General features: G+C 45.4%; 2 protein-coding genes and 1 non-coding gene across 4 annotated transcripts; all 3 read left to right on the top strand.

Moving 5' to 3' along the window:
* The first annotated feature begins 27,216 nt into the window (after positions 1 to 27,216).
* LOC127001054 (uncharacterized) lies at positions 27,217 to 45,432 on the top strand. Its single transcript, XM_050865224.1, has 6 exons — positions 27,217 to 27,487; positions 31,103 to 31,165; positions 32,693 to 33,115; positions 36,732 to 36,813; positions 38,578 to 38,761; positions 42,658 to 45,432. Exons 2-6 carry the CDS (start codon positions 31,108 to 31,110, stop codon positions 45,430 to 45,432), a joined length of 3,522 nt encoding a protein of 1,173 aa, XP_050721181.1. The 5' UTR covers positions 27,217 to 27,487; positions 31,103 to 31,107.
* On the top strand, positions 28,761 to 28,835 carry Trnaa-ggc (transfer RNA alanine (anticodon GGC)). The gene has a single exon. It is a non-coding gene; the product is annotated as a tRNA-Ala (tRNA).
* LOC127001153 (breast cancer type 2 susceptibility protein homolog) lies at positions 45,382 to 71,402 on the top strand (the record flags this gene model as incomplete). Of its 2 annotated transcripts, none has more annotated exon segments than XM_050865361.1 (11): positions 45,382 to 47,499; positions 50,069 to 50,235; positions 52,508 to 52,590; positions 53,512 to 53,709; positions 54,256 to 54,409; positions 60,133 to 60,232; positions 61,181 to 61,302; positions 62,570 to 62,842; positions 63,931 to 64,089; positions 64,321 to 64,464; positions 71,275 to 71,402. In XM_050865361.1, coding segments are annotated over 11 exon segments (3,563 nt in total), but the record flags the coding sequence as incomplete, so codon positions are not given.
* Positions 71,403 to 72,089: the final 687 nt, after the last annotated feature.

Raw genomic sequence — 72,089 nt, 5'->3', positions numbered from 1 at the left:
AGGTGCGCTGTAGGGTGACGCACTAGGGCGTATAATACCCTGGGCCTCAAGGTCCTTGAGCTGAATCTCTATTTCTTTATGATATTTTACTGGTATTGGGTATGGCTTTTTATATATAGGCTTGTCATTTTTAGCCTTAAAGTGTGAACATAATAGGGGTAATAGTGAGTGGCTCGTTTTTAGAGCAAACACATCAGGATACTTGCAGGTTAAGCCCTTCAGACAGCAATTTTCCCGTTGTGAGGGTAAAAATAGCTCGTCTATCAGCTTATCGAGTACCATCTGCTTACTTGACTGGGTGACAGGCGGCTTTGTAGCTGTTTTGTGACAGCCGCTACACATTCATTAGTCGATGATTGATAGTATTCTGGTGACAAGAATAAATGTGTCCCATCACTTCACCTGTTGGCATCTCAATAGTTTCTTCAGTTGGGTTAGCATAGGGAATGATGAATTTGCCTTTGGTTTGTTTGACGTTAGGAGTTAAGGTTACTAACCCGGGAAATAAAAATGAAGAAGGGATATCATTGGACCTTGGGAGAAATAAGGCTTGCTGGGCTCTGCCAATCTCTGCCTCCAGAGTGACATACCCTGCCGTGCCTGGGAGCAAGGACGCCACGTTAATAGCGTATGCTTTCACTGGTACTTCCTCCATCTCGTCTAAAGTAGGTTTATGATCTTCTGGGTACGGGCTCATATCGTCCGCAGCCAGGAATGTACTTCCACTGGGTAGGCCCACCATTACACTAAACTGCCCAGGTGTGTCCAGCGGTGCAGCTACCACATTTTGTCTCCACATAAATTCTAGGCCCAACAAAACTGCTGTTGGTAACACTATACCTTGTGATATTACTACAAATTTTTCTATAATTTCTCCGTGCCCAAAGTCTACTACTACTTCGGCTAGTCCTTTATTAGCGAGTTGAGTACGATCTACCCCTTGTATGGAGAGAGGTTCTGTAACTATCATCTTCCGCCTACCTTCCTAAATAAATCTTCTTCTATTAGGGACGCTCCTGCTCCTGTGTCTAGCATTGCGTAAACCATCTCCTTTGGTGCATTAGCGCCTACGCACAATCTCAACGTGAGGGCGTTGGTAGGGCCGTGGACTGCCGCAGCTACTCTGGGGTCGTGTTTTTATTCTTCTCGTGGTCAGGGTTGACCCAGGAGCTACAGGGTGAGGGACCGGCCGTGTACTCCGGGCGCCAGGCAGCGCAAGGCGAGACAGGCTGACGCCTGTTTCGAGTGGGCTGGTACTGAGGGTACCGAGAGCCCGTTGGTGGGTGGTAGGCACCCCTATACTGCCTTCCATATGTGCAATCGCGAGCCATGTGTCCTACATACCCACAAGCATAACATGTAGGTGGCGTGGGCGCGTTCCCATATGGGCGTGTAGGTGGCGCGGCGTGCCGTCCTCCCCTTTGGGGTATCGGGTAACGTGACTGGCCTGGAGGGCGTGGAGGACGGCTTGTGAGACATGTTTGGGTCCGGATGCCTGGGTGGAACAGACGTTCAGCACTTTTATTTCTTTGGCGATATCGGCATCGGATAGCTTCGACTCTGGATAAGCTTTAATATACTCATACCCTTTCTTTAATACCTTCTGTGGGTCCCCCTTTTCTTCCTCCGTTAAGATGAGTAAGAGGGCCGGAGGGAAAGCCTCTCTGAGCCGTAAAGCGGTTATCTCAGTTAGGAAACTGGCATTGTCAGGCTTGAGAGCGATCAACTCGTCTCTCAATGTCTCCAGGCGGATGAGGAAGGTGCGGATGTTTTCTCCTGTCCGCCGTTTTGCCTCTCCCAATTCTTTCTGGAGGACCGAAAAGGTCCTTACTGTGGGAAACACACGTAGGAAGTCTTCCTTTACTTTTCCCAATCCTGTCCACATCTAGTGATACAACCGAGGAGATGATCGCGCGCTGCTCCCAGGGCATATTGTTTGGCTAACTCAATCTTTCCGGTAGTGTCCCAATTTGCCTGTGTCCGGCTTTCAATATCCTCTATCCATTTCTTTGCTAGCTTATGGCATGGGAGGTTTGGTGCTTTGCTACTTTTTTCTTCTCCACCACAAAAATATAAGAGTCCCTGCACTCTACTAAAATCATTCAAGGTATGACGGCTAAGTAGCGTGACAAGATCATCATGGGCAAGGGTGATCGATTTTCCATCTCCTTTTTTGGGGGGAGGGTTCTTGCCTTCGTCTGGCATTTTAACTCTAAAGTCTTATTCCGTAATTCCAAGAATAACTGTCTTCTCCCTCGCTTTCGGATGTGGACATACACCAGTACAATACCAATATAAACCAATATAAATCGCAAGTTTCACCACAAGTTTCACCACCCCACACCTGACACCAATGTTGTAACCCGTAATCCGGGTCACACAGGGGAGACGACACACTGTTTGTACTAGTGACACTTGACTTAAAATTCTGGTACTTTAGGAGTATTTAAAGGAGTTCGTAAATGGGGTGATGAAACGGTGTCGCCTTTCTTATATGTATTTTATTCTACCTTAATACTACTTAATATTACAGAGGGTAAAAATATTGTTTAAACCAGCGACTGGCTTACTAGACTCAATGAGTCTTCAGGTTTTCTTTCACTATTGGTTACTGACGTTAACACTGGTATAATATTGAGTAAAAACTCACACAATAAAGTATCATAGAAATATAATCCTAAGTAAAACTAAGATAATAGAACACAATAGATATATTAGATACGCTTTCCTCTATGGTAGTTCTTCACTCCATACTCACAGTAGCAACGATGAATGTTCTACCCATGTTGTCTAGGGAAGGACAACTGAGTGTCCAGCCACGAACAGAGTGCTGGTTAATCTGAGGTCAAGCCTGGAGAAAATGCTTCTTATATAGGCAGATATCGTGAGGGTAATACGTCAGGCGTGTGAGTCATACATCAAACTCACACCGAGCTCATACAATAATCTACCTAACCGACATGCTTAATTCACGCGGTGACGCAGCTTTGTTTTCATAACATTTTGTTCCGCGGCTGATCGTGTTTTTAGGCCGCGGTGATTGTGTTTTGGCTTAGAGAGATAAGCGGGTGCGTTAATGGGCAATTACAATTGTGTATAGGTTGGTAAATGAACAGTGGGGACAATCATGTGTTGGAGTCCGTGTTGTGTTTTAGCGGTCGATACCGCTGTTGTCATCGGAAAATATTGCCGGTGAAGATGATGATGACACGAGTGGTGTCGCAGCCCTCGGGGCACCACACGTTGGACTGTGGGTGGTAGGCAGTGGTGCGCTGACGTGTCGTTCCGAGGAAGGCCAATAGCTCACGCCAGGCGTGGGATTCGAATTGCGCGCCCTGGTCGGAAATGACGGTGACTGGAGCCCCAAACTGCGCAACCCAGCCCGAGAGGAAGTGGGCGGCCGTACACTCCGCCGTGCTGTCCGGCATGGGGATGGCGGTCCCCCAGCGTGTGGTTCTATCCACGCAGGTGAGGAGATACCTGTGGCCCCGGGAAGGTGGCAGTGGGCCGACCAGGTCGACGTGGATGATGTGGAAGCGATCTGTGGGCGTAGGTATAGGCTGAAGCGGGGTGCGGGTGTGGCGGTGGACTTTGGCAGCCTGACAGGAGAGGCAGGTGCGCGTCCACTCCCCTATGTCCTTCCTCATTCCTGGCCACACCGCCCGTCTGCTGATGATGCGATGGGTACCCAGGATCCCGGGGTGGTTGAGGGAGTGGTAATGTGTAAAGATGTGCCGGCGGTACTGGCGAGGGATATATGGGCGCGCCGGGCCACAGGACACATCACACCATAGCTGCGAGGGAGATTCAGGGATGTGACGCCGGACAAGCTGAAGCGCCGTGGACCCCTCTCGCAGCCCCTGTAGCTCCTGGTCGTTCTCCTGCGCCGCTGCTATCGCTGCGTAGTCTTATGGTGGTGGGCGAGCAACTGTGGGCACGCTCCGGGGGGGGGGGGTGTTGCCGCGGGAAAGGGCGTCCGCGACGGGGTTCTCCACCCCCCGGATGTGCCTGATATCGGTGGTGAACTCCGATACGAATGTGAGCTGTCGACACACACGGGGAGTGAAGTTGTCCCCCGATTGCGTCATGGCGTCCGTCAGCGGCTTGTGGTCGGTGAGGACGTGGAACTCACGGCCCTCCAGGAAGTGGCGAAAGTGGCGCACAGCCTCGTACACTGCCAAGAGCTCCCTGTCGAAGGCACTGTACGAGCGTTGGGCGGGCTCCAGCCTCTTACTGAAGAAAGCGACGGGGTGGAGCTCACCGTCGACTTCCTGTTGAAGCACCGCGCCCACTGCTTCCGCTGGCGCTGAGGCATCAGTGTAGAGGACCGTCGGCGCGTGGGGCACTGGGTACGCGAGGCGGGTGAGAGAGATGAGCCGTCGCTTGATGGCGCCGAATGCGTTCTCCGCGCCTTGTCCCCACTCTAGGGGCTTGGGTGAGGTCTTTTTGGCCCCCTTGAGGAGATCGTTGAGGGGCGCGAGGAGCTCTGCGGCCTGGGGGATGAAGCGGTGGTAGTAATTAACCAGGCCCAGGAATTCTCTCAGCTTCCTGACGGTTGTGGGGCGCGGGAAGTCCTCAATGGCCGCCACCTTCTGAGGAAGGGGCTCCAAGCCATCTGCACTTACTCTGTGGCCCAGGAAATCCACGGAAGAGGCGCCGAATAGACATTTGTTACGGTGGATTTTGAGGCCGTGGTCCTGGAGGCGGGAGAGCAGTAGTCGGAGGTGTCCCATGTGCTGTTGGTGAGAGGGGGAGGCGACGAGGATGTCGTCAATGTACACCACGACGAAGTCCAACCCCCTGACGACCTTGTCCATAAAACGCTGGAAGGATTGAGCAGCGTTGCGAAGCCCAAAGTTCATGAAGGGGTATTTAAACAGCCCGAAGGGCGTCGTCACCGAGGTCTTGGGTATGTCCTCCTCAGCCTCAGGGATCTGATGGAATGCCCGCAGGAGGTCGATCTTAGAGAAGACCGAGGTGCCGTGGAGCTTGGCGTGGAAATCCAACACATGGGGTATTGGGTACCTGTCGGGACGGGTCATGGCGTTGAGAGCCCTGTAATCCCCGCAAGCACGCCATTCCCCGTCTTGAGCCTTGGGCACCATATGGAGTGGGGACGCCCAGTTGCTGTCGGAGGGGCGCACGATTCCTTCTGCCAGCATGTTTTCAAACTCCTTCCGCGCCGCCTGCAGGCGCTCAGGGGGCAAGCGCCGGGGGCGTGCGAAGCAGGGCGGCCCCGTCGTAACGATGGAGTGTTGTACCCCGTGGCGTACCTGGGATGGTGCAGACCGCTGTGAGGTGAGGTGCGGGAACTCCTGTAGCAGCGTTTCGCACTGCGTCGACTGGCGGAGGGTCGTGATGAGCGGCGTTGGCTGGGTGCAGGGCTCGGCATGGAGAATGGTGTTAGAGGGCTGGTGAAGGAGGCGCCTGCGACGCGGGTCCACTAGGAAGTCGTGGGCCGCGAGAAAGTCCATACCGAGGATTGCCTTGTTGACGTCCGCCACCACGAAGGCCCAAGTTAGGTTGCCGGCAGGCGCGAGGTCGAGGCGGAGGGTCCGGCTACCGTAGGTGGCGATGGGGGTGTGGTTAGCGGCCAGGAGGTCGTAAGCCGTGCGAGGCTGAGAACGGCGCTGTGTCTCCGTGGCCGGCACAACACTCACCTCAGCCCCTGAATCCACCAAGAAACGATCCCCAGAGCTGGCGTCTCTTACCCAGAAGAGCGCGCGCAGGCAGGGTGAGGCTTGTGCAGGAACTTGGGGCGGCGTGGAGGCTGGAGCAGGGTGGGAAGCGCTGGGCGTCTGAACCTCGTGGCGAGGGCGGGTCGGGGAAGGCTCTGAGGGCGGGACACCGCTGAAGGGAGGCTGGTGGTGTATACTGTCCCGAGGAGGCGGGATGGGATCCGTCGGCTGAGGGGTAGAGGCGGCGGCGGGCACACGCGCGGAAGGGCGTCTCTCCGGGACAGGGCGGCTGATGGGGGTGGAATGAGGGTTGGCGGGGGCGGGCTGGACCGTCAGCAGCCCCCGCGCCACCCGTTTCCCTGGCGGGGCCAAGCACAAGGAGGCTGACAATTCCGCGCCTCCGCCCCGGAACGCGTGTGGTAGAAGCAGTACCCAGGGCGTGGGGTAGCGGAGGAGCCTGTGAGGGCGGCTTCGAGGCGCTGGAGGGAGGCTTCCACCGAGGCCAGACGGGCTTCCGTGGAGGTGACGTCGCGAGGTGGAGGGGCCGCCTGGCGTGTATCACGTCCTGTCGGCGCACGGCCTTGGATACTGTGAAAGGCGACCGGGTCAACACCTGCGTCTCCAGACCGAGGCACGGGAACCAACTGACCTGGCCTACCGTCGCCACAGGTGCAGGAGGGATGGCCAGGGGGCGGCGGGAACGGGGCCATGTGTGCGTCGTACACGTTGTCGACCAACCTCGAGTATTCGGGCGTGGACAGGGTGTGGCGCACCGCCGCCAGCTGAAGGCGGACGGGATGTGGCATGAGGTTGGCGTGGTGTTGTAACCCGTAATCCGGGCACACAAGGTAGACGACACACTGTTTGCATTAGTGACACTTGACTTAAAATTCTGGTACTTTAGGAGTATTTAAAGGAGTTCGTAAATGGGGTGATGAAACGGTGTCGCCTTTCTTATATGTATTTTATTCTACCTTAATACTACTTAATATTACAAAGGGTAAAAATATTGTTTAAACCAGCGACTGGCTTACGAGACTCAATGAGTCTTCAGGTTTTCTTTCACCATTGGTTACTGACGTTAGCACTGGTATAATATTGAGTAAAAACTCGCACAATAAAGTATCATAGAAATATAATCCTAAGTAAAACTAAGATAATAGAACACAATAGATATGTTAGATACGCTTTCCTCTATGGTACCACTTTACTCCATACTCACAGTAGCAAAGATGAATGTTCTACCCATGTTGTCTAGGGAAGGACAACTGGGTGTACACCAACGAACAGAGTGCTGGTTGATCTGATCTCTTGGCTGCATAAATGCTTCTTATATAGGCATGACATACATACAGACATCACGAGGGTAATACGTCAGGCGTGTGAGTCATACATCAAACTCACACCGAGCTCATACAATAATCTACCTAACCGACATGCTTAATTCACGCGGTGACGCAGCTTTGTTTTCATAACATTTTGTTCCGTGGTTGATCGTGTTTTGGCCGCGGTTGATTGTGTTTTGGCCGCGGTTGATTGTGTTTTGGCTTAGAGAGATAAGCGGGTGCGTTAATGGGCAATTGCAATTGTGTATAGGTTGGTAAATGAACAGTGTGTGTGGGGACAATCATGTCTTGGAGTCCGTGTTGTGTTTTAGCGGTCGATACCGCTGTTGTCATCGGAAAATATTGCCGGTGAAGATGATGACACTGGAGCGAGTGGTGTCGCAGCCCTCGGGGCACCACATACCCCCCCCGTTAAAATCACGCCACGTCCTCGTGGCACGAAGCGTTCCGCCCGGCGGACGACCATGGAGGGCCAAGACGGGGATGGCGGGATCGTGGGGGAGGAGGCCTGCGAGAGACGGGACCTGAAGAGACAGAAGAAGGCCACCCCACCGGCGACGAAGACGACGCCGAGGAGGAGCAGCCACCCCCACCAAGGGAGGAAGGGGTCGAAGGCGGGGACCGGAGAGACGGATTCCTGGAGCGCGTGAAGTGCTGGAGGGAGGTCCAGCGGGGGGGCCAGAGACGACCCGGGCGACGGCGGCGGGGAGGGGAAGGGGCCAAGGGGAGTCTTGGCCAGGAGCGATGAGACTACGTCACGTCCGATGTGGAAGGGGGCGCGATGGACCGTCAGCGGGGCGTCACCGTCCATAGTAGCAGAGGCAGGGAGGCTGAAGGCGTCGGAGTGGGCACTACAGCCCATACCGAGGCTGAGGAGACCCGTCCCGTTGATGGTCTGCTTGTATTTGGAGACCGGGCTGTCCGGGCAGACCATGGTGACCACCTGGGGAGTATCGGTAGCGAAGACCCAGCCCGCAGGAGACGGGATGAAGACCGGGGGGAAGACTCTGAGGAGAGACTTAGAACACAGCGAGAGGGCGTCTGGGCGATCGAGAAAGAGAGCGATCTCGCAGCGCCGGACAGAAGTCGAGTAGACAGGGGCGACAGGGGGACATACATAGAGCAGGTGGTGTTTAGTACAGCGGTCCAAGGAGTCTAAGAGCATATAGTGAGTGCGGTCTTCAGAAACCGCAAGGTAAGTGGAAAGCGTGTCGGTGTGCAGAAAATATGGCGTGCCATCAAGATGAAAAGGCAACGCGTCCATTTTAAACACATCGAACACGTCAGAGGGATACCCTTTCATGGGGATTTGTAGAAGTGAAGGGTTCCTGAGGAAAGCGTACCTTTAGAAATAACCCTAGAGACATCTCTATACAATGCTAAATATTCATGTGCTGCAGGGAAAAGTAAGCCTGGGTAATGGAGTGACGCATTGCTGAGCACACGAAATAGTACATCATTTGGAAGGAGGAGAGGGGAAACCTGCGTTTGGGACAGCTGCTGAAGGCCAAGCTTGAGATTCAGAGTATCATGATTTAGGTCACTAAGTGCCAACCGAATGAGAAGGATAGTCTCCAAAATACGCATTTCCCCTTCAATTTGCAAGGTTTTTAGTGAGAACTGACGGATAATAGCTGAGGCCAAAGCCGAGGCGGACTCTAGACGGGAGATGGCAGAATGAACATGACGGAGGTCCCGAACTGTGGCGTTGAGGACTTCCTGATGGAGGTTAAGTTGACGTCTCTCTTTACATAGATTTTACATAGAAAATCAGACCACACAGACCCCATGGTCCAGACTTGGTGGTCTGTCCTTAAACCTAAGTGATTTTACATTAATCAGAAGACTCCAAAACGTTGCATTTCTACTCTAGTTGATATTAAGTTGAAGGAAGTGACGGTCGAGCTTATTTTTGAAGGAGTCAATCGTGTTACACTGGACCACTGACGGTGGAAGCTTATTCCATTCTCGCACTACAACGTTGGTGAAGAAAAATTTGGTGCAGTCTGAATTTACTTGTCTACATCTGAGTTTTACGCCATTGTTCCTCGTGCGCAAAGTGTCATCGATCATAAACAATGTTGATCTGTCTACATTCGTGAAACCATTAAGTATTTTAAAACATTCGATCAGTTTTCCTCGGAGGCGACGTTTCTCAAGAGAGAACATGTTAAGGGTAGAAAGCCTTTCTTCGTAGGATTTGTTGCGCAAGGAAGGATCATTTTCGTTGCCCGACGCTGAACATCTTCTAATTTAGCAATATCCTTTGCATGGTGGGGAGACCAAACTGTACCGCATATTCCAAGTGGGGTCTGACTAAACTGTTGTAGAGCAGGAGTATTACATCTTTATTCTTGAATACAAAGTTTCTTTTAATGAAGCCCAACATTCTGTTCGCTTTATTTGCTGCATCGATGCATTGCTGTGAGAATTTGAGGTTTGACGCGATTTTGACCCCCAAGTCTTTGACGCATTGAACGCTTTTGAGTTTAACGCCGCGCATTTCGTATTCGAACTTCTTATTCCTCGTTCCAACTTGAAGGACCTGGCACTTGTCTACGTTAAAGGGCATCTCCCATCTATCCGACCAAGCTGAAATTTTGTGCAAATCCTCTTGGAGGCTTTGCCTGTCTTCGTCAGTGAGAACCGAGTTGCCAATCTTTGTGTCGTCTGCAAATTTACTAATGCGGTTATTGAGTCCAACATCCACGTCGTTGATGTAAATAATGAAGAGCACTGGGCCAAGGACCGAGCCCTGAGGGACGCCACTAGTGACAGGCGCCCACTCTGAGTTAAATCCGTCGATCACTACTCTTTGTTGTCTGTTGCTCAACCAATTCGCGATCCATTGGTTTACTTGACCGTCAATACCTATTTGCTTTAATTTGTAAAGTAATTTATGATGCGGGACTTTATCAAACGCTTTCTGGAAATCAAGATAGACTACGTCCAGTGATTTGGTTACTTCATAAACAGTGAAGAGGTCGTTATAAAAGGTTAATAGGTTTGATAGGCAGGATCTTTTGTTTCGGAAGCCATGTTGTGAGTCCCCAATCAATGAGTGGCTTTCAAGGTAATTCACAATTTTGTCTCTAATTATGCCCTCAAGTAGCTTACCGACAACCGAAGTTAGACTAATGGGTCTGTAATTACCTGGTACTTTTTTGTCTCCTTTCTTGAAAATCGGTGTCACGTTAGCCTTTTTCCAATCTGAAGGGACGATGCCTTGTCGCAAGGACATATTGAATACGGTTGTGAGGGAGGAGAGTATTTCGCTCTTTGTTTCTTTCAGCAGAGTTGGATATACTTTGTCAGGTCCAGGACTTTTATTTGTTTTAAGTGAATGGAGAGCTTTAAGGACTTCATCGGTTGTTATTTCAAAATTAGGCAATGCATGCTCGAGATTTACAATAGTACTGGTGTTGGTGGTAGCGAGAGGAAGACTGTTAGTATTAAACACCGAGGAAAAGTAATTGTTTAAGAGGTTTGCAATGTGTTGGCTGTCAGTCACTAGTGCACCGTCGCTGTTTGTTAAAGGTCCAATACCACTTTTGATCGCCTTTCTGTTGTTTATGTAACTGAAGAAAGATTTCGGATTATTTTTACTGTTGGCTGCAATATTTTCTTCGTATCTACGCTTTGCCTGACCTACTAGTCTTTTTACTCGTCGCCTGGCATCATTATAAAGTCTAATGTTTTCGGGCGTGCTTTGTTCTTTCTTTAACCTGTAAAACAATTTTCTCACATTGACTGATTGTTTAATTTCGCTATTAAACCACGGTGGGCTTTTATTAGTGTTAATTCGCTTCTCGCACAAGGGGACGAATGTGTTCTGCTGAGTGAGTAAGTGATTTTTAAGGCTGAGTAAGTGATTTTTAAGGCTAAGTCTTCTTCTCTGTGGACAGAGTGTAGAGCTGGGAGAGCTTCCCGTGTATCACATCTATTTGGGCCTGAGTGGCCGTACCGAAAAGGAGGTTTGCTACCGAGCCAAGGAAATCCACGGCCCCTCGCTTCTGGCGAGTCCGAAACGGGCTTCCATCTCTACCACTCATAGCCGACAGAAAGCTGTTAAGATCTTTGAATAACTTCTCAAACTCAATGTGAAAAGAGTCTAGAGTGCGCCTGAGTAGACCAACAGTAGGGAACGATTGATTCATATGTTCAATCGACCATGAAACTTCCGCTGTTAGATTTGCCACGTTGATGAGAGGACGTTGGATGTCGTCCGTCTTGATGACGACGGGGACAACATAGTACCGTCCTGTCAACAGCATCTTAAAGACTGGGGAGAAGACGAGGCCGGGACGAATGGGTTGCTCCCGGGAGGGATCAAGGGAAGACAAGGAGAGGGCAACACCCAGGATCTGTAACTATAGGGGGCATCAGTTCGTTGGTCGTTGGCGATACTCAAGAGGGCGGTCCATCACATTGGGGAGAGAAGGGGGTACCGTATTGGAGCGTAATGAGCGACTGACACAGGGCTCTGAAGGAGCTGAGGGAACCAATGAGGGGACCTCTGAAGCATCTGAGGAGACAGGAGCCGGTGAGGAGAGCTCGGAAGGAGCTGGAAGGACAATGGCAGCGGCTCCTCGGGGAATAAGTCTTGGGGAGTTGTTCCACTTCTACTACTTGATCAGGGAGAGGGTATGCACGCCTGACATTAGGAGAGTCATGGAAGCCAAGAGAGTCCTCGTGAACGACCTGAACATTATTTGTGTGAACTGTCTTGATCTTACCACCTCTAACATGACGCAGTCGTAAGACTACAGGGCTTATTTTTTCTAGCACCCTAAAAGGTCCATTGAACAAGGGCTGGAGCTTCTTTGGTTCGCCCTTTGTACATACATGCCTTAAGTAGACCCGATCTCCTACTACCACCTGTTTGGGTTTGGATTTCCTAAACATTCTTTCTGACTCCTGCCATCCTATATCTATATTGGTCTGACATAGTTTATAGGTACGCTGCGCGACACTAGAAGTAAATGCTTTATAGCTGTCAACATCATAACAAGGTTGGAGTTTATTCTCAAGCACTTCAAAAGGAACATTTGGGTCCCGAGAGAAAAGCAAGAAAAATGGTGAATCTTTCAGAACACGATGGTAGGCAGTGTTGTAGGCGTGTGTTGCAACCGGAAGCATTTGGTCCCAGATACCGCGATTGTCCTCGCACAAAGTTCTCTAGATATTTATTAAGGTGCCGTTAGGCCTTTCTATCACACCGTTTGCAGACGGGTGATAAGGAGTTGTCCTTAGATGATCAATCTGTAACAACTGAGTCAACTCTCGTAAGAGAGTGTTGACGAACTCCTTTCCTTGATCCGTGACTAGAATCGGCGGGATGCTGTGTACACAGACTACGTTCTTGTAGAACGCAGCTGCCACTTCCTTGGCTGCCTTCGTACGAAGGGGGGTTGCTACCAAGAAGCGTGACAGGACGTCTATCACTGTCAGTACATACCTATAGCCTTCGTCTGAAACAGACAAAGGTCCGACAATATCCATATGGACTCTGTCAAACGGTTGGCCAACCTCTGGATACCTCATAAGTGGAGCTGGCGGGGATCCCCTCTTCTTAAACCGACAACAGACAGGACAAGATCTGACATATTGCTCCACGTCCACCTTCATTCCCGGCCAGTACGCAAACTTGCGACAGCGTGCCAACGTAACCTTAGTGCCTCCATGCCCTGCAGGTAGCATGGAATGCGCCAAAGCTAACGCGTTAGGAATGTAGCTTGGTGGAACGATAACCAGTCTTTTCTGCTTGTTGTATTCATCGCAAACATCGCGGTAGAGAATGCCGTTCTCTACACACACTTCACTAAGAGGCAGTTTTTTGAAGTGCCTCTTAGCTGCATATAACGTTACATTGCTCCTCTCTGCAACCTATCTCTCATCTCTCATGTACGTTACCACCGGTGGTTTGTTCAAAAGCATGCTTCAATTCTCTCAGTTCAGGATCGCGATCCTGGTGCTCCATGAGTCCAGCAAGACTCCAATGGAGAAACTTATCCTGTTTGTCATGTCCCTCCGGAGAGGCGACAGACGTGTCCTGTCCACCCGTAAGGGTGACAGACATAATTCGAGCATCCAATTCGCCTTCTATCACGTCGCTCTCCTGATTCCTAATCCTTGACAAAAAATCTGCTACCATGTTGCTGGAGCCTGGGAGATAATCAATACTAAAGTCAAATTCTCCTAGAAGTGTCTGCCAGCGTGCAATCCTGCTGCTAGGTACTGTGCTTTTTAACAGCTAAGTCAGTGGTCTATGGTCCGACAGGATGTGTATCCTATAACCCAAGATAAGGGGTCGGTTAGTACTGAGGCCATAGATGACTGCTAAAGCTTCTCTCTCTACCGCTGAGTAGTTACGTTCTGCTCCATTCAGGGTTCTACTAAACTATGCTATGGGACGTAAACTACCATTTTCATCCTTGTGTTGCAACACACCACCTATTGCCTTATCTGACGCATCTGTGGTGAGATTGAAGGGCTTCCGGAAATCCGGAAAGGCTAAAACAATGTCAGTCGTTAGACTGTTCTTTAGTGTGCTAAATGCATGCAATGCCTCTTCATTCCACTCCAGATGTGTCTTATCATTCTTGGTTACTTTCCTCCCTTTGAGTAAATTATTAAGTGGGGATGTTATCTTGGCAAAGTCTTTAATGAATTTCCTATAAAAGTTAACCAATCCCAGGAAACCTTGAAGTTCTTTGACTGTTTTCGGAGGAGTGAGTTGTTGCACCGCCTGTACCTTTGAGGGCTGAGGCTTCAAGCCAGAAGCACTAACAATGTGACCCAGATAATCTACTTGCTCTTTGAAAAAGGAACACTTATCTAGTCTTAAGGACAGGTGAGCCTTCTGCAGTCTGTCCAAGACGGCATGGAGGTTCTTAGGTGATGGTCCATGTCTTTCCCTTGTACTATCAAATCATCAAGGTATACATGTACAATTCTTCCTGTCAGACCTATGAGAACTTGATTCATGATCCGTTGATAGGCTGCAGGTGCTGTTTTTAATCCAAAGGGGACTGTAGTGAATTCATAGAGGCCATAAGGTGTCGTGAAGGCTGTCAAGTGTTTAGATTCCTCTGCCAATGGGACTTGGTGGTAGCCCTGGCGCAAATCAAGGGAGGTGAATACTTTACTTTCCCCTAACTGTTGCAAAATGAGGTTAATGTTAGGGAGGGGATGTTTGTCATCAATCAATTCATCGTTCAAAGCGCGGAAGTCGAGACAAAGTCTGACTCCACCATCCTTTTTAGCAACAGGGACTAGAGGTGCGCTGTAGGGTGACGCACTAGGGCGTATAATACCCTGGGCCTCAAGGTCCTTGAGCTGAATCTCTATTTCTTTATGATATTTTACTGGTATTGGGTATGGCTTTTTATATATAGGCTTGTCATTTTTTAGCCTTAAAGTGTGAACATAATAGGGGGTAATAGTGAGTGGCTCGTTTTTTAGAGCAAACACATCAGGATACTTGCGGGTTAAGCCCTTCAGACAGCAATTTTCCCGTTGTGAGGGTAAAAATAGCTCGTCTATCAGCTTATCGAGTACCATCTGCTTACTTGACTGGGTGACAGGCGGCTTTGTAGCTGTTTTTGTGACAGCCGCTATACATTCATTAGTCGATGATTGATAGTATTCTGAGTGACAAGAATAAATGTGTCCCATCACTTCACCTGTTGGCATCTCAATAGTTTCTTCAGTTGGGTTAGCATAGGGAATGATGAATTTGCCTTTGGTTTGTTTGACGTTAGGAGTTAAGGTTACTAACCCGGGAAATAAAAATGAAGAAGGGATATCATTGGACCTTGGGAGAAATAAGGCTTGCTGGGCTCTGCCAATCTCTGCCTCCAGAGTGACATACCCTGCCGTGCCTGGTAGCAAGGACGCCACGTTAATAGCGTATGCTTTCACTGGTACTTCCTCCATCTCGTCTAAAGTAGGTTTAAGGTCGGTTAGTCAATCTTCTGGGTACGGGCTCATATCGTCCGCAGCCAGGGAATGAACTTCCACTGGGTAGGCGCCCACCATTACACTAAACTGCCCAGGTGTGGCCAGCGGTGCAGCTACCACATTTTGTCTCCACATAAATTCTAGGCCCAACAAAACTGCTGTTGGTAACACTATACCTTGTGATATTACTACAAACTTTTCTATAATTTCTCCGTGCCCAAAGTCTACTAGCCTACTACTTCGGCTATTCCTTTATTAGGGATTGGAGTCCGATCTACCCCTTGTATGGAGAGAGGTTCTGTAACTATCATCTTCCCGCCTACCTTCCTAAATAAATCTTCTTCTATTAGGGACGCTCCTGCTCCTGTGTCTAGCATTGCGTAAACCATCTCCTTTGGTGCATTAGCGCCTACGCACAATCTCAACGTGAGGGCGTTGGTAGGGCCGTGGACTGCCGCAGCTACTCTGGGGTCGTTTTTTTTTTGTTCTTCTCGTGGTCAGGGTTGACCCAGGAGCTACGGGGTGAGGGACCGGCCGTGTACTCCGGGCGCCAGGCAGCGCAAGGCGAGACAGGCTGACGCCTGTTTCGAGTGGGCTGGTACTGAGGGTACCGAGAGCCCGTTGGTGGGTGGTAGGCACCCCTATACTGCCTTCCATATGTGCAATCGCGAGCCATGTGTCCTACATACCCACAAGCATAACATGTGGGTGGCGTGGGCGCGTTCCCATATGGGCGTGTAGGTGGCGCGGCGTGCCGTCCTCCCCTTTGGGGTATCGGGTAACGTGACTGGCCTGGAGGGCGTGGAGGACGGGCTTGTGAGACATGTTTGGGTCCGGATGCCTGGGTGGAACAGACGTTCAGCACTTTTATTTCTTTGGCGATATCGGCATCGGATAGCTTCGACTCTGGATAAGCTTTAATATACTCATACCCTTTCTTTAATACCTTCTGTGGGTCCCCCTTTTCTTCCTCCGTTAGGATGAGTAAGAGGGCCGGAGGGAAAGCCTCTCTGAGCCGTAAAGCGGTTATCTCAGTTAGCAAACTGGCATTGTCAGGCTTGAGAGCGATCAACTCGTCTCTCAATGTCTCCAGGCGGATGAGGAAGGTGCGGATGTTTTCTCCTGTCCGCCGTTTTGCCTCTCCCAATTCTTTCTGGAGGACCGAAAAGGTCCTTACTGTGGGTAACACACGTAGGAAGTCTTCCTTTACTTTTTCCCAATCCTGTCCACATCTAGTGATACAACCGAGGAGATGATCGCGCGCTGCTCCCAGGGCATATTGTTTGGCTAACTCAATCTTTCCGGTAGTGTCCCAATTTGCCTGTGTCCGGCTTTCAATATCCTCTATCCATTTCTTTGCTAGCTTATGGCATGGGAGGTTTGGTGCTTTGCTACTTTTTCTTCTCCACCACAAAAATATAAGAGTCCCTGCACTCTACTAAAATCATTCAAGGTATGACGGCTAAGTAGCGTGACAAGATCATCATGGGCAAGGGTGATCGATTTTCCATCTCCTTTTTTGGGGGGAGGGTTCTTGCCTTCGTCTGGCATTTTTAACTCTAAAGTCTTATTCCCGTAATTCCAAGAATAACTGTCTTCTCCCTCGCTTTCGGATGTGGACATACACCAGTACAATACCAATATAAACCAATATAAATCGCAAGTTTCACCACAAGTTTCACCACATGTTTCACCACAAGTTTCACCACAAGTTTCACCACAAGTTTCACCACCCCACACCTGACACCAATGTTGTAACCCGTAATCCGGGCACACAAGGTAGACGACACACTGTTTGCATTAGTGACACTTGACTTAAAATTCTGGTACTTTAGGAGTATTTAAAGGAGTTCGTAAATGGGGTGATGAAACGGTGTCGCCTTTCTTATATGTATTTTATTCTACCTTAATACTACTTAATATTACAAAGGGTAAAAATATTGTTTAAACCAGCGACTGGCTTACGAGACTCAATGAGTCTTCAGGTTTTCTTTCACCATTGGTTACTGACGTTAGCACTGGTATAATATTGAGTAAAAACTCGCACAATAAAGTATCATAGAAATATAATCCTAAGTAAAACTAAGATAATAGAACACAATAGATATGTTAGATACGCTTTCCTCTATGGTACCACTTTACTCCATACTCACAGTAGCAAAGATGAATGTTCTACCCATGTTGTCTAGGGAAGGACAACTGGGTGTACACCAACGAACAGAGTGCTGGTTGATCTGATCTCTTGGCTGCATAAATGCTTCTTATATAGGCATGACATACATACAGACATCACGAGGGTAATACGTCAGGCGTGTGAGTCATACATCAAACTCACACCGAGCTCATACAATAATCTACCTAACCGACATGCTTAATTCACGCGGTGACGCAGCTTTGTTTTCATAACATTTTGTTCCGTGGTTGATCGTGTTTTGGCCGCGGTTGATTGTGTTTTGGCCGCGGTTGATTGTGTTTTGGCTTAGAGAGATAAGCGGGTGCGTTAATGGGCAATTGCAATTGTGTATAGGTTGGTAAATGAACAGTGTGTGTGGGGACAATCATGTCTTGGAGTCCGTGTTGTGTTTTAGCGGTCGATACCGCTGTTGTCATCGGAAAATATTGCCGGTGAAGATGATGACACTGGAGCGAGTGGTGTCGCAGCCCTCGGGGCACCACAGTGGCGGTAACGCAGCAATTCGTCCGAGAGTGGGTGGCCCGCTGCCCTGTTGAGGTCGACCATGCGAGCCATGAGAGCTGAAGGACGACCGCCATCGAAGCACAGAGTGTCGAGGGCCGCGAAGTATGCCTCCTGCGACTTCCCGTAGGCTGCCAAAAGGTCGGATTTGATCGCCTCATACTTTTTTTCTGTCGGGGGCTTGGCGAGAACACTGGAGAGGCGGCACGCTACCTCCGACGGGAGTGCCCGCACGACGGCTTGGTAACGCTGCTGATCTGTGACGTCGGTCGCGCCTGACCATACAGCTTCGAGGTGTAGGAACCATGTGGAGACGTCATACGTGAAACTCGGCACTTTTAAGATATCACTCTTGCCCGCCATCGCGTGTCAAGGCTACACTCCGGGGTCACCAAATGTAGTGTTCTTCTTAGCCGGGACACTGATGGAAAGCACAGTCAAGCAGTCTTAGGTTTATTTATATACACTAATGTACGCGGTCGGAGGCGGCGACGGCGCGTGGATGCACGAGAGGGAGTGGTGTGATGCGTGTGGGAGTTGTAGGGAGACTGGTGGTTCTTGACTTGACCTCGCAGACCTCGGGGCAGGATTAGCGAGTCTCCGAACTGGCAGCAGCTGGATAGGATTATCACCGCCCGCAGGTGTGCTGGGGGCGGGGTCCTTCAGTCTTTTCCTGGAGATTAGTTTTGTAGGGCGGAGCAGCAGATGTGTGGGGGCGGAGAAGCAGATGTGCTGCTGCGAGGACGCTACACTCCCACCGTCAGTGGTCCAGTGTAACACGATTAACTCCTTCAAAAACAAGCTCGACCGTCACTTCCTTAAACTTAATATTAACTAGAATTGAAATGCAACCTTTTGGAGCCTTCTGATTAATGTAGAATCACTTAGGTTTAAGGACAGATCACTTAGTCTGGACCATAGGGTCTATGTGGTCTGATTTTCTATGTAAATCTATGTAAATCTCTCTCTCTCTCTCTCTCTCTCTCTCTCTCTCTCTCTCTCTCTCTCTCTCTCTCTCTCTCTCTCTCTCTCTCTCTCTCTCTCTCTCTCTCTCTCTCTCTCTCTCTCTCTCTCTCTCTCTGCGTTGTGCATGAGATATGAAGCTATGTACATATCACTTGTCTATAATGGCAGATAGCTCGACATTATATGGTAAGTATGGCAGGGAGTTTTTTTTTTTCTTTTGCAAACGATAGTGATTGTTGAACCAGCGTAATTGGGTGTTGCGTAAGTGTTTTATGAGGATTGTTTGGTTATTGTATAACTGTTGACGGTTGTATATGACCATAGCTGGGCACGATAACAGAAAACCTTATTCCCGATAACCGATAACTGATAATGGAAAACCTTAACGGTGATAACCGATATTCGTTAACTGGAGACACAAATATAGGCGATGACCGATAACCGATACCCAATATAAATCCACAATTCCGATATACTAGCTAGCGATAAGTCTGATAGGCGAAAACGATACTACATTGATATTTCAAATAAAAAACAAAGATGAATTCAAAATTTCATCATCTGTATTTTATAAAACTTACAAAACCTGAAAACCACACGTTGACACGTACCTATGGACGGTAATACTATAGAAACGCCTGAACCGGTGTTATTTGGCGTCCCCACCGTCAACGCTTTTGTTTTCAAACACTGGTCTCTCGTGAACTGCGCGTGCTGAGACCAGCAAGCGTAGACCTGTACAGTCTCACAAAGCTTTTTAACCGTAATTAAGAGTTGCTGGAAGGCTGAATCAGACATACCTACAGTACCACTACCACCATCCCCGCTGTTTCTAGAACGACACTCTGTACGAGTTGTATTTATATGTACAGAGTGTCGTTCTAGAAACAGCGAGGATGGTGGTACTGTATGTCTGATTCAGCCTTCCAGCAACTCTGTTAAAAAGCTTTGTGAGACTGTACTGGGCTACGCTTACTGGTCTGAACATGCGCAGTTCACGAGAGACCAGTGTTTGTAAACAAATTTTGACGATGGGACACCAAATAACACAACACCGGGTGCCTTTAATACCATGGCATGTTCACAAACGATTATGGAATATCAAATTTGAGGCAATGAATAATCATTTTTGGGGCAAAATTAAATGAGTTTTCTCTTTGATATATTGATTATTGAGTCTAACATAAAAAAATTACCTAGTGTTTTAAATGATCTAAGTGTGAAATCTCTTCACCGAAGATATTTCATACCCCGAAGTTTTTTCATACTACACCGGGCGCCCGGGCCACGCATGCGCAGTAGGGAGGAGACTTTTTTTCTGAGGCGGAAAAAAGTAGCGATTATCGCTAGTTTGGTTATAAAAGTAACGAAGATACCGATATATATATTTAAATAAGTAGCGGATGGCCGATAACCCGATTTTGTTATCAGCGATAAAGTATCGCGATAACTTATCGCGATAACGCCCAGCTATATATATGACCATCCTCCCCACAGGCTTGATCGTTTATAGGAGACTGGGTAGAAGTGGGAAAGGAATACGAGCATCAGTATCAGACAGTGTTATCACCCTCTAGGTGGTAACATGACATAAACGACAAAAGTGTTGTTGGGTGGTTGGGTGGGGATGATTGTGTGAGGGAGGAAAGGTTGGGTATGGGGGCTAAATATTGCTACGGTGTGTGTGTGTGCGTGTGTGTGTGTGTGTGTGTGTGTGAAGCAGTAAGACATAATTGCTGGTTCGATGGATGATGGATTACTCATACGTCAGAGCTAAACGTCACATCGACGTCACGAGAAGATGAGTGGGGCGGGGCTAACCTCGCTCACACAGTGCCTTTAACTTTTAGCCAAGTTTACCCTAAATTTACTCCTATAAGTGCTTCATTATCCATATATGATACCAAATCATATTTTTGCCCATTAGGTCGGGGCCTCAAACATCCACTGCCAAAATAACATCCTTGTCCGACGTTGTTAAAGTTTTATTTAGAAAAAAAACAGGGGAACACGGCCCCTAGCTGAAACCGTTTTTTTTTTTTTTTTTTTTTTTTTTTTTTTAGTAGGTAGATGTTGACAGGCAGAGGAGAAAGAGTTTGACCAGGCAGGGTGTCAGCACGGAAGCACAGTTTTTAAGGACAATAGTAGGCACTCCATCAGGTCCATAAGCCTTCTGAGGATTGAGGCCAGAGGCCAGACCAACGAGATGGTTTAATTCCTCCCAAGAAGACTGACTTTGTTAGCACAACTGTCTTCTCGATCAGCGGACTTCCAGGGAATTTATAAACTTTGTAACCCCTCTCCGGCCTGTTACTGCAGCAGCAAGCCAGGTAGCAAGGCATTGCTACATTGAAAAGCAGCCGTGTTCACTCCAAAAATAGGAAAAAATTATGTTTTGATACAACAGTTCAAAGTCAGTGCGGTGCTCGAGGGGCCAATAATGGCGCCCAGCAGCCTTGTACACAGGGCCGCCTATGTCGGTACTCTATCAAGGGACGGAACCACAGAGTTATATACCTAGAGCGCGCGAGCCAAACACTCGGGTGCGGCAACCTGAAGTACCTCGGCCGCCATCTTTGGGAGCCCAGTCCAGCCAACTCTGTGCTCCAGCCGGCAATTTCAAAGTGGAGGTAAGTGGTAGGTGGTGGTGATGGTGGTGGTGGTGGTGATGATGGTGGTGGTGGTGGTGGTGGTGCTATAGTGGTGGTGATGGTGATGGTGCTGGTGGTGGTGGTGATGGTGATGGTGGTGGGTGGAGGAGTTGGTTGATTTACATAGATTTACATAGAAAGTCAGACCACACAGACCCCATGGTCCAGACTTGGTGGTCTGTCCTTAAACCTAAGTGATTTTACATTAATCAGAAGACTCCAAAACGTTGCATTTCTACTCTAGTTGATATTAAGTTGAAGGAAGTGACGGTCGAGCTTATTTTTGCGTGATGGGGAGACCAAAACTGCACCGCATATTCCAAGTGGGGTCTGACTAAACTGTTGTAGAGCGGGAGTATTACATCTTTATTCTTAAATAAAAAGTTTCTTTTAATGAAGCCCAACATTCTGTCCGCTTTATTTGCTGCATCGATGCATTGCTGTGAGAATTTGAGGTTTGACGCGATTTTGACCCCCAAGTCCTTGACGCATTGAACGCTTTTGAGTTTAACGCCGCGCATTTCGTAATCAAACTTCTTATTCCTCGTTCCAACTTGAAGGACCTGGCACTTGTCTACGTTAAAGGGCATCTCCCATCTATCCGACCAAGCTGAAATTTTGTGCAGATCCTCTTGGAGGCTTTGCCTGTCTTCGTCAGTGAGAACAGAGTTACCAATCTTTGTGTCGTCTGCAAATTTACTAATGCGGTTATTGAGTCCAACATCCACGTCGTTGATGTAAATAATGAAGAGCACTGGGCCAAGAACCGAGCCCTGAGGGACGCCACTAGTGACCGGCGCCCACTCTGAGTTAAATCCGTCAATCACTACTCTTTGTTGTCTGTTGCTCAACCAATTCGCGATCCATTGGTTTACCTGACCGTCAATACCTATTTGCTTTAATTTGTAAAGTAATTTATGATGCGGGACTTTATCAAACGCTTTCTGGAAATCAAGATAGACTACGTCCAGTGATTTGGTTACGTCATAAACAGTGAAGAGGTCGTTATAAAAGGTTAATAGATTTGACAGGCAGGATCTTTTGTTTCGGAAGCCATGTTGTGAGTCCCCAATTAATGAGTGGCTTTCAAGGTAACTCACAATTTTGTCTCTAATTATGCCCTCAAGTAGCTTACCTACAACCGAAGTTAGACTAATGGGCCTGTAATTACCTGGTACTTTTGTCTCCTTTCTTAAAAATCGGTGTCACGTTAGCCTTTTTCCAATCTGAAGGGACAATGCCTTGTCGCAAGGACATATTGAATACGGTTGTGAGGGAGGAGAGTATTTCGCTCTTTGTTTCTTTAACAGAGTTGGATATACTTTATCAGGTCCAGGACTTTTATTTGTTTTAAGTGATTTGAGGGCTTTAAGGACTTCATCGGGTTTTATTTCAAAGTTAGACAATGCATGCTCGGGATTTACATTAGTACTGGTGTTGGTGGTGGTGGTGGGAGGACTGTTATTATTAAACACCGAGGAAAAGTAATTATTTAATAGGTTTGCAACGTGTTGGCTGTCAGTCACTAGTGCACCGTCGCTGTTTGTTAAAGGTCCAATTCCACTTCTGATCGCCTTTCTGTTGTTTATGTAACTGAAGAAGGATTTCGGATTATTTTTACAGTTGGCTGCAATATTTTCTTCATATCTACGCTTTGCCTGATGCACTAATCTTTTTACTCGTCGCCTTGCATCATTGTAAAGTCTAATGTTTTCGGGCGTGCTTTGGTCTTTCTTTAACCTGTAAGACAATTTTCTCTCCTTGACTGAGTGTTTAATTTCGCTATTAAACCAAGGTGGACTTTTATTAGTGTTAATTCGCACAAGGGGACAAATGTGTCCTGCTGAGTGAGTAAGTGATTTTTAAAGTTTAGCCAGGCGTCCTCTGCATTGCCGTCATCTGATAGTTGCATATCTATTAGTTTTCGTCGGATTTCTACGAAGTTGGCTCTTTTGAAATTGGGCACCTTAACTTTATTTTCAGTCACCGATGATTGAGCTCTAATGTCAACGCGCACTAGTTTATGATCGCAGGAACCGAGGTGTTCTCCTACCGTGACATTACTGATTAGGTTATCTTGGGTCGCTATAACAAGGTCAAGTATGTTATTTTGTCGAGTTGGTTCAGAAACCATTTGGCTTAGATAATTTTCCTCTAGAAATTCGATCATTCTATGGGACTCACCTTCTGTACCCGACAGTGTCGCCCAGTCGATATGGGTGAGGTTAAAGTCTCCTAGTATCAGTGAGTCGCTGTTATTAAGTGACTGCCTTAAGACGCTGTACATTTCAAGATCGCCATCAAGTGATTGCCCCGGAGGCCTGTAAGTGACAGATATATTTAAATTGACTTTTGCAATGTTTACTCGCACGCACAAATGTTCAACGTTACTGTTTCTTGGTGTTTTGTCAGTAGGTTGCAAGTAGCTTTTGACAAAAAGGGCGACACCACCCCCTCTACGGTTTACACGATCATTGTTGAAGAATCTGTAGCCATCTATGTTGTATTCGGAACTTAAATCAATATTAGTGGTGTCGATAAATGTTTCGGTTATAGCAATTACGTCAAAGTTTTCTGTCAGAGCAAGACATCGCAGTTCATCAAATTTGTTTCTTAGGCTACGCGCATTGAAACTAAGGACTCTTAGGTTATCTTGAAGCTTGGTAATAGAGGTACTGGAGGGTTCAATGTTACGAGTCTGTTGCGGTGTATGGTGTCTATTTACACGGGCGGGATGGAAGGACGTGGCTGAGAGTCGTTTTTTGTTGTTCGGACTGACGTGACATGACATAACTCAGGTTTTATACTCTCTCTCCTGTTTATGAAAACTGAAAATCACCATCACCAAGACCACCACCACCACCACTATCACGTACCACCACCACCACCACTATCACGTACCACCACCACCACCACTATCACGTACCACCACCACCACCACTATCACGTACCACCACCACCACCACAACCACCACTATCACGTACCACCACCACCACCACCACCATCACGTACCACCACCACCACCACCACCACCACTATCACGTACCACCATCACCACCACCACCACTATTACGTACCACCACCACCACCACCATCACGTACCACCACCACCACCACCACCACCACTATCACGTACCACCATCACCACCACCACCACCACCACTATCACGTACCACCACCACCACCACCATCACGTACCACCACCACCACCATCACCACTATCACGTACCACCATCACCACCACCACCACCACAACCACCACTATCACGTACCACCATCACCACCACCACCACTATTACGTACCACCACCACCACCACCACTATCACGTACCACCACCACCACCACCACGTACCACCACCACCACCACCACCACCACCACCACCACCACCACTATCACGTACCACCATCACCACCACCACTACTATTACGTACCACCACCACCACCACCACCACCACCACCACTATCACGTACCACCACCACCACCACCATCATCACGTACCACCACCACCACCACCCCCCACCACCACCACAATCACCACCAACACCACCACCACCACCAACACGAACCACCACCACCACCACCACCACCACCAACAACAAACACCACCACCACCACCACCACCACCACTATCACGTACCACCATCACCACCACCACCACCACCACTATCACGTACCACCATCACCACCACCACTATCACGTACCACCACCACCACCACCACCACTATTCACGTACCACCATCACCACCACCTCCACTATCTCGTACCACCACCACCACCACTATCACGTACCACCACCACCAATACTATCACGTACCACCACCACCACCACTATCACGTACCACCACCACCACCACTTTCACGTAACACCACCACCACCACCACCACTATTCACGTACCACCATCACCACCACCTCCACTATCACGTACCACCACCACCACCACTATCACGTACCACCACCACCACCACTATCACGTACCACCACCACCACCACCACTTTCACGTAACACCACCACCACCACCACTATTCACGTACCACCATCACCACCACTATTACGTACCACCACCACCACCACTTTCGCGTAACACCACCACCACCACTATTACGTACCACCACCGCCACCACTTTCACGTACCACCACCACCACCACTATCACGTAACACCATCACCACCACTATTACGTACCACCACCACCACCACTTTCACGTACCACCACCACCACCACTATCACGTACCACCACCACCACCACCACTATCACGTACCACCACCACCACCACTATCACGTACCACCACCACCACCACTTTCACGTGCCACCACCACCACCACTTTCACGTACCACCACCACCACCACTATCACGTACCACCACCACCACCACTATCACGTACCACCACCACCACCACTATCACGTACCACCACCACCACCACTTTCACGTACCACCACCACCACCACTATCACGTACCACCACCACCACCACTATCACGTACCACCACCACCACCACCATCACGTAACACCACCACCACCACTTTCACGTACCACCACCACCACCACTATTACGTACCACCACCACCACCACTTTCACGTACCACCACCACCACCACTATCACGTAACACCATCACCACCACCACTATCACGTACCACCACCACCACAACTTTCACGTACCACCACCACCACCACTATCACGTAACACCACCACCACCACTATCACGTACCACCACCACCACCACTTTCACGTAACACCACCACCACCACTATTCACGTACCACCATCACCACCACCACCACCACTATCACGTACCACCACCACCACCACTACCACTATCACGTACCACCACCAACAACAACAACACTATTCACGTACCACCACCACCACCATCACTATTCACGTACCACCACTATCACGTACCACCATCATCACCACCACCACCACTACCACCACTATTCACGTACCACAATCACCACCACCACCACCACTATCACGTACCACAATCACCACCACCACCACCACTATCACGTACCACCACCACCACCACCACCATCACCACCACCACCACTATCACGTACCACCACCACCACCACTATCACGTACCACCACCACATCCATCACGAACCACCACCACCACCACCACGAACACGACCCACCACCACCACCACCACCAGCACGTACGCCCACCACCACCACCACTATCACGCCACCACCACCACCACCACCATCACGCACCACCACCACCACCACCACCATCACGCACCACCACCACCACCACCATCACGTACCACCACCACCACCACCACCATCACGCACCACCACCACCACCACCATCACGTACCACCACCACCACCACCACCACTATCACGTACCACCACCACCACCACCACCACTATCACGTACCACCACCACCACCACCACGAACACGTACCACCACCACCACCACCACCACTATCACGTACCACCACCACCACCACCACCACTATCACGTACCACCACCACCACCACCACCACTATCACGTACCACCACCACCACCACCACTATCACGTACCACCACCACCACCACCACTATCACGTACCACCACCACCACTATCATGTACCACTTCCACCACCACCATCACTATTCGCGTACCACCATCACCACCACCACCACTATTCACGTACCACCACCACCACCACCACCACCACTATCACGTACCACCACCATCACCACTACCATCATCACCACCACCATCACCTCCACCACTACCACCACCACCATCACTATTCACGTACCACCACCACCACCACCACCACTATCACGTACCACCACCATCACCACCACCACCATCACCACCACCATCACCTCCACCACTATACTACCACCACCACCACCACCACCGCTTCCACCACCACCACCATCACCACCACCACCACCACCACCATCAAAACCACTACCACAGAGTGAGGGAAAGTGGGCTTCCCAAGATGGCTGCCGCGCCAGGGTAGCTTGCCTCACCCGCCGCCAACCCCACAACACGGGAGCGCGCGCTCTAGGTATATAACTCTGTGGACGGAACACGCGGGAAAGCCGAACAGCTGACTGCCTGAGCTGAGAGGCCGAGGGGGTTTGTTGTCAACGTTGACACGCCCCTCTCTTCTCTTCTCGCCCCTGTCCACACACTGTTACCCTGCCGACGCCGCCTAGCTGTGAGGTAAGGCTTCAGTGAAATATAAGGAAAACCATCAAGCCTGGAATCGCTTCTGAGTGTTATGACGGAGGACATGGTGTAGACATCATCCCACTGCCTCGTAACCCTCCTCCCGAAACTGACCTCCCTTTTGGCTACTCCTGAACTCTCTTTGATAGGGGCAGTGATTAGCTTGAGCTGCTTCCTTTACTGTAATAAAAAGCACGCCTCGCACCTCTTCCCCCCTGTGATAGTTATTATTAGGTGCATTTACTCAGCCACTGTTGATGACCCCTTCGGCAGTTTGTTCCAGGTGTTCACAACACTGGAGGAAAAAAACATGTTCCTCTTACAGGTGTGGTGCCTTGGTTCTAGCAGCCTCAGTGTGTGGCCGCTGTATCGCTTCCAAGGCCCTCCTCTTGATCCTCTTCTCTGCTATTGACACACTTAGATTTTCAATGGCTTAACTCTATTCATCTTTCCTTACTTTAATACTCTAACATGGAGGTGGTGGAGACGTTATCCTGCTGTCTCCTGCTTACCTAGCCATCACCAATTCCTTTAGAGAGGCCTACTGAAGCTCTGCCATAGCCAAGACTGCGGCGGTCACCAAAGATGCCTTCAGGTCATTATCGCAGCAAGACCATACAATTAACGGAGTGGACACTTACCGGGCAACTCTGTGAACAGCTAATACCAGTATATCTCAAGAACAACTCCTTCATCCTTTTTCCACATATTTTGGTTAAGATTCGGTTCAAGCTCCCTTCCATATCTTGTTTCCTACTTAACCACCTGCTGCTCTCCTGTTGTCATATATATCTTCTGAACTATAGTCAACACCCCCTTACCAAGACGTCCCCCCAGGACAGCCATCCCTGACGGCCACACACACATAACATGACAGCCCTCCCTGACGGCCACACACACATAACATGACAGCCCTCCCTGACGGCCACACACACATAACATGACAGCCCTCCCTGACGGCCACACACACATAACATGACAGCCCTCCCTGACGGCCACACACACATAACATGACAGCCCTCCCTGACGGCCACACACACATAACATGACAGCCCTCCCTGACGGCCACACACACATAACATGACAGCCCTCCTGACTGCCACACACACATAACATGACAGCCCTCCTGACTGCCACACACATAACATGACAGCCCTCCCTGACGGCCACACACACATAACATGACAGCCCTCCCTGACTGCCACACACACATAACATGACAGCCCTCCCTGACGGCCACACACACATGTGTGGGTTGTCACCGAGAGGCGACCGTGGTGTAATGGATAGCATGTCCGCCTGGCAAGCGGAAGGACCCGGGTTTGATCCCCGGGTGGTGCCTGCCTTTTCTGGTGAACCCCCTACCTCTAACATGGCGCAGCGAGTCGGATCTAGCAGAGCTACACAATCCACGGACTGTCCTATCCCGACCGGACCTTAGGGGGGAGTTGTGTGAGTTGTCACCGAGAGGCGACCATGGTGTAACGGGTAGCACGTCCGCCCGGCAAGCGGAAGGACTCGGGTTCCATCCCCGAGCGGTGCCTGCCTTTTCTGGTGAACCCCCTACCTCTAACAACACATAACATGACAGCCCTCCCTGAAGGCCCCACACACATATAACATGACAGCCTTCCCTGACGGCCCCACACACATATAACATGACAGCCCTCCCTGACGGCCCCACATACATATAACATGACACCCCTCCCTGACGGCCCCACACACACAACATGACAGCCCTCCCTGACGGCCCCACACACATATAACATGACAGCCCTCTCTGACTGCCCCACACACATAACATGACAGCCCTCCCTAATGGCCACACACACAAAACATGACAGCCCTCCCTGACGGCCCCACACACACATAACATGACAGCCCTGATGGCCCCACACACATAACATGACAGCCCTCCTTGATCGCACCACACACATAACATGACAGCCCTCCCTGACGGCCCCACACACATAACATGACAGCCCTCCCTGACCGCACCACACACATAACATGACAGCCCTCCCTGACGGCCCCACACACATAACATGACAGCCCTCCCTGACGGCCCCACACACATAACATGACAGCCCTCCCTGGCGGCCCCACACACATAACATGACAGCCCTCCCTGACGGCCCCACACACATAACATGACAGCCCTCCCTGACGGCCCCACACACATAACATGACAGCCCTCCCTGACGGCCCCACACACATAACATGACAGCCCTCCCTGACGGCCCCACACACATAACATGACAGCCCTCCCTGACGGCCCCACACCCATAACATGACAGCCCTCCCTGACGGCCCCACACCCATAACATGACAGCCCTCCCTGACCACACCACACACATAACATGACAGCCCTCCTTGACAGATTTTGATACAAGGTGCAAAATGTTATTGGTTAATGACTTAATGTAGCCTATAGCCATCAAACAAGGCAGTATCCTTCCATCCCATGTCAGTATTACTGACGATGCTTAGGCCTGCAGCTTCCTGAGTAATGTCCTAACTAGATATTTATTAGTGTGTTGGGCAGGAAATATTGAGCTTATTGAAGCCTTCTCTACTGCCAGTGACAACATCAGTACCATGTGATACATATCAATTATTGTCAACAATTACTCTAATAAATGTTACCAAAAATCTAGCCTATTCTAACTTGGCCTGTGTCCCCATCCCAGAATGCATTTCCTAAGTTGCATTCAAACTTCATACATCATTATGTTGAAGTTTCTTTAATTTCCCAGCAGCTATTAGTTACTGTGCTGCAGTATTTAGAGGCCAAAATGCAATACATAATGTATGAACCTCTCACAAGATATCTGTAACATGTTAATTCAATAGTATTCAGGGACTGTCATGGTATGCATAAGGCCATCAGGGCGGGGCCGTCAGAGTCAGGAGCCATCCTGATCCTTCAAACCTCCCTGAAAACCATAAGAGTGTAGAGATCAAAACAGTTGTGAAAAATAGCAATGGAAGTTGTGGGAACCTGCACGACCCCCAGGGCAATGAAATGTGGAAACACAGGGGGCCAAAAGGGGTGAAGCCCCCCAGTAGGAGGTTCATGTATATTCTCTTGTCTCTTAGTGACTAGTTGAGGGGGGCAAAGCTCCCCTATTAGTAAAACTTTGCACACTCCCATTGGATTTTAGCTGTGGTGAACCAATGGTTTGGGCTGCTGCAGGACCTTGTAAGGATGCTCTGCCACCCACAGCCACGCAGGTCCTCACACATATCTCATCGCTATTTTCACTCTTGCTTTGATCTTTACATCCACATCTTCCTAGACACAGTGCCAGCACACTAACCACTCAGCCACCGCCTTGCTTTAGCCGCAGGGTCAGGCAGCGTTAGTGAGAGGTGGATTATGGCGCACCATGGGCTGACTGTTGACAAGGTTATATGCTGATATACTCAGGTTTGGTGAAGATGGGTTGCTGTCAGACGTGATTCAGTAGTGTGTACCTTTAGTTTTAGGATATATGAAGGCATCACTGCCTTCTCTATATAACTTGCTGATTTCAATATATGAAAATCACTGAATTACTAGTTGAAGAATTTCCTTTTGATTAAGTATATTATTTTGTTTCAGAACAGAATCTATGGCTGTCTGTCCTGCATTGGCACTCTACACCTGGTACCATCAACATAAGAAGAAAGGTAAAACTTAGGCATAGATATGTCAATGTTAAAATGAAACATGAAACAGTGATCAGAAAACGGAAGGTTGAAGGGGGAGCTTATGAGCAGGCAAACCCAAATTGACCATCCAAAATTGACGTCTTCACTTTTCTCTTCTATAGGAGCATCCCTTATATTTGCTTATATTTGCATTACTTGACATCACTCGTGCATCTGGTCTTCCTTAGTTTGTTCTTGTGCCCCATTAAATATTTTGTTCCTTCTTCTGACTGCAAAATAATGTCTTTTCCATCTGTCACATCCATATTGTTCATCGGCTTATGTAGTAAGTGGGTCTGTTTACTCTTCTCTAATGTTGGTTGGTTAATTTCCTTAAATCTTCCCTCATATATTAAGCCGGCCAAACTCAGAACCATTTTTGTTGCTGATCTTTGTTTTCTTTTCAGTTTACTCATTTTTTTCTTTTCTTTTTTTAAGGGGCCACACAGTTTTTGCATATTCCTGTTTTAGTCTTATCATTGTTTTATATTATGTCCTCATCCTTATAACAAAAGCATCCCTTATATTTGCTAACATATTGTATGGGGTCCCAAATATGCCGGGGACAGTATCTTGTGTTGCCATTCCTAAGCCTCTTTCTTCACTGGCCTTCCTTATTACTTCTGCTCCTAGTTTTTAGTTCCATGTGGACCTGCATATTTATTCTTTCACATATCCAGCACATACAGTAAGATCTTGTATCTAAGGAGTAATAGCTACATACTAAATTCTTGTATCTAATGAGTAATAGCTACATACTAAATTCTTGTATCTAATGAGTAATAGCTACATACTAAATTCTTGTATCTAATGAGTAATAGCTACATACTAAATTCTTGTATCTAACGAGTAATAGCCACATACTAAATTCTTGTATCTAACGAGTAATAGCTACATACTAAATTCTTGTATCTAACGAGTAATAGCTACATACTAAATTCTTGTATCTAACGAGTAATAGCTACATACTAAATTCTTGTATCTAATGAGTAATAGCTACATACTAAATTCTTGTATCTAATGAGTAATAGCTACATACTAAATTCTTGTATCTAATGAGTAATAGCTACATACTAAATTCTTGTATCTAACAAGTAATAGCTACATACTAAATATACACTTGTGAGATGCGAATACATAAACCAATGAAGAAATCGTGATACGTACATGGAAGAGTATTGGACTGAACCTCTATTTTGATCCTATTTTCATTCATTATGTAGATTACCAGTATTAATTAGTCATATACACAGTGACATAAAATATAAAGTAAAGAAGAAAACTTGTGGATTATTCAACTGTGAGTGATGAATGAGGTGCATGGGTCAGAGAAACGGTGGTATTTGTGGTGGGAAGAGAGGCTACTGGGGCACTCCTCCCTCCTCACTGCCACCACCACCACCACCACCACCAGATGTAACCATTTTTGTAGTATTCCAACAAAACTGTGAGTGGCAGTGAAGGCAAATCTACAAATACATGCTTAAAAATTCCGGTCCTTTTCAGATCTGGGTGTGGGGCAGAAAGACTGGCTGCAGTTTCTTCAGGAGCAAGCTAATCAAAATGATCAAAAGGAATACAATGCCAAATCGTCAATTAAGACCAAAATATGCAAAGGAACTGCAAAGGACGAGTGTGTCTTACAGAAATTACAAGTGGAAGAGGATTCCCAAGGAGACTTGGGGGACTGTGAGCAGAAGAAGCACCTGCAAGACGAAGGAAATTCTGTTGAATCTGTCATTCCACACCACAGTGTAAAGGTCCAGTCCAGGAGACAAACAGATGAACAGGATGAGGTTTGGGACCAGTCCTCCAGCCACAGCCAGGAGACGACAAGAGCCCAGCTTCCCCTCGGGGAGGCACCAACCACGCCATTGTCGGCCCTTCTCAACACATCGCTCAGCAGCCCTACTCTTTTGCTGCCTCTTGGTGGGTACATGTGAAAATATTATTTATTGCTTGCTGAACTGGTACTTGTTACTGGCATGATTATGTTTTCTTATGTATATATGGATGCAGTATACTAATTTGTTTCAATAAATTACTAGTTATACAAACACATAGGGCAGTTAAAGTACGTTAATCTGGTCACAGATAGGCTGGCAAACCTAACTGTTCAATTTTTCAGCCCAGTCAACGGTAAGTCTTCCGTTTCCACTCAGGTGGAAGGTAAAAAGTGTGAGGTGGATTTAGATTTGAAAGTTCAAACTTAGGTGTTCTGCCTCCAGCCATGCACCATGCAGAGGAGATGGAAGGGAAGGGAGGGAGGGATTGGGGAAGGAATTTAGGAGAGAGGGAAGCAAGGAGGAAGGTAGGGGCAATAGAGGGAGGGATGGGTTGTAGGTTATGAATTAAATCAGTCTATGATACAATCTATGACACAGTGCTCATTGCAGAAAATGAAAGTGATCTACAAAATTCTCTCTCTCTCTCTCTCTCTCTCTCTCTCTCTCTCTCTCTCTCTCTCTCTCTCTCTCTCTCTCTCTCTCTCTCTCTCTCTCTCTCGTAATTGTGATCACGCAAGTACCACCACCTCTATTACCAAGCCTCTAGATAACCTAAAAATCCTTAGTTTCAATGCGCGTAGCCTAAGAAACAAATTTGATGAACTGAGATGTCTTGCTTTAACAGAAAATTTTGACATAATTGCTATAACCGAAACATTTATCGACACCACAAATATTGATTTAAGTTCCGAATACAACATAGATGGCTACAGACTCTTCAACAAAGATCGTGTAAACCGTAGAGGTGGTGGTGTCGCCCTTTTTGTCAAAAGCTATTTGCAACCCACTGACAAAACACCGGGAAACAGTAACGTTGAACATTTGTGCGTGCGAGTAAACATTGCAAAAGTCAATTTAAGTATATCTGTCACCTACAGGCCTCCGGGGCAATCACTCGATGACGACCTTGAACTGTACAGCGTTTAAAGGCAGTCACTTAATAACAGCGACTCACTGATATTAGGAGACTTTAACCTCACCCATATCGACTGGGCGACACTGTCAGGTACAGAAGGCGAGTCACATAGAATGATCGAATTTTTAGAAGAAAATTATCTAACCTAAATGGTTTCTGAACCAACTCGACAAAATAACATACTTGACCTTGTTATAACAACCCAAGATAACCTAATCAGTAATGTCATGGTAGGAGAACACCTCGGTTCCTGCGATCATAAATTAGTGCGCGTCGACATTAGAGCTCAAACATCAGTGACTGAAAATAAAGTAAAGGTGCCCAATTTTAAAAGAGCTAACTTCATAGAAATCCGACGAAAACTAAAAGAAACGCAACTATCAGATGACGGCAATGTAGAGGACGCCTGGCTAAACTTTAAAAATCATTTACTCACTCAGCAGAACACATTCGTCCCTTTGTGTGAGAAGCGAAGTAACACTAATAAAAGCCCACTTTGGTTTAATAGGGAAATTAAACACTCAGTCAAGGAGAGAAAATTGTTTTACAGGCTAATTAAAGAAAGAACAAAGCACGCCCGAAAACATTAGTCTTTATCATGATGCCAGGCAATGAGTAAAAAGATTAATATGTCAGGCAAAGCGTAAATACGAAGAAAATATTGCAGCCAACTGTAAAAATAATCCGAAATCTTTCTTCAGTTACATAAACAACAGAAAGGCGATCAGAAGTGGAATTTGACCTTTAACAAACAGCGACGGTGCACTAGTGACTGACAGCCAACACATTGCAAACCTCTTAAACAATTACTTTTCCTCGGTGTTTAATACTAACAGTCTTCCTCTCGCTACCACCAACACCAGTACTAATGTAAGTCTCGAGCATGCATTGACTAATTTTGAATTAACAACCGATGAAGTCCTTAAAGCCCTCCATTCACTTAAAACAAATAAAAGTCCTGGACCCGATAGAGTATATCCTATACTGCTTAAAGAGACAAAGAGCGAAATACTCTCCTCCCTCACAACCGTATTCAATATGTTCTTGCGACAAGGCATCGTCCCTTCGGATTGGAAAAAGGCTAACATGACACCGATTTTTAAGAAAGGAGACAAAAAAATACCAGGTAACTACTGACCCATTAGTCTAACTTCAATTGTAGGTAAGCTACTTGAGAGCATAGAGACAAAATTGTGAGTTACCTCGAAAGCCACTCATTAATTGGGGATTCACAACATGGCTTCTGTAACAAAAGATCCTGCCTATCAAACCTATTGACCTTTTATAACGACCTCTTCTCAGTTTATGACGTAACCAAATCATTGGACGTAGTCTATCTTGATTTCCGGAAAGCATTTCATAAAGTCCCACATCATAAATTACTTTATAAATTAAAGCAAATAGGTATTCACGGTCAAGGAAACCAATGGATCGCGAATTGGTTGAGCAACAGACAACAAAGAGTTGTGATTGACGGATTAACTCAGAGTGGGCGCCGGTTACTAGTGGCGTCCCTCAGGGCTCGGTTCTTGGCCCAGTGCTCTTCATTATTTACAACAACGACGTGGATGTTGGACTCAATAATCGCATTAGTAAATTTGCAGACGACACAAAGATTGGTAACTCAGTTCTCACTGACGAAGACAGGCAAAGCCTCCAAGAGGATTTGCACAAAATTTCATCTTGGTCGGATAGATGGGAGATGCCCTTTAACGTAGACAAGTGCCAGGTCCTTCAAGTTTGAACAAGAAATAAGAAGTTTGAATACGAAATGCGCGGCGTTAAACTCAGAAGCGTTCAATACGTTGAGGACCTGGGGGTCAAAATCGCGTCAAACCTCAAATTCTCACATCAATGCATCGATGCAGCAAATAAAGCTAACAGAATGTTGGGCTTCATTAAAAAAACCTTTTTATTCAAGAATAAAGATGTAATACTTCCGCTCTACAATAGTTTAGTCAGACCCCACTTGGAATATGCGGTACAGTTTTGGTCTCCTCACCATGCAAAGGACATTGCTAAATTAGAAGGTGTTCAGCGTCGGGCAACAAAAATTATCCCTTCCTTGCGCAACAAATCCTACGAAGAAAGGCTTTCTACCCTTAACATGTTCTCTCTTGAGAAACGTCGCCTCCGAGGAAAACTGATCGAATGTTTTAAAATACTTAATGGTTTCACGAATGTAGACAGAACAAAATTGTTTATGATCGATGACACTTTGCGAACAAGGAACAATGGCACAAAACTCAAATGTAGACAAGTAAATTCAGACTGCACCAAATTTTTCTTCACCAACAGTGTAGTGCGAGAATGGAATAAGGTCCCACCATCAGTGGTCCAGTGTAACACGATTGACTCCTTTAAAAACAAGCTCGACCGACACTTCCTTGAACTTAATATTAACTAGAGTAGAAAAGCAACGTTTTGGAGCCATCTGATTAGTGTAATTCACTTAGGTTTAAGGACAGACCACCTAGTCTGGACCATGGGGTCTGTGTGGTCTGATTTTCTATGTAAATCTCTCTCTCTCTCTCTCTCTCTCTCTCTCTCTCTCTGTCAAGTAAGCAGGGGGAGCTGATAGTGATAATGATACTGTTTTGACTTATTTATTGTTTTGTCACAGATAACAACACTTCTTTGGAAGAGACAGCTTTGTACAGCCCAACACTGCCCTTGTGTGATGAAACATTCTCTCCTGCAAAGCGGTGAGTGTATTTTGACCAGGAAACAAAACGTAAAACTTGATGGTTCATCCAGACTGGAATACTTGAATAATGTACATGACTTTCCATTTTAACCCCTTCGTTACTGACTCCGTGATCCCCACACATCCCACCCACCCCTCCCGCCCCGAGTTTTTTGCGCGCTTCTAATTTCGTGGGGGTAGTTTATATATATCCTTACACCCATATTTTATCATTTATGTATTTTTTTCTCGTGTTCTGATAGATTTTGTTCACGAGATGTATACTATTTTAATCAAGAGTCCAAAGCACTCATGTCATTCCTTGGTACATCAGGAGGAACACCAGAAAAATCCTCAATTAGGGCAGGAACAGTGGCAGGACGATGATCAGCAAAGGGATGAGCCACGAGTGTGAAGGAGCAGGGGTGTGTGGAGTGTGGGGCTGTGTGGTGTTTCTTCATCGTCACCATTCACATCACTCATTTTCCTCGTCACTACTCGCCTCACTGTCATTCTCTGGCAAATAGTCTTCATCTGAGTCACTTATGAAGCCTTCTGATTGAGTTTCACTATCATCAGACCCTTGTAAGTCACCTTCAAGAGTCATATCGCGCTCAGAATCACTATCGGATGTTGAAAAGACATCATGACGCGACACGTGTCAATCACACACTCCCCTGTCACCACCCCCAAGCCCAGCATCCCCAACGTCCTTGAAACACAAGGTGCCAACTAGTCAATTTGTCTCTACGTCATAAAAACATACAAACCAAAAAAAAATGAAGTCCTGTGTATCGTCAATGAGCGATGACGTACACATGTACTTCATCGATTCCTTAGCCGAAATTTTATAGGAAGCACTATGGTACGCCATTGGTACTGAAGGGGTTAATGTTCAGATATCAGCTTCGTGTCAGTTCATCTGTCTAGAAGAGCAGGCAAGTATTTTTGACTAGAATAAGAAAAACTATGCATGAAGAAATGATAGAAGTTAGGGCAGACAGAGGAGGCAGTGAGGAAATGGTGAGCATGCAAGCGTGGTGAGCTGAGGACCTTGGTTCAAGTCCCACCAAAGGACTCTGACAATTTTCAGTCCTTGCCTAGTGTCCAAAGATTACCCACATGCTGCCCAGATCTTTAATCAACCCAAACTTCAGCGACATCGTGCAAGTGGAGCACCGGGGGGCAGTATGAGCCTAGCATTATAAACTAGAAATAAAATTTGTCTGCACTACTAATGGACTGGGGTCACCTAAAAGGACCCTTGAGAGGCTAGTGACACTATAGGCAGCACCTAAAAATAAAAGAGGGGGTAGGGGAGAGATGAAAGATCATTTGCTTGAGCAGAATGGGGTACATTAAGATCAGATAGAGATAGTGGAGAATGTTGAGAAAGGTCTTTCTCCTGCAGTGGACTAGTGTGGCTGAAGATGATGATGATGATGATGAAATTGTAAGACATAATGTCTCTGAATCCAAACTGTTGTTCTGTTATCACAACATTTTCTTCCTGTTATGAAGCCCAACCATACATTATAATCTTTTCACATAGTTTACCTATCACATCTGTTGTGAGTTTACCTATCACATTTGTTGTGGTAAAGGCTAGTAAAGTGGGTCTTCTCTGTCACTATGTTTGTGAATAGGTATTATGTTTGCCCTCTTTCAGACTTCAGGCATTTTTACATCATCCAAGGATATGTGTGTGAATTGGTAAGGTATGGTATGATATGGTTTGTGGTGGTATGCATACATCTCTATCTGTACTTTTTCCTGTTCACAGGGGGGAAAGTCCAAGGGACACCATAATGGAAAGCCTGGCTGGCAACTTGGATGGATCGGAGGTGTCATGGAGCAGCGCCCTGGCCACACCCACCTCCAATTCCCTTGGCCAAGTCTTGGATGGCACCTCCCCCTCCACTCTTGAGCGCCAGACCCTCCATCCTAGGCAGGGGCTACGTGAAAATGTAAGCTGCGTTGCAAGTTAGTAACTACTGTCACGGCCAATTTTATGTGTACTCATCATATGTTTCATGCACCAGGAGTTTCTCTATCTAATCACTGATCATCATCATCATCGTTTCATCGACGCCTGCTCCTAGGAGCTCCCACCAGGGGATGACCACAGCAGAAGAGCTTCCAACTTTATCCAGACACTCCCTCCTTGCCTGCTCAGAGTTTCTCAAAGATCTTTCCCCCCTCTCTCTAACAAACTCTTGCACCTATCCCTCCATTTCACTGGAGGTCATCCTCTAACATTCCCTTCCTCTATCTCACTCATATACACCCTCCTGGTCATCTTACTCTCCTCCATTCGCTCCGTGTGGCCAAACCACTTTAAAGTCTGTCGCTTCACTTCTTCCACCACTCCACACTTCTTCCCTTCACCCCTGTGACACATTCCAAAACGCTCGTACACACTTTCATTACTCATTCCATCCATTCTACTCACACCACAAGCACTCCTCAAATAACTCATTTCCGCTGCCTGCACTCTAGACCTCTGACTTTCATTCCAGGCCCACGTTTCACTTGCATATGTGAGGGTTGGTACTATTATTGTATTTCTCAAATCCCTCTTTACCTCCATGCTCACACTTCTGCCATTGATGATTCGTCCCAAAGACCCTACCACCCTTCTTCCTTGCAATGCCCTTTCTCTTATCTCTCCCTCAATACCACCATGATTACACATAACTGAACCAAGGTACTTAAACTCATTGACCTCCTCCATTTCTTCACCATTCAGAATTATTTTGCATTCATTTTCGCATTCAATTCCCACTCTATATGGGCATACAAAATCTACAACCTCACTTCTACTTCACTCACAAACCATCACTTTACTTTTGTTGACATTTACTTTCAGCTTTCTCCTATTACAAACACTATCAAAAACACTGACCAAATTTTGTCGGTCACTTTCATTTTCTGCACCGAGCACCGTGTCATCAGCAAACAGTATTGAATTCAGTACCCACTTCCTTCCCTTATCGAACAGTCTTACTCCAACTTTGCCCTTCATTTCTCTAATAACACCATCCATATAGATATTGAACAACCATGGTGACATGACGCACCCTTGTCTTCAGCCCACTTTTATCTCAAAATGTTCACTTATTTCTCCAGTAATTTTGACACATGCAGATGCATCCTCATAGAAAGACTTTATTGCACTAAGCAGTTTTCCTCCCACACCATAAATCTTTAAAACATCCCACAATGCAATCCAATCAACTCTGTCGTAAGCTTTTTCCAAATCCATGAAGGCAGCGTATAGTTTCTTTCCTTTTGCTATTATTTTTTCTACTACCATCCTGAAGGCAAATATCTGATCCACACATCCCCTTCCCTTCCTGAAGCCTCCTTGTTCTTCACTGATTCTCTCTTCTGTAAGTCTTTGTACCCTCTCTATTATGACTTTTCCATATACCTTTCCGGGTATACTCAGGAGACTTATACCTCTATAGCTCCCACATTCCCCTCTCTTGTCCTTCCCCTTGTAAACTGGGACAACGATAGCTTTCGTCCAGTCTGCTGGCACCTACCCCCCTCCCATGCTACTTCACATATCTTGACCATCCATTTAACAACTACATCTCTACACTTCAACATTTCTGCTGTGATTCTATCAATTCCTGCTGCCTTTCCATTTTTTAATCTTTTTATTGCCTGATTTACTTCTTCATATGTTATACTTCTTTCTTTATATACTCCTCCTCTACCCAAAACTGCTGCTGTTACAGCTGCTGGACGTCCATCCTCAAAATTCACTAAGTTTTTGAAATATTCTCTCCATCTCTCTTTCACAGCTTCCCCGTCTTTCAACATCTTTCCATTCTCATCCATAACTTCATTTATTTTACTTGAGGAGATATTTTCTGCATTTCTTTTGTTTTTTACTTCTTTCCAATGTGATTTCCTGTTCCCTTTATATTTTTCACTTAGTCTTTTTCCAAAGTCTTCATCAACTCTCTTCTTACTTTCTTTTATTGCTTGTTTTAATTTCATTTTGCATTCTTTCTATTTCTTTTTCCTTTCCCTTTTTACTTGCTCAGTCACATTTCTTTCTTGAGTTTTCTTAAAAAGTTCCCTTTTCTCTTTTGCTATCCTCCTTATCTGTTCTGTCCACCATGAATTTCCTTTCCTTTTTCCATCTCTCACCACTTTCATCCCTAACACTTTTTTTGTTGTAGTTACCATTATTTCTTTAAATGTTCCAAAACCTTTTTCAATATTTGTATAATCTTTTACACTTTCCCATTTTTCACTTAAGGCCTCTGCCATTTCACAGTTATACTCATCTTTTATTTCTTTTTCCTGTAACTTTTCTATCTTCATTATTTCCTTTTTTACTTCACCTTTCTTTTCAAACACCCACTTTTCTTTCAGCTTTAACTTTGCCAGCACTGCAAGATGGTCAGATCCATCGAACATTCCTCTTACTACCTTCGTGTCACAAATTTCTTTTCTAAGCCTTTCATCTACTGCCACATAATCAATCAATCCTTTTTGCTCATTATCTTCTCCCCTCCTCCATGTGTATCGGTGGATATTCTTGTGCTGAAAGAAGGTGTTCGCCAGGAACATTCCCCCCTCAGCACAGACATCCACCAGGCACTCTCCATTTTCATTCTTCCCAGGTATCCCCCATTTTCCCACCACATCCTTCACACATTCATCACCCACTTTACCATTCATATCTCCCATCATAATAAGTTTCCTTTCTTTCTCAAAACTCTTCAAACATGCTTCACTTCCTCCCAAAATGCTTCCCTTTCTCTGTCCTTTTTTTTACTTTTCACATTTACTGGTGCATAAATACACACCCATGCATGCTTTACTAAACCTACTTTTCCTTTCACCCACACAATTCTTGATCCCTTCCAACCATAATCAGTCACACCATTCCACACTCTTTCAGCAATAGCACATCCTTCCTTACTCCTGCCTCTATACTTCTCATCTATCCCCGTCCATACAACCCCCCCAGGCACACCCTCCCACATACCCTCTCTACCATCACTCACCAGTTCCTCGAATATGTGTTTCACTCACTCCCAACACATCCACTCTACCATTTACAAAATTTTCAATCACCCTCCTCTTTTCCTCACCACATAAACCATTCACATTAATAGACACCAGTCTCATGCATTCATTTCTCTTCTGCCGCCCTCTGGCCATCGCTCCTGCCTCTAAAGACTCAATAAAAGTATTAGAGGCCACCAATGGGTGGCCAGTCCAATGTAGTGTTATGGAGACTTGCTCCTTGTCCAGGCTAAAAGGATTAAAACAAAGCAGCTGATGGTCACTGCCCCCCTCCACGTTGGTTCTACCCCGCAGGGTATAGTAACGGTGCGCACCACGTAAAGGTGAGGATGGGGTAGGCTACCTTCCTAGTCAGAGGGTAGCCGTATTGCTCCTTTCCCAATACCCTAAACAAGGGAGCTGTACGCATAGGCAGCAAAACGCACCTCGGATAAACCTCATTGGTTACGATACTGCCACTGCGCAATCAGTTATCAATGTCCATTTCTCCTAGCCATTGACCAAGCAAATGTAAGTGATGAATTACTGAATCTTTGTCATATACTGAATGTACATGCCTGTATTTTCTGCTTAAACGAGTGTTACTTTTGTTAAAGGTTCCTGATAATGGATCTTCTCAACTTCATCAGGAAAATGAAGTCAAAGGGAAGCAGGAATTTTTATTTTGTTATTTATTTTATTTTATTTGTTTATTTATTTATTTACCTATTTTTCGTGTGTGTGTGTGTGTGTGTGTGTGTGTGTGTGTTTTACAATGTTTTGTAGCAATGGTGAAAATTCTCATGCTAAGAATTTTTTTTTTTTCCCCAAGGTGTTAGCTCGTTCACTGTTCAGCCCACAGGCGTCTGGAGCCGCCGGTTCCTCATCCAGTGGAGAGCTGAGTCCCGGCCTTGGCATCATCAGGTGCTTCTCTCCCGTGCCAAGGTTCAGCTGCAGACCTGTGTGCTCTGTGCAGGCACGGAGGCCCAGCTGTGGTGAAGACGCCAATCCAGGCTGGCTGGAAGCTGGAACGCAGGGATTCAGAGTAAATTTCAGTATTGAAGAGAATGTTGCTCTTGAAAGAAATGTAGAGGTCACCCTAAAGGATAATCTGGAAATGAAAACAGTAACTGAAAGTGGTGCACACTCACCTGATCGACACGTAAACAGTTGTGCTGGGGTTAGGCCAGACCAAACCAGCACACCAGCTCAGCCTCGACCTGTGAGAGCAAGGCACTTAATACTTGCTGCTCAATCGCCAGAGTCACCAGGCTTCGTAGAGCCCATCCCACATGCCCGAGGGATTAAGAAAAACGAGAGAGTTCAGGAAACTGATCCACTTCCAGATACAAAAGAGATGGACAAGTTGAATGAAAAAGTAATTTATAGTGATGGTCTTGCAAATGACACATCAGATGTTGATGAATATTCATATGGATCAGCAGAAGATCCATTTGATATCATATGTTCACCAGTAAGCAAAGTAAAGAAGAAAAGGAAAAAAAAGATAAGTAACAGTAAACTGACTTCAGGAAAATCAAACCAGAAACTAGAGAAAAATATTGATGACAACAGTCTTGTTGAGGAAGGCAATGAGAAAACCAAACAGAAAGCTATCCCTGGGGGCATGCTGAGCAGCCACAGTGGGATGGTTTCAGGTGCCTCTTCCAACAAGAATCTACACCAAGATACAGGCGAGGGCACTGAGTATAACAAGTACAAAAGAGAATCTTCTTGTAAAGCTAAAAATAATATTGCAGAGGACATTAACTGTAAGTCAGAATACTGTAGCAAAGAACATCCACCTGAAACAACAGATTGTGAGGCAGTCAAAGGTTTAACCTCAAAGCCTAATACAAACCTTACCTCTTCTTCTGGAAAGCATGTTGCTGCATTGGTTGCTAAGACAGAGACGGGAAATTCGCTAGAAAATACCAACAAAGACAAGGAAGACCATGTAATGATTACCCGTGACAGTAGAAAGGATATTTTTTCAGCACAAATCTCAGAACAACAGAAGAGAAAAAGTACAGACACATTATCTCTGTATAAGAACAAGAGAATCTCAAGGAGATTTGTGTATCCAGTTGACCTGAGTAAGCCCCATGTAGAGTTGAATGTTTCACACACAAAAACTGGAAGAAAGGGAAAGGGAGGAAGTAAGCCAGCATCACCAGGCAGGAAAGGGGCCACCTGCAGCTCTCCAACTAACAGATCAGATGAAACACGACAAAATGAGGCATCCGTGCCACTTGGTCCAGAAACATCTTGTGGTACCCCAGCCAATAGATGTGGGGATGAAAAGGGAACTGAAACAGCAGAGCCCGGCAGTAAAAGAGTCATGTGCAGTAGTCCAAACACACCATTCAAACCAAAGGAGCAACTTGATGTGATAGCACACAAGCAGAAGAAATTCCTTCCTCTTGCCAGTTTAGGTCAAATTGACACTTCTGAGGCAAGCTTAAGGTCTTCAGTTGAACCATTAGGGGCTGTTGAGTATGGAGAAGAGGAAACATATTTGGGAAGTGAACAAGCACCCATCACTAAGAAGGGAAATGAAGGCAGTGATCATGCCCTTCAAGTAGTCCCAGTGGCTCCTAATGCCAAGGGAAGCATCATGGAGGTCACGGGGAAGATCAGCGCCAGTGGTAGCACATTAACAGAAAATATGGATGACAAATACAACTGTACCTCCAAAAATACGGAAATTAGTTTCATGGCAAGCAGTTCTGATTTGGCCAATGTTGCTCACTCACTTGTAATAAAGAACCAAGAGGCGGAGTGCAACACAGACCTCCTACAGCCTCATGTCCCTCAGATTGGTGCAGTAGGGAATCCGGCCACCCAAGGAACTGAGGGAGAAGGGGAGGAGGAGGTCTCTGGTGCACCGAACAACCAGGTGATCAGTGATACTTTCAGTGACATTGACTTTTCTGATAGTGATTTTGATATTTCTATTCCAGTAAGAGAGGAGGGTGTTGGAGGCGATCATGAAAACATAAAGGCAAAGGAGGGAAGCAATCAGTCCTTAGATGCTGCACCTAAAGAGAAAGTCAGTGGAGATCTGTTCAGTGAATGCCACTCAGATAAAAGTTCAGGTTTTAAGGGATTCATAACTGGCAGTGGAAAACAAGTCAAAATTAGTGAAAAGGCTCTCCTGGAGGCTAGAAAATTCTTGGAAGAAGAGTTGAATGAAGATGGAAGCCTCTCACCTCATCAGGTTCCACCAGGAGAGAAAGGAGAAGCAAGGCATTTAAGTGGTATGCATAAAACATCAAACTCTAATCAGTGTTCTGCATCAAAAACTGGATCTTTAAGCTTGGCCTCCGATCTGTCAGCAGCAAGTAGTGCAGGAGTAGTAGCAGAAGTGTTTGTCACGCCCCACATAGGCAACAAATTAAATGTACTGGAAGTTGCAAATTCACAAGTTATTAAAGTAACAAACATAAAACATCCACAAACTAAGGATACAGCATTCACAGATGTATGCGAGAGCTCTAGGAGACATACCGTGGATGGTAGCGTTACTCAGTCAGTCTGCTCAAAGCTTAGAGCACATCTGATGACACAGCTTCAGAGGCAGAAAGGGAAGGGAAGGAGACCATAGAGGCAGTAAAGTTGCACTGTGCAGAAAGTACCATGTTCAGTGAAGAAGTCAAGCCACCAGAAGATACTCAAACTATTAGTAAGTCAGCACAATCAAAAGCCAATACATTTCACGGCTTTTGCACAGCTGCTGGATCAAAGGTAACGATCAGCAAAGAGGCAGCATGGAGAGCACAGTTGCTTTGGGAAGAGGTGGATGCAAATATGGAGCTTAGTTTGAATAAGGAAGCCAACATGCAGTGTGAGCATAATGTCTTAGGAAATGAACAGAGTGGAAGGTTGAAAAACTCAGCCACTCCCACAGAGCTGAGAAAAGGAGACAGACTTGATGGCAGTGAGAGAAGTGAGCTGAGTGAGACCAATAACAAAACCAATGGTGCATTAAACATGGAAGTGGGGTTCCACACGGCAAGAGGAAAGAAAATTTCAGTTGATCAAACCTCCGTCACACAAGCTCAGTCATTATGGGCAGAGGCTGCTAGCTGTGAAGCAACAATACCTGGCACTGAAGGAGCTCCAACACACCTGAGTACAGCCAGTGATGGTAAACACTTTGTGCCAGTGAATGAGGGGTTCAGCACAGCAAAAGGAAACAAAATAGCAGTGAAAGAGTCCTCCATCACACAAGCTTACTCATTATGGAAGGAGGCAATCAGTTGTGAGGTAGCATCACCTGATCATGAAGGACCTAAAAAGAAGCCAAGGATACCCAGTAAGCCTGAACATTATGGAAAGGTATTGTGTAAGAGGGTGACAAGTAAATCTGATGGGCAATCTCTTGAGGGCATGAAATCAGCAACCATTTCGAATAGTGTTCAAACAAGCCCTAAAGATCGAAATTCATTATCTGAAAAAGCTTCTGACAAGAAAGTTCCAGAACTGCAGGGCAGGGGAAATTTTTCAAACACCTTTACAGAATCCAGTGAAAGGTGTATTGAAGATAGCAGAAGGCTGTTCTCCAGGCCTGCAGGCATGCCCATGGCAGCTGGCATTGGCTCTTCAATTGCAAGTGATGTAAACATCAGAAGTGAAAACTTTGCAATCAAAGCAAGAAGACTGTTTGAAGATGATAAACCTTTGCAGTCTGGAAGTGGATACCAGTCTCCAACATTAGTTACCCAAAACAGAAACAATTGTAAAAGTTATGAAAATTTTTATACTCATAATGAGAAGGGAGACACTGTAGAAGAATCACTTATGAAAGTGTCTGAGAATGTTGAAAGTGGACCTAAAACTAGTGGCCAGTCATTGCAAATTAATCCTCTTAATAGTGTTATAAAACAGGATTCTGCATGCCACCTGTCTAATCCGGAAAACAATAGTACTTTGGACAGGCCACTGGGTAAGGAAGGAGTGAAAGCAGATGTGAACCAGAGCATTGAACTTAATGCTCATCTTAACACAATAGAGGGAAAATTATTGGAAGGAGTGAGTCAGAAAATGAAAGTTGGTCATCTGGCAAAACCTTGTAACAGTTATGAAAGCATGCATAAAGGAAATGATTTTCAAGAGGTTGAGACTGAATTTTGTGGTTTTCTGACCGGCAATAAAAAGCAAATTAAAGTCACCAGTGAATCTTTGCAAGCAGCTAAACAGCTGCTGCAGGAGTGTGCCAGCAATGAAGGCACTCCTGAGAAAGTTGCCAAACCTTCATATGAGATAGAGAAAAGTTACAGCAGCACTGATGATAAGCAAGTTACAACAGTTGAATCTTTCATGGCTGTGAGTGATCACAATGGAGGCACTGTCAGTGAGAGTCATGATGCTGTACATGGGTCACCTATCCTAGGCTCTCAGAAAAGAAGTAAAGGAAAAAATGTCAAAAGGAGATCTTACGTCACTGCTTGCCAAGAATTACAGGATGACTTAGTCAACAGCCATGAAATACTAGATATCTCAGACGTCACTGAGGCTTTTCTGAAGGACCAACTTTTGGACCCTGAGGAGGTTGCAAAAGGCTCCATCAGCCAGAGGAAAAGGTCTCGGGGACGCGGTCAAGATGAAGAAGACTCAGTCAGCAAAAAGACGCGGAGAAATGTGATCATCAGTCAGCATGAAGGTATGAAAGGTGAGTCCCCCAAAGTATTTTATATAAAAATTAAATGAAATAAAACTTATGGCTTGGAATGCAGCAATTCAGATAGTATGCAATAATTTACTCAATTAATCAATGATTTTATTGAAGCATCCCATCGTGCCTTAGCAAAGTGTACACCCTCTGTCATTAAGTTATGCAGGTTGCGTTAGCTGGAACACGCATGAATGTGTGGAAGACAATTTCAGGTTGATGCAGTAAGTTTTCCATCAACTGTTGCCTGAGGATCACAACATGAGTCTCTGTCATTCTAACGGGCCTTCAAGATTTCTTTTCATGTGTTGGTGCAGCACAGGGTGAGCCTCGAGGCCTTCAACCAGCTCTCCATGGTTGGTTGGGGCACACGTCTGGCAGTATATCTTCTGATCTAACCAAACTTACAAAATGTATGAGTATGGGTTTTAGTAGCTTGAGAAAGAATGGGTTGGCTCATTGCCACTTCAATGAAATATCAAAATTGAAAAGTTTCCTTACAATCTGGGAAAAAGGTTCTTAAAGAGACCTGACCTGACACCCCTATAGATCACTGGTGACTGAGTTAGTTGCTGGCAAGACTGCATTGTGTGGCAGTTGCCAGACAGACAGTTTTTCCAGAGCCATAGAATAAGAGAGTTTGGCCACCTTCATCACAGCTGCCACGTTGTTACCAAAAGAGCCGCTCAAAATTCAAATTCCTGCTGAAACGATGGTGCTTTTTGTGCTCTGGTACTTAAAGATCCTGACAATACCTGGAGCACAAAAAGCACTATTGTATCAGCATCAATTTGAATTTTGTGCGGCCCTTTTGGTAACAACATGGCACCTGTGATCCTCTTTTGGTAACAACATGGCACCTGTGATCCTCTTTTGGTAACAACATGGCACCTGTGATCCTCTTTTGGTAACAACATGGCACCTGTGATCCTCTTTTGGTAACAACATGGCACCTGTGATCCTCTTTTGGTAACAACATGGCACCTGTGATCCTCTTTTGGTAACAACATGGCACCTGTGATCCTCTTTTGGTAACAACATGGCACCTGTGATCCTCTTTTGGTAACAACATGGCACCTGTGATCCTCTTTTGGTAACAACATGGCACCTGTGATCCTCTTTTGGTAACAACATGGCACCTGTGATCCTCTTTTGGTAACAACATGGCACCTGTGATCCTCTTTTGGTAACAACATGGCACCTGTGATCCTCTTTTGGTAACAACATGGCACCTGTGATCCTCTTTTGGTAACAACATGGCACCTGTGATCCTCTTTTGGTAACAACATGGCACCTGTGATCCTCTTTTGGTAACAACATGGCACCTGTGATCCTCTTCTGGTAACAACATGGCACCTGTGATCCTCTTGGTAACAACATGGCGCCTGTGATCCTCTTTTGGTAACAACATGGCACCTGTGATCCTCTTTTGGTAACAACATGGCACCTGTGATCCTCTTTTGGTAACAACATGGCACCTGTGATCCTCTTTTGGTAACAACATGGCACCTGTGATCCTCTTTTGGTAACAACATGGCACCTGTGATCCTCTTTTGGTAACAACATGGCACCTGTGATCCTCTTTTGGTAACAACATGGCGCCTTTCTTTAGTAAACATGGCACCTTTGTGATCTTTTTGGTAACAACATGGCGCCTGTGATCCTCTTTTGGTAACAACATGGCGCCTGTGATCCTCTTTTGGTAACAACATGGCGCCTGTGATCCTCTTTTGGTAACAACATGGCGCCTGTGATCAAGTTGTTCAAATCTTCCTATTCTATGGCTCTGGTTGTTCCTCTTATCACTCAGGTGTTTGGCGTCAGGATTATTTAAGTTTCAGCTAAAGTAAAAGGTGAGTGCGCCAACCTGCTGCAGCAAATGATGGAGGGTTAAAGTAACAACATACTAATTAGAAGTGCGGTTGTAGCCCCCTGTGCTTATACCAGTGCTGATGATATTCTGCAAAGCACTGAGTGATCCAAAAGTACTTGCAAAATTACCTGTTACCCATCTACCATGACTATCCATTTGGAGCAGTATTTGTAAATATGAATCTTTGGGAAATATTTACTTATGAGTTTTTATGTGGCAAAAGATATGGTTAAAAAATAATGGGCCACTGAAAAATTCTGAGTCACAGTAATAATTTAGAAGAGAATGTAGGAAAAGTGACTGGAAATGTTGGCAAAACATCACTGACTTGACATGGCCACAGAATGCAAGGGCTAGAAGGGCATTAGTCCAGACAGCCTGAGATGAAAAGTAAATATTACCAAGGAAAAGTTGATTCATAGGAGGTCAGAATTACCCTGGTAGTTTTTACATCACTTATCTATTAAAGTGTGTTAAAAAGTGAATAAATAAGAATAATCTTAAGCTCTTTGTATTATATGCTGTTGCAGCAACTTGTATCACACTGAACTGGTTGTTTAAAGATTCTAATATTACTAAACTTAGGTGTGATTGGCCGAAACAAACAATAAAATTTTGAGTTCATTGACATCATTATAGAAAGTGTTGAATTCCACTGATGTTGCACATTATACTTGATTTTTATGTCCTCAGCAGCCTGCGATGAAGCAGAGACTTCAAGGAATTTCGCCCAGAAACAGCAGGAGAAACTTGTGCAGAGCAAGGAGAGACAAGCAATTCAACCTATCCCGGGGTTCTTATACAAGCTGAGGAAGGAGAGGAAAGAGGAGAGGATAAAGCTGCAGTCACTTGGCAGCCTGAAGGTAAGCAGACGTATCTTTTGACATTGCAGTTCCCCACACTACCACCTGGGATTTTTCAGTCACTGCCGAGTGGCCTAAGACTACCCACATGCTGTCCAGAAGACCAACCATCAACCCGGACTCTAGAAGAAACCGTCCAGTGAATCAAGAATGATTTCCGGGGGGCAGCATGAGCCGAGCATAACTGGCACCACTATAAAAAATTGCCTGTGCCACGACGGGCTTGGGCCGACCATCTGGAGCATGAAGAAAGCCTACCAGTGCAGTAGGCAGGGATGTAAAAAAAAGAAAAAATTGGGCTTCCACAAATGTGTTGCTTTGTCACTGTTGGCTGTAGTGATGAAATCTGCATTGGTGACTGTGAAACCTCATTCACTGCACATACACAGTACTGTAAGTGAGGCCTTTCCACCCCTCTTGGTCATAAAATTATTGCAATAGTTATCAATAGAAAACAATGGAAGTGTTTCTGCACACTCATTTAAATCATTGCAAAGGTGTTTGGGGCTCTAAAGCAGATCGCACAGAGGTCAGCAGACATTGCTGCAGTTGTCAGTGTTTACTTCTGCTTCCCCTCACACGTTAACGTCAACGTCTGGGGTTTTCGTGTGTTATGGAATTTATACAATTCATTGCTTTTATCCTAATACACAATGCGTTCATGGCACTATGTATCCTTGTTTGATATACAGTAAACCCTCTGGTATCCGGGTTAATAGAGCCACGGGGGCACCCGGATATGGGAAAACCCGGATACGGTGAATGTTCAGTCTACGGACCCGAAAACCCAACTTTCACCTACTGCATTTAATAAAAATGATAAATAAACATATATTTCTATACATATACACTACACACACGCGCACACACACACACACATATATATATATATATATATATATATATATATATATATATATATATATATATATATATATATATATATATATATATATATATATATATATATATATATATATATATATATATATATATATATATATATATATATATATATATATATATATATATATATATATATATATATATATATATATATATATAAATGATAAATAAATGGCATGGAGGACCATAACAGCAGGCAGGCAGGTCTCTGCCTCTCTCTCTGCCTCTGTCTCTTCCTCTTTCTACCTCTCTCTCTGTCTCGTTTCACAGACAGACACACACATATACACCCAGAAACAAACACAAAGGCAATAAAACAGAGAGAGAGAGAGAGAGAGAGAGAGAGAGAGAGAGAGAGAGAGAGAGAGAGATTGTCAAAGTCACTGGCCGCTGACAAAGCTACAACCAACCATAACTCATATTCTCTCTCTCTCTCTTTCTCTCTCTCTTTCTCGGCATCTAAGAGAGAGAGAGAGATTGGTCATAGGAAAAGGAAAAAGATGAAGAGGAGCTACTCGTTGAGTAACACTAAAAACACAACACACAAATGACAATATATGCTGGAGGAGGGAGGGAGAGAGCGAGGCAGAGGGAGAGGGGCAGAGAAGGGAAGGAGGGAGGCAGCAGCCAATCAGGAGATATCACTCGTGATGTCACTGCAGGGGGTGGGGCTAGCCTCCGCGCGACAAAAACCTAACAACCTTTCGTAAATATGTGCCCGGGCAGAGCTTAGAGGCATCGTGCAGGCAATTTGAATGACTTTTGGCAATGCACGACAATTTTTAAAAAAATTTTTGGAAAAAATCAAATATTTTTTAAAACTCCCGGATACGGCAAGGTCGGATACGGTGCACCCGGATAACTGAGGGTTTACTGCAAACAGAATATTAAATACACAGTTTCTAGTAATAAATTGCTGACACATTAGAGAGAGTTATGTGTTGGGGTGATGTGTCAGCGCTGGGGAGAGGCGCTGGCCTCACCCAAACAGACTCCATGTTTGCATCAGACTACAGGGATGGGCAGGTACTGTTAATTCTGGTAGTGACAAGCCAGAGACTGGGACTTGCAGCATGGTGAGACCTCACTGGCCTATTTGTGATGACTTGGTGAGTTACTGAATGATACAAAAACTTTGCCAATCCAAACATCCACGGTCTTGCTGTTGTTCAGATTAAAAGACTTTTGCTATATTTGTAATCAATGTTTATCTTTGCCGTGAGTCCCTGTCAGCTGAAAACTTGAAGCCTTGCATGAAAAATAAAAATAAATTATACTATTTGTTTTTAAAAAATTGTTGAAATCCTTTTGAAATAATGATTGAATCTGATAACATTCAGTAAATGTGCTGCCTTGTTTGTTTCAGACTAATAGGAAGAGCAGGCCAGAGGCACTGGGGGTTGCTTTCAGCAGTGCCGCACAGTACCGCTTTGAGGTGCCGGATTCAAGGTGATTGCTTATAAATGTGTCTCTTGACTCTGAATACTGTCGCCTTATTCCTACCTTACACATGTATTTACTTTCAACATTCTCCTCTTGCTCACCCTGTCAGATTCATCCACAGTCCTTTGCAGCATCCTCTAATTTTCTGCCAACAACACAGATATCCAATAATTTTTTTTTCTACCTGTCATAGGCCTTCTCCTTGTCCTTGAAAGCAGCAAATAGCTTCCTGCCCTTTCCTAGGCAATTTTTAACTATCAATTTCTGTGCAAAGATTTGGTCCACACAAGACCAAGGTACTTAACAAATTTATTCCCTTGAAATAGCACTCTTGTTTGGCATGAAATCAGTTCAACACTACACATTCTTTTGAAGCTATGTCACGTTGAATTGACGTCTCACAGTACTTGGTATTGTTGTCCATGAAACAGTGCATTGCCCATAGGTCACTTCAACACCTGCTTCCTGAAAGTCCTGCCTAAAGACCCCAGATATAACTACCCAAAATGAGTGTTATCTGATCTTAATTCATAGAAATTTTAATATTCATGAAATTCTCTGCCATGTGGCACACACACACACACACACACACACACACACAGTGGTCTCAGTCCTACCCAAGATCGGTCCTATGAGCTCTGTGCTCTTCCGTAGGGGAACGGCTGGCTGTCTTGAGAGAGACCCGCAGCAGACCAATTACACACACACAGGAAAGGCTGGATAAATGTAGATATGGAGACAGGGCTATTAGAGCTTAGCTAGGGCCCAGTAGACTACAAATAGGTAAATACAAAAAGGTAGGTACACACATACACACAAACAGATCTTTATTGTTGGAAAAATACCGTAGCTCATTCCTGTTATGTAAATTTCTGATGATGGGCTAAGGTTATGATTGCTGTTATTTGATTAATGCTATCCTTGTAGGTGTGGCACTGTGGACTGTGGTGATGGGTGTGTGGTGGTGCCTGGCACTGATGGCTGTGCTGGGGTGGAGGAAGTGGAGCTTGGGTTCCTGGTGATGCCTGGTGTTCACCCAGGCCTTCTCCCTCCCTCCTGGGTACCCAACCACTACCACCTCATTGTGTGGCAGCTGGCTTCCATGGAAAGACGACTGCCTGATTGGTAAAGTAGATTGTTGTACTCAAACTACTTTTTTCTTTATCAGATTGAAAGTACATACATTATCATCATCATCTGCATGGCATACTACTGCTGCTATTACTACTACTACTACTACTGATGATAATAATGATAACAATAATGATAATGATAATGATAATCAGTATGACAAATGTGTGTAAGCAGGGTGCACAGCCATGAAGAGCCCAAGAAAAGTTGAACCATTGCATATAAACAAGTGGTTTGCATGTGCTGGAGACTAGACTGTACTTCCCCTCTGCCTTGCCTCTCCTTCAACAGTCTCACTCCTCACCTGTTCAAGCATTAGAATGTCTGCAAAAGCCATTAAGTGGTTGTCATGGTGGCTGGATTATTTGGTTACACAATAATAAGGAAAGGGGAAGTGAGTGACAAACAGAAATAAGATGGAGCCATTTTGAAGATAGAAAGAATAGATGAAGATTTGAGTAAAAGTGACTATCTCTGTCTATGTTAAACTACTATCAAGCCTGTGAAATTCTCACTCTTGTAATACTTTTTGTCAACCAGCGGCCAAGCCTTGACACTGAAGAATGTTGTTGCCCGGCTCAAGTACCGTTACGATCGAGAAATCGACGGAGCAGAGCGGTCCATATTGAGGAAGGTCACAGAGCAAGATGATGTGCCACAGAAGACGATGGTCCTCTGCGTGACAAAGGTTAAGGTAGGGAGTGAAGGCTGAAATGTCTCGGCAGTGAGCATGTCAATTTGTACTTTATTTAACCCGGTAGCAGCAACGGGCCAAATTTGTGGCTTTACCGTGTAGCAGCGATGGGCCAAATTTGTGCCATGATATAAACCCCAAAAAATAGATGATACATAATTTGATAAATGCTTTGATATAAATTATGAAATGGTTTGTGTGAGGGGTGATTTTTTCCCATTTTTCTCGCTTGGAGGGACCATTAAAAAACAAGATCCCTGCTGCTACTGGGTTAAGGTTCTTTTCTGTGCCATGAGTGGTAGCTGCAATCTTGCCATAATTGGAATGTCTGGGAGCAGCCCATTTTGTAATGCAAACTTTGACTTTGCAGCAAGACATCCAGGCAAGTCAGATCATAATGTAGAAATATTTAATGGATTTTTCATAGAATTACATTCCTCTTGTTTTTATTCACTTTACTAAAGCATTCCCTTATACAGTAAAGTCATGAATCTCGATCAATCTCATCTCAATATGTCGCATCTCGTTGCACCATCAAGAACCCACAATTCACAAATCTCGATCAAATTACACGAATCTCAATCGCTGAATTTTTTCGATTGCTTTCCCACCTTTTGAAAAAGAAGAGCTGGAAGAAAAGAAAGAAGTCTTGGCACTCCTTCGGAATCCGGGTCCCGCCTGGCTCAGCTTCTACTCGCCGGCCAAAGTTGCCAGATATGCATTTTCTGCTGTAGTGTTTCCACGCTGGGCAAGTGAGCCATCCTGGCAGCGCTCCCTTCCACATTGTCAGTGAGCGGGCCATGTCATACACTCACACTCTCTCTTACTCTCTACCACAGTTTCTATTGCTCTCTAAATCATACTTGAAATAAGATACGAAATGGTAATTGTGGAGATCAACTCCGCACCTCCAAAATACAGAAGCCCCGCACCGTTCACAGGTATTTGGTTCCGCGAGATTCCCGTGATCCGCGAATCCGCGATCGGCGGGACTATAATCAAATAGGGAAAATAGGGTCTCGTTCTACCATCTGGATCGAATAAAAAAAAATGGATTTCTAAGGCAGGGATGTAACAGAGCCTCACACTTTGTCATGAGAGGGGAGAGGGTTGAGGGAGGGGCAGGGGCGTCATGAAGGTGAGGGATGAGCATGAGTCAAGCGTGGCGTGCTGGGGCGGGGCGGAGAGCGGCGGAACGTGCAGCGTGTGTGTGGCGGCGAGGGGAAAGGAGAGCAAGGGTGAGGGGAGAGGCTGCATGTGATGGTGGCCAGGCGGGGGAAAGGGTGACGGGGGGGGGGTGGCAGACACCCACCCACCCACCTGCATCCCAACAGGTGTCGCCTCCCTTTCACCAACACGTGGAGGGCGCACGTGCGACTGATGGCGGCTGCGGAAATTTACCACAAGTATTTTTACAGGTCTTTGGTGAGTAATGAAAGTTGTGTGTGGACACACGAGTGTGCGCCGGGCAGGAGCCAGGCCGGCAGTGCAGCGGCGGGCGGCGCGGTGTCACAGCGGCCGCCATTGTTTGTAAACACTGGCAGGTGTGGTGCATGTGGTGGTGCACGGGCCTATTACCGCACCAAAAGCTAGAAGAATTAAATAATAAATAAGAGGTTGGCAGGCCATGTTACTTTTTACCCCAACTTGCCCTAAGTTTTTTTTTTTTTCTTTTTCTTTTTTTTTTTTTTACACCGATTGACTATATAACCTTTTCTTTCAGCTGACTTCATCTCTTCCAGCTTCGAAGGTAAACACTAAATGCGAAACGTCCGAGCTGAGCGCTACAGACCGCGTATACGCAAGTTTTCATCCGCATTGAGCGGGGGGTGTCGCAAATACCCTACCCGCGTACAAGCCTGTGCCTAAGAAGGGTGACCATTCCAATCCTTCAAACTACCGCCCTATAGCTTTACTTTCCTGTCTATCTAAAGCTTTTGAATCAATCCTTAACCGGAAGATTCAAAAGCACCTTTCCACTTCTAACCTTCTATCTGATCGCCGGTATGGGTTCCGCAAGGGGCGTTCTGCTGGCGATCTTCTTGCTCTCTTAACTGACTCTTGGTCATCCTCTCTTAGCCGTTTCGGTGAAACTTTCTCTGTTGCGCTAGACATATCGAAAGCCTTCGATAGAGTCTGACACAAGTCTTTGCTTTCTAAACTGCCCTCTTTCGGATTCTATCCCTCTCTCTGTTCCTTTATCTCCAGTTTCCTTTCCGGACGTTCTATCTCTGCGGTGGTAGACGGTCACTGCTCTTCCCCTAAACCTATCAACAGTGGTGTTCCACAGGGCTCTGTCCTATCACCCACTCTCTTCCTGTTATTCATCAATGATCTTTTTTCCATAACAAACTATCCTGTCCACTCGTACGCCGACGACTCCACTCTGCATTATTCAACTTCTTTCAATAGAAGACCCTCTCAACAGGAAGTACACGACTCCAGACTGGAGGCTGCAGAACGCTTAACCTCAGACCTTGCTATCACTTCCGATTGGGGCAGAAGGAACCTTGTGTCCTTCAATACCTCAAAACTCAATTTCTCCACCTATCAACTCGACACAATCTTCCAAACACCTATCCCCTATTCTTCAACAACACTCAGCTGTCACCTTCTTCAACACTAAACATCCTCAGTCTATCCTTAACTCAAAATCTTAACTGGAAACTTCACATCTCCTCTCTTGCTAAATCAGCTTCCTCGAGGTTGGGCATTCTGTATCGCCTCCGCCAGTTCTTCTCCCCCGCGCAGTTGCTATCCATATACAGGGGCCTTGTCCGCCCTCGTATGGAGTATGCATCTCATGTGTGGGGGGGCTCCACTCACACAGCTCTTCTGGACAGAGTGGAGTCTAAGGCTCTTCGTCTCATCAGCTCTCCTCCTCATACTGATAGTCTTCTACCTCTTAAATTCCATTGCGATGTTGCCTCTTTTTCTATCTTCTATCGATATTTCCACGCTGACTGCTCTTCTGAACTTGCTAACTGCATGCCTCCCCCCCTCCCGCGGCCCAGCCGCACACGACTTTATACTCATGCTCATCCCTATACTGTCCAAACCCCTTATGCAAGAGTTAACCAGCATCTTCACTCTTTCATCCCTCACGCTGGTAAACTCTGGAACAATCTTCCTTCATCTGTATTTCCTCCTGCCTACGACTTGAACTCTTTCAAGAGGAGGGTATCAGGACACCTCTCCTCCCGAAATTGATGTTTCTTTCAGCCACCTCTTTGGATTCTTTTTTTGGGAGCAGCGAGTAGCGAGCTTTTTTTTATTATTGTTTCCATTTTTTTGTGCCCTTGAGCTGTCTCCTTCGTTGTAAAAAAATATATAAATAAAATAAGCAAATCCGTGAACGGTGAGGCCGCGAACGGTGGGGGGCTTCTGTATGACATTACGCCTCCATATTATATATAGCTAAGGGACGCATATTTAAACTCTAACAAAACTTTAAATAACCTGACCTCTAATGGGGGCTTTGCCCCCCACGACCCCCCACCCCCCAGCGTGGTAACACTGCACCGTGACTGCAGAAGAAAATGCATAACTGGCAACTTGGGTCTATGGGTAACAGCTGAGCCAGGCGGGACCCGGATTCCGTAGGAGTGCCGAAGTCTTATACAACATGTGGAAAATAAGAATTAGCAAATTGAAAAGCCTAAACCCATAATAAACACAGCCACACACACACAAGCCCTAATAAAAATACTGTTTAGGTGGCGCCAATACAAAGGCTATGCCACCGACACTCATCATAATCATCATCAGCCACCCGTCAGCTGTTCAAACCCAGCGTGTGGTCAAGGTTGATTACATACTTGGCTACCTGGATCCCATTCACCATGTTTCCTGCGGCCAGTGGAAAGGCCCAGGGTTTGGGTAAGAGTGAAAATGGAAGTCAAGGACCACAACAAGGTGTGAAAAAACCCGGAAGTGAGAAACGCGATTATCGTAAGGGGAAAAAACTGATAAAAGAAAATTGTTATAGGTTAGTTGGCAAGGCTTTGGTCCCAATTGCATTTTTCCCCATAAGAGGTTAACTTCGCATCTCGATATTTTGAATCTCGATCAGTATTTTTGGTCCAAATTATGATCGAGATTCGAGATTCTACTGTACTATATTTTGTTATGCTGCTGAAACATACTGGTTCTGGGGGGTTGATATCAAAGCATACACAGCTTAACTGTTTTCAGATCATCCATGCCTCTGTCAGAGAGGGGCTTAAAGCTTCCTGTAAGCCAGACTACTCCCTTACATCACCATCAGTGTTGGTGAATGTCATGAACAGTGCACCGGAACATTCGTGAAAACTAGTTCATTATTTTCAGGCCCTTACCTTGTTGCATCTAATATGAATTTTTACAAGTTTAAAATTTTAGACCCTGAAAGTCAAAGAGGAGAGAAGAGGCTGCCTGTTTGAGTATGGTGATGAAGCATCAAAGAATTAGGGCATTGCCTATGTGCTGGAGGACTCAGCTCCAGGAATGGGGTCATTGAAATGGGAGACTTTCAGTAAAAAATGTGTCTCCTTCCAATGTTTTTTTGCTCAATCTTTTTAACCCCTAGAGGACCAGGGGTGGCTGTATTTTCAGTACCGGCCTTCCCGCGCTAAACCCCGAAAATTGCCTGTATTCACACACTCTCTACACTTAACCTTCGCTGCACAAGTGAATAAGATAGATTTTGTACTAACCAGCAAGTCTTCTTCTTTCTAATGACACCATCCATAAGTCTCTACGTGCCGTGGTTACGGAGAAACAGCGAGTTGAATAGGAGAGACTTTTGGGGTGAGCGTGGCATGTCATCGATTTGGCTCACTGGCTATGTCTAGGGAGTAAAGAAAACGGGTGCCCCGCGCTCTCTTTACGCAAGATATACTTTAATATATGCTCTTTCCACGCTATACAGCCCCTCTTGTGTGTGGCTAGCAGACCTTTCCATCTTGTTTATGCCCTCCAGTGAAGTGTGAGAGCCATTATAGCCTAGTTTGTACAGTAGATATGGTAAAAAAATCACACTTATTACAATCTAGTATTTTATTTTATTTTTCTGTATTTATAATCAAGAACAAGACCAAAATTAAGATAAATAATAAGAACAAGAACAAAAACGTGTCAGTGTCACGTCACTCATGGCGTTGAGGTGACCGGGCGGTGGGGAGTGGTCAGGGAATTGGACACGTCCAAATCACTGTCAGTGCTTCCTTGCATGATAAGAGTGTGGGAGAGACTGAAAGGGCAGCGATAAGTGCTGTGAGTGGCTTGCGGGCATTGTTGCCATTGAGTGTACCACGAAAAAAGGCAAAAAGAAGCTAAATTTAGCGTAAAAATAGGAAATCGGTTATAACCGCCTCCGGCCCTTCCCCAGTCAAGCGGCTATAGCCGCCTCCGGTCCTTTAGGGGTTAAATGAACAATTTCTTCATGTGCATGTGTTTGTATCTAATCTAATTATAATTAGAATGTACTGAGATAGCAAAGGGTAGCATGGAAAATATTGTCAACTCCCTTACAAGACCGAGAACATCAGTCACTTATCCAGTGTTATCAGTACCTTGAGTTTTGCAGTTCATGAATTTTTTGCCATGCCCTCAGAACAAGCCAAATGAGAAATGCCCTGTATGTATGTTACACAATTGAATGTGTTTGCAAAAACTATACCACATATGTATCTATCCTACACATTTATATGTTTATACAATAAACATGTGTTGCTTCTTGTCAGATGGACTTTGAGGTTGAAAGGAAAGAGGCCGTGAAGTCCTGCACTGCAGACACGAGTTTGCATCCATTGTTGGAGCTTACCGACGGCTGGTACAGAATAGGTGAGTGCAGCCATCGTCATCCCCAGCCCTGCCACAGCCATAACCATCATCTACTTTTGTCAGAGATTCTCAGATGGAATACTCCTAAATGTTGCATCTCTAAATGTTTATTTTTCAAAGAAAATACAAGATTGCAAATCACATGATCTGGCACCTCAGCTTCTTGACTTGGTATGTGGCAGCATGGTGACATGCATTGAAGGCCCAAAGGCATCAGCTTCTCTGCACCACCTGTGGACCTTCAAACTTTGCGGAGGAAGCCGCACAGTTATATAGTTTTCATGTAAATATCCGAGGAAATTCAGACCAGTGTTTCAACATTTAACCCATGCACCTCAGGACGGCCAGTCCTCTCCATGCATGTTTAGTGTCCCAGGGCCGGCATGGCCCATGGTGTCCAACACACGCTACTCCAAATTTAAGTAAATTGGAGGCTGTGGTAACATGTGACAATCGGTAGGTTAATCCTGGGTCAGTTGACAGCTGAAGCGTCAGGGCTGGGTGACAGCCATCACAAATGGGTCCATTTTGTAACCAAAAATACCCAGTAACAGTGATCTTTGAGGGCATAAAAATACTAGCGACTGCAAGGGTATGAGAGAACACTGATCCACACCCCATGCTGTTTGTCTGCCTTCATGTTCATTCAATATTTAGCTGTTTCTCAGCCTCATAGCTTCTGTTTGGACCAAGCAGATAATAAATGCCTACCATTAGCCTGGGATGACCAAAATGCCCTAGTGAAGGTAAATGCTTTTCCAAAAGTAAATGTTATTGATTCATTAACTTTTCTTTCTTTATTTGCACATTTATTCTTTCATAATAATAAAAATGATCATAATGATAATGATGATGATAATAATATTAACAATAAATTGTTTATTCAGTATTGGCAGCCTTTAGGCTGAAATTATAAATTGTATATTTCTTATTTCCTCACTTCTGTAGGTGCTGTGGTGGACAAAGCCATGGTGCAGCTCATTGGAGAGGAAAAGGTGAAGGTGGGCACCAAGCTCGTTCTCCATGGTGCTGAGCTGGTTGGGGCAACTTCCCCGTGCCACCCCTTGCAGGTGCTGTCTTGTTTTGACGTTGCTTACCCCTTTGTTCTGTGTGTGTATCTACAATTCTAATGCCCTGCTTTATCTAGCCATAGCTCTGAAGCCCTGTTCCTTTCAGGCACTTTACTTGGGGGATGAAGTGTAAAGTTCTTGAATGGGTCAAAGGAACCAGGAGACCCAGCTGGAACGATAGAATTATAAAACTGGGAGCGATCAAATTAAGAAAGCATAAGAGAAAAAGATTTAGGTGTTAAATTTCAAAATAACTTATCCCCAGAGAAACACAGAGGCAAGATTACAAGTTCTTAACCAAAACTAGGGTGGCATTCCACCACATGGATGAGGATATGATGAAGCTGATCATGTCGCAGTAAAAGTCCAATAATCTGAAAATGGATAATCTGAAAATCCCAGTAGTCTGACTTTTCCAAGGAGGCTGAAAAAAAAATCTAAGTTAAAAAAAAAAATCTTGGGCGTCAGATTCACTGAGCAGCGCCAGGCAGCGGGGACGAGGAACTTGTGCAGAGACTTAAATTTAGTCCAAACGTTAACAGCTGAATATTCGCTTCATTTTCGGACTGTATAGTTCCTCATATCGCCAGAGAGATGCCTCCCAAGACTTTTACAAGTGTTGGTCCAGAGCCAGTGCTTGAGGCGAAAGTGACAAAGAAAGTGACCTGCAGTAGGCTTAAGGAATTGTTTAGCACAGTAATATCAAGTAAAGGTCTTACAAATGAATGAAAAAAGAATAGATTAAGTTAAAAACAGTTCTCAGGCAGCCTTATCTTGACTCCATGATTGTCAGAGGGTTTTGCCTTTCCAGCACCACCTCCTTGTTTGGCATTTTTGTGAACCTGCGGTGTTACTTTTTCCTGCCTTTATTACTTCTGGATTTACTCTCATTACAAGGATGTACCTTCCTTTAACTGCTGTTCAACACTTAAGCATTACTAGTGAGCAAGAAAACCGCATATCATGTCTTAATTTTTTTGTTATGTAAATGCATATATTTTTTTGTTTTGAGGAGTCCCTCCCAATAATCCAAATGATGTTCAGTTCACTGCTGTTTGGATTATTGGACTTTTACTGTGTTGCAGTTAAAGGGGAATTACTATTGTATGAGGCAGGATGCGTAGAACTGCATCAATCATGAATGAAGATCTAAATGGCAGAGTATACTTTTAGAATTTTGTATTTATATCATCAGTACTGTAGGGTAGTTATGTCTGTTCAATTTGTAATACATTCTTAACACAGCTTTGTATTTTTCACTCCTCAGGCCACCTCCACGTTATGCCTTCATCTCCACACCAATATGACTCGCCGAGCTCGGTGGTGGGCCCGCCTTGGCTTGCTGCCACAGAGAGGGCCAATTCCCTCTCTCATTGAGAACACTTTTTGTAACGGGGGCCTCGTGGGGAAGGTGAATGTGATGGTGGCGCGCCTCTACACTCTTTACTATGAGCCTTCACAAGGGTTGTACATGAGTGAAAAGGCTGCCTTGAAAAGGCTTCAGGAAACTGAAAAAGAGAGAGAGAGGACAATTGAGCAGGTGAGAAAAGTTATTTTCTACTTTTATTCTTTTAGCTAAATCAAGGAACACATTTGCACTCTGTGACAACTCTGGTATTAAAGAAAAAACAGGTTGTTCACATTCTATTTCAAATCAGTGTTATGTGAACTTGTAAAAGTGCCTGTCATCCAAAGCCTAACTTCACAACCATTTACAGGAATAGCATAACACCAGTTAGGTGCACAGACCACTGGCATCCAACTGTGAGATGCATGTCACTGTTACATTCGCACTCTGCTGCCAGAAACAACAAAATCAAAAGCTATGAATATGTTATGAGTAAAATGGAGAGGCAGCCAGCTTTAGTGCTTCTGTTATTTTTGCCAGGTGTGCAACATTCCCTCACCTTTGTGCCTTTAATATATAGTGGTGGACTGATTGGGACATGCTGGCCCTTCCAAGTTGTATCGAGACATATCGGTTTATGTGCAGGAGCACTTGGGTTTGCATTATCCTTTGCTAGATGCTGGTTGTGGTTTGTCTTGGTGCATGCACTATTTATTCAAAAAATATTACAATGAGCACTAAACACCTTGCGTGATCCAGGCTAAACGAGCAGGACACTTGGAATTCATTGAGTGGTTATCAATGGTAAAAACACTGGTGAAAAAGAGCCAATGAACTGAGACCACGGCAATGCTCAAGGTCCAGACTGAGATTGGGTCACAAAATTTAATCAAGTTAAAAACATGACTTTGAAGACCAAAGTTTAGAGTTAGCGGTTGAAAACCAAATGGAACTGTAATATTCAAAGAACACCTCAATAAAAGAGAAAAACATGTACAGATTACATTCCTACTCGATGTTATCAGATAAAGCTAAAAATGACCTATGGCTGAAAATTCCAAACCATCTGAACTTTTGGACTCCGGATTATTGGACTTTTACTGTACTCTCTTTATGTGGCAAGTCCAATCCAATAAGTCATGTGTTCATGTAAGTCAACAATGCCTCTGCCCCACTGACTTAAGAAATTTTGTCATTCTGGTTTTATTAAAAGATATCGGCAATTTTACTTGCACGTTTTGACTCTTTTTGCTTCAGGTAAAAACTGTCTTTATTTTCAGATTACAGCAGAAGTGGAGAAAGAACTTTACCAACAAGAAAAAGAGGAAACAACCAAGAGGGATTGGCGAACCATGAACCCCGAGGAGATCAGAGGCCTCACCCAAGGTCAAGACATCTCTCGCCTACTAAATGAGACTGCAGATCCATCAAGCTTAGAGGTAGTGACTGATCTACAGTGAATTCTTGACATAGGGGGATTGCAATGGTCTAGTGGGTTAGAGCATGCCCTACAGTACATTAGCTATGACAAATTTGACCAAACAAAGGTTTGTTGAAAAAACTATTGTTTAAAACATGAAAATGTAATCACTGTAGAAATGACTTCATACAATTATACATATTGAGTCATCCTTTCCTTTTGCCTTATGAAACATTTTACTTTCCCTTAGGGTCTTCTGACTCTGCATCAGCTACAACTGGCAAGAACCTGGCGGGAGCAGCACGCTGAGGGGGCCCGGCGCAGGCTGCATCAGGAGGTGACACGCCGCCTCGCAAAGACAGAGAAACCTCTTGAAATAGTACCTCTGATGAAGGTAGGCATCATGCAGGGGCTGGAAGATGGATTTTTTAACGTCTCTCCCTTTTACATAAGTGACTGCACGCTATTATTAGATGTATTTCAGTTGAGACACTGAGATCTGACTATATGCCTTGAGGCCAAGATCAAGGTGTTCAGAGAACCATGAGGCTAAGACTGGGCCAAAGCCAACCATTTTCAAAAGGAACAGGAACAGCTCACCTCCACTTCATGATCACTCCTGTCCTGAGAGAGCAGAATTTGTTAAGGGAAGCATCACACAAATATTTTTGAAAAATCAAAATATTGGAAAAAAATCTGATTTTGGAGCAGTTTAGCGATCATTTCACGAAGTTTTACAAGGAAGTAAGCAAAACTTAAAGATTTATGGCCTATTTTCTACACCCACCTCCCTTGTATGTCACTTGCGTTGGCAGGGAACACATTAGTGCATACATCTTCAGTTCATTTTATTGCAAAAAATAATCCATAATGGAAATTCATATGACATTCGCTGGCATCTGGAGGCAAACTGGCATCTCTATCACACTCAAGGCTTCACTAATCACTCCTCTCACAAGCTTAGATGCGAATGATCAGCGGAAGAGGCTGGTTGTCGCTCATTGCCACTCATCCTTCCATCATTCCTGCTCCCTTCAGACCACTTACCCTCACTCCTTGTGTTTACGACACACTGTTTATTACATACCACATTGGTACACCACTGTGCTGAAGGCATCAAGTTGTAAAGAAGCTCAGAAACAGAGAATGTTAGCTGTAGTCCAATGCTGCCATGGGGCGCATGAAGCGGCGACCTTGAGTCTGTCACTCCCATCTCCGCCCACCCCTTTCCCCAACCATTGATACCACTGAATCCTCACAGGGCTGTGCTAGCTCTCCACAGTTTGTTTGCTCACAAAAGCCACTGCCATTAGGGATACCTCCATTCTCACCTACCACAGCACAACTCACCTAACATGGCACATTGTCTTCACATCTGTCTTGGTTTGCGATTGTTATCTTGGTGTACAAGCATCCTGTTTTTACGATTCGTAGACACAAGCATGGGCTCCCGTTGTTCACTGCAAGACGAAAGCGCTCAGAGCGGAAGACAATGGTCTCAAGCTGGTGTCACACTGGCCCTTTTTCCTCCAACCACGTTGGCGGCAGGCACAACAGGCAACTCCAACTTTTCTGGGTGTGCATCACATACAGCCAAGGTTGGTTGCCCAGGGGTGAGATGCTCAAAATTCTTACGAGCTCATAAGCCACACCTACGACCACGCAGTGCCTCCACCGCAATTCTCAAAGCGCTTCGTGATCGTACGTATGCATGTAAGTTAAGGGTAGGTCTGGTGCAGTCGTAAGCCTTATAAGGTCTCCCTGATTAATATGGAATGCATTATAATTAGTGTTTCCCAACATGAAAATAGGAAGAACATGTGTTCAATAAGTAAGTCTATCAGTTATAGTGAGCAATCAACAGCAGAGATATTTGTTTAACCATTTTTGTGTGCGGTGCTGTTACAAAGCCTAAACTTCCCTCAACATACTGAAGTCACACACCTCACTAGACTGCTGTCACTGCTTCCCGTAGCTTAATGATTGTGCTCCGAGAAGCCTAATTAAAGTGTGAGAGAACGGTGACAGATGGAAAATGTTGGTCCTTCAGTGATGTGTGAAGCAACAAACTATCACAATATTACAGGGGAGGTGGCCATGGGCAGGTGTATGAGTTTGCCTAATGTCACCCTGAGTAATTTATTGCATATATGATTATAACCGGTTGACTCCCTGTTTCTGCAAAAAAGGCTTTTTATTTGCATTACATTGAATATTGCCACGTGTTAACGAGTATGTACCAACTGTCTCGTCGAGGCACTCAGTGACCAGAGGGAGCGGATGACTCGTCACCACGGCGGGTCGGGGCTCGTGATTGGCTGGTTCACCTTAAGAAGCGACTGTGATTCGCTGCCGATTCTAATGACGTCACGTCACAGCTCCCTGAGTCTTCCACCAATCAGCTGAGGCCTGCAGGGCTGCGATCTCCTTTGGGAATTAGCCTCCCTATGTAGATGTTCGAACAACTTAGGTTAAGACAGCGTTGGCTTGCGACAACGTAACCTTTGAGAATCTCACCACATATCCCCAACTTAAACAAACCAGTCACCCTTTATCCACATGGCTCCATTTGCCAAAGTAAGGGCTGTTGTGGCTTGTGCTGCTGTCACTCAAATTATGGACTTGTTGCTACAGTTAATTGGAAGGAAGAAGCTGTTGTGGTATGGTACGATCATGGCTTCAAAGATGGGTGGACAGGAGTGTTTTCCCAAACCAACAACTCGCTCCTGGTTAGGTGTATGGGCAACTGCGGTTGCTCCTAGCCCAAACGGTTGGAGGAAAAACGGCCAGTGTGACACCACCTGAAGGTGGTGTCACACTGGCCATTTTCCTCCAACCGTTGGGTGTACCGTACGCCCAACAAGGAGTGAGTTGTCGGTTGTCCATGCAGTTGGAAAACTGTTGGGGATACGACCAACCACGCGGCTGTATGTAAACAAACAGACGACAGTAGTGGCTGAGGAGTGGCCGATGGCTGCCAAGAGAATCGTGAAGTGGATTGGCAGAGCTGCTTTGTCTACAAGATAAGAGAACTCCTCGTGCTGTGGGATCACACACTTGAAAATTTTGCCAAACATAACTTTTATACAGTTTTTGTGAGCCACACCCAAAAAAACTTAACTTCTAGGCCTTCTTGATGCCCTTGATGGGTGTTGAGGTCAGAGGGCCCCCATCTTGTGGATGAAATTTTCTGGAAGGTGAGAAGAGGTGGGATGTCTAGCGGACATCTTCTCAAAGCTTACACAAGGCATACGCTGACCAATAATTAGTCAAGAGAGCATGGTTGGGCATTGTTTGAAAGAAAACGACTTCACCACAAACAATCAAATTTGACGGCACACTAAGTCAAAAAATGCCTTGTTGACTATTGTCAGCACCAGCAATTTGAGCCCAGGCACCAACTGTCAACTAATGTCGACACCCGCGCTTTGAGGGTTAAACCTCGATATCTCAAAAGTGGCTTCTTTTTTTTTTCATTTTTTTCTACAACTACTTTGCAACTATTTTTCCAAATAGTTGCACAAACTGAGAAGAACCATCACAAAAAAATAAATAAATAAAAATTTCCAACACAAAAAGAAGAATGAAATTCAAAGTTCTTAAATGATCAATCATTTAGAAATTATATAATGTATAGTTGGTATTTTTTCATTGCAGTAAGTTATTAGATAAGGAAGTACAGTCATACCTTGGTTCTGGAATGTTGCTCGTTCATCAAAACACATGTAAACCAAAATGAATTTCCCCATTGGAATTAATGTAAATTTCATTATTGGATCCCATATCTCAAAAAAAATGTTTATATAAAAATCATTTTGCATGTTATTTTTTACAGAATTAAAGTTATTTTACAAACAAAATAGCGATGATAAATAATATGAAACACAAATCAATGTGTTTCGGTTGTTACGGAGGCTCCCGCAACCGCTAGCTGCGCTCGAGGGGAAGGTTTCACCCCGGGTTTTATTAGCTGTAGTTTCTGTATTCTTGAGGCACCAGAACTACGTTCGACCACCAACATGAAACTAACCCGATGTATCATCAGAGATGGAGGGTGAACGAGAGTCAGTCACGTGCAGGAGGGCATGCAAGATGCCAAGGCTTGCCCCCATTACTTTTGTGAGCATAGTATCCACCGTTTCTGTTTTCTTCTTTGCAGCACCATCCCTTTTAATCATCTTTCTGGGGGACATTGTTAAAACACAAAGAACTCACACTGTAGTGCTGAAACATGGCACGAGCCCTCGGGTGCTATTTCTACGAGTTTACAACGCGGACTGAGATAAGAGCCGTCATCTGGCAGTCAAGAATTACCCTAGACCGAGGAAGAATTAACCCCAAATCTTGCAAAATTTTTGCGTTTCTTGTTCTGGTGTGTCAGATTTTAAAGAATTCTTCCAATTCTTGGGAAGAATCAGGGGTCCTGCGCAAGCCGCGGCGGGGCTGGGTACGGCCACTGTTTTGCTGGCCGCACCTCCATAGGCCTATGGCGATGACCAGGTGGGGGTGGACATAAAGTTCACGAGGTTACTGTTGTGTTACTGTTGCACCACAGACCATTTTAAAGCATCACTGTATGATAAGTAAGAACTTCCCGGTATCATCATCATCATCGTTAGAAACAAGAAATTGAAACGATGCCATTTGTCAATATTTTGTAGAGAAAAAGGACGTTTTAAGAAACTCCATCGCATGCAGTGACCCTAAGTAGCTACTGAAATACTCCTAATGAACTGTAGATCCCGTAACTGTGACTAAATTAATGCGTGTTGTCCTTGATGAGTCACAAAGTGAGAAATATTGTTGACTCATCCAATCATATGGACAAGATAGAGCACTCTTACGGATTACGGGAGGGAGGTGAAAAACAGTCTCAAGAATGGGGGGTCATTCAAGAAGGCCATATATTGCCAGATGATGCATTGGGGTTGCAAACTTGCCACCCTTTCCTTAAAATACGGAATGCCATTTGTTCCGTATTTGCCTGTCTGAATAGTTAAGCAAATAAAATTCAGTGTTTTAAAAATGTATTGAGCGCATTTTTCGGTGAACCACAAAACCAGTCTATAAAATTATGTTTGTCAAGGGTCGTCCTGAAATATATGTAAAATACACATTGTAACATCTCTTCCCCCCTTCCTCTTGCCTTCACCAGCAGCAGGCAGTGGCTGTCAGTCATGGCAGGCAAGATAAGTTTTAGGGTTGCCATCCTTTCCTTCAAATATGGATTTGTTCTGTATTGGAGGATGGAATGTTGTGTTCCTTATTTGTTTTAGATCAAGGTGCCAGCCCTAAATGAGACTCTTTTCCCATTGTTTTCTGCTCTGAGCACTCTCGTCTTGCAGCGAACAAAGGGAACCCACGCTAACTTCTTCGACTTGTACAAAGAGACACGCTAGTCCTCGTCGAAAGACCGACTTGGTCAGCTAGGCTGACGTAAGCTGATAGAGTCAGTCTATCGGCATCCTCCCCTCCCCTTCATGAGCAGTCACTTCGAGGACGTACACGCCTAACCCTGACAGCCTTCATATAGTCCGTGTCCCCATCCGGGGGGTGGCGACAAAAAAAGGATCAAACAGGATGCTTGTATACCAAGTCACCGCTCGTAAACCAAGGCATTTTTTGTGGGACGTTTTGCTCATAAATCAAAATGCTCATAAACTAAGGTACTCGTAAACTGAGGTTTGACTGTAGTTGGGAGTTAAATTTTAACAAAAAATCAGATTCTTAATTTTTTTTGGTTTGAATCAAGCTGTGGATCTGAAAATGAGTGCAGATAGTTTCAGCATAGGCATATGTTTCACATACATACACCCATGGCATTACACTGGTAATTAAGAAATGGCGTGATGTTTCCCTGAAGTTGATTTTCATTTGAAATAATCATTCAGCAGCTCCAGGGAGGTTATCAGCTTCATATTACATTTTCAATGATTGAAAAATGTGCTTTGGTGTGATTTTTTTCTCCTGTCAAATAATTTTGACAATTTTAATGAAAACAGTGCAGGAAACAGTTTAATTGATCATGATGACGTTTTTGTGAGTGTGAGTCCTGTTTGCCTGTACAGGTTTCCCTCGCTATTCGATGGTTCGATGGCCGATATTTCCCTTATACGATCGTTATGAGTTGATAACGCTCACTCGTTTTTTGATGTAGGTGCTCAGTTAACCGATCACCACCAAAGCGTAAACAAACGCACCGCGATCCTAGCGCCACCCACGCCCCAGCGGCCACCCATCGAAACTTATTCCTGCTATTTATTCAGTTGTGTTTACTCCGTCAGTCTGTCTACACCAGTGTTTGTGTTTTGATATAATTCACATTCATTGTTGGTGTTACGAGAGTGATACACACGTGATGGCTTCCAAGTGGCCTGCAACAACTAGTGCTGCTGAAATAAAGGCCAAAAGACCGAGGAAAAGCTTATCTTTGGAGAAAAAACTTTAAATTGTTAAGCGCCATGAGGGAGGTGAAGGGGCTAACTTCATCGCCAGATTCCTGCAATTGCCCCAATCTACTGTCTCTGCTATGATCAAACAAGCACCCAATGTAAGGAAAGCAGGTGAAACAGCATCTACATTAATGGCAAAGACACTGACAAGGCACTGCCTGGGCGGTGTTTTCGTTGGGGCCCGCATGTGTGTGGCTGTGCCCACCACGGGCCTGGGCTCCTCAATTTGCTAACTCTTGTTTTTCACATGTTGCGTGGAACCCCCCTCCCTTCTTCCATCTCTTCTTTCTCAAAAAGAAGAGATGGAAGAAAGGAAAGGAGTCCCGTGCAACATGTGGAGGATGGGAATCGGCAAATTGAGAAGCCCAAACCCACAACAAATACAGCCACACACGCGCGGGCCGCGATGGGGATTCCGCTCGGGCGGCACCGATGCGGGCCGGCCGCCAAGGCTCATCATCACCGTAGGTTACTCTCCCCATTAAATTAAATTCTATTAAACCTTAAGTTCGCTGTCCGATCGTTCGTTATTCGATCTGGTTTTCAGGAACCTAACCCAACCGTAAAGTGGGGGAAACCTGTACTTTAATTCTGCACTGGATTGGCAATTGGTTCCTTTACTCAAGGTGTGTGATGCGATAATGCTTTTAGAGGTATAGAGATCTTTTGTCATCTTTAATGTTCATTTATTTGACCATTGCTGCTCCAGCACATGTCTCCATTTACCATTACCTTTATGCTAACTCCCTCAGGTTCGAATCATTGATGGCAAGAGAGATGGAGCGCTAGTGACTGTGTGGAGACCCTCTTTGGAGTTCAGGGAGATGCTTGCAGAGGAGTCCTACTTTATAATACATTACTTGATGGCTGTTGGGTTCAGGTAAGATAGTTATTTGGAAATTTTCAATTATATTGAATATTTTGTGAATTGTCAGTTGTAACAGTACATGTGGTTAGGGGGCACCTTCCATGCTTGAGGGTCTCCCCAAGCAAGCAGTGTGCAGGCATCCAGTCAAGGGTTGTCCACACAAATGAAGGAGTTCAGTGGACTTCTGGAAAATGGGTTGCATGCCCAAGGAATTCATACAGTATAGATTAGTTTTAGCTTACAAAACAACCACTGGCCCACCATAGTAACCCGAGTTGCCCCATGCTACTTGAGAGGCTCTTGTTACCAATGGCCTCAATTTTCTCCATACAATCACTGTTTGGTGTCTGTATGTATTATAACCAAATTGAAAGATGAAGTGCAAGTACTAAGTAAAGATTCTAATTTTTGTCATGAAGGCATCAATTGAAGGCATCAGTAATGTTTGTGTTGTGCTGGCTGGCATGGTTGGCATGGCTCTCCTAATCCACTGGCCACTAATTAGCAAAACTAACTATTTCTTTAGCTGATTAATTAGCATTTTTGCTAAGTATGGAAACTGTTATACAAACAATTAGCTTCTGCTAAAATTTAGTGGTGCTAAATTTACGTCCGCAAATAATGCTCAAAGGTGTTTTTTTCTGTCTGTTGTGGGCGTCATCAACAGTCTGCCAACCACACTATTGCCTGACCAAGTGT

Source organism: Eriocheir sinensis, chromosome 20, assembly GCF_024679095.1.
Source record: "Eriocheir sinensis breed Jianghai 21 chromosome 20, ASM2467909v1, whole genome shotgun sequence".
NCBI lineage: Eukaryota > Metazoa > Arthropoda > Malacostraca > Decapoda > Varunidae > Eriocheir > Eriocheir sinensis.
This window is presented reverse-complemented; position numbering and strand designations above follow the sequence as displayed.

Bases quoted from the DNA above. Each gene is read 5' to 3' on its own strand.
- LOC127001054 (XM_050865224.1), top strand. From the start codon at position 31,108: ATGGCTGTCTGTCCTGCATTGGCACTCTACACCTGGTACCATCAACAT. The intron at 36,814-38,577 runs GTGAGTGTATTT...TCCTGTTCACAG, and splicing joins ACATTCTCTCCTGCAAAGCG to GGGGGAAAGTCCAAGGGACA. The intron at 38,762-42,657 runs GTAAGCTGCGTT...TTTTTCCCCAAG, and splicing joins GGCAGGGGCTACGTGAAAAT to GTGTTAGCTCGTTCACTGTT.